Genomic DNA, 72,089 nt, shown 5'->3' with positions numbered 1-72,089 from the left:
AACCATTCCTTGTGTCTCTGTTCGTGAAAATAGCGTGCATACATCCTGGGTATGTGTACGATCTTCCTAATAAAGTCCTTTTGGGATATCCAAAATTCTGTTAAGGTTTTGGTCAAAGGTCTTATTAGGAATTTACTCCATATTTTCTTCCTTTTATGTTGGAAGATTTCACTCCCTGAAGCAAGCATTTCATTTACCTTTTTATCATGTCCTCATCAAGTCTTTCTAGTAAGGAAGATGATGTCTGGACTGTTCTCTTTACCTCTAAGAAAGTTAGTTTTGATTCTTCTGATAAGGAGATGTGTTAAGACAAACGTGATTCCTCCTCTGATGTGAATCCCTCTGTCTCTCATTTTGATAAGCTATCACTAACCATGAATATCGCTTGGAACAAGTACGTGCCTTGAAGAGTGAACTTGAATCTTCAACCAAAATAATTGAGGACAAGATGGATAATCTCGAATCCAGGATTGATCTAGTTGAATATGAGCTTGATGAATATAGGGAATATGAGAAGAGTCTTCAAAGTAAGTGAATTGTCATTTGTTTCTTGCTAAAATAATGTTTAGGAAACTTCTTATGAGAATTTATTCTTGTATTTTAATAGGGATAACTACGGTTTGGAATAGCAAACATTGTGATTACACATAGCAATTGCCAACGATTTTCATCTTGCAATGTTTTTATATTTATTTATTTAAATTCTAAGTTATTTGGAAGATGATTTTGCAGTATTAATCTTTATTGGTTTTATATATCACAAAAATATGTTATGGGATATGTGTGTTTACGTCCGTGAACTATGATTATCTCATATATGCTCAAAAGTTAAGTATATTAAGTCTTTATGAAAATATTGATAAAAGATATAATGAACTTTTGAATATTCCGCAGTATTGATCTTTCCCTGATCCACTTTTATGTGAAAGTACTGGATGGCTCCGTAAGTTTTCTTATGTTGAGCATTACCGACTAAATTAATCTATAAGGTCGTCTTGTGATTAAATTTTCGAGTTTACTGGATACAAGTTCATGTTTCATGTAATTTGTTAATGTCCAAAGAAATCCTTTTTTTCTTGTAAAAGTAAGGTCGCTCTTGTTGTTCTTTCGGGAATGACATTTTATGGTGGATAGTTCTTAATTGAATTTGTGCTTAATTGACAAATCTTTGTGGGGAGTGCGGCTGTGGAATATTGTAGGAGTTATCTTGTATATTTATAAACTCCTTGATGAATACACTAAGTTTCGACTATGTGAAATCATCGAAACAAAGTTGATATGTTCTCTTTTAGTCATGAATTATCTCTTTGAGAATTTCATTATAATCCTGTAGTTTTCGTACCTTTACCAATTTATATTGACAGAAAGGGGGAGAATTATTGAGTAGTTCACACTATATACATATGGTTTACAGATCATTATGTAAGGGGGAGTGGTTTTCATTGTGAGATGGAAGTATTGACTAAGGGGGAGTAATACATATCACCGTAGTATTATTGTCAAAGTTGTGATACAATTGGACTTTCATGGTGTGTAATAATACTCTGACATTGTATAATAACGATGAAGAACAAATGTTTTTCATATATTTTCTTGTTGTTATAGCTATGGATCTTCAACAACAATGATGCTGAGTTGAAAACGTTCAGAATCGCTAAAGTACTTGAAGTGGCGAAGAATTCAAGGAATGTTGAAGATCCAAGGAAATCAAGCATGATGGATGATAAGATGCAAAGTTTATTTATTTTGTAATCCATATATATTGATAGTTTTGTTACTAAAATTGAAAAGGGGGGGGGGGGATTGTTAGAGCATTCTTGGTCGAACTCGCAAGCGTTGCTATCTCAAGCTTATTTGCCAAGTTTAGTTGATCAAAACTATAAGTCTTGATTTCTGGTCCACTTATAGCTATTTCTCGGATTAGTATAGAATGTGTAGTTGAGCTTTAGACTTCACGACGTTCATTGATTTATGACGAAGATCTACAAAGGAGAGCTTGGAGGAACTTCATCAACAAAAGGTATATGGAGACTAAAACTTATCTATCACTCATAAGTCTATTTTATTCTATTCTATCTCATAGTGAGACTAAGTTGTATAGCTATATAGACTTTTATATTTTACACATTTGATATTTCGATCTGAGTTTACCTCGCTTATCTATTTCTCGAAATATGTGTTGGAAGCTTTTTTCTTTAGCTACGTTTATCATATTCTTGACGAATTTAGTTGGAAACAATTTATTTGTTGGAAACCAAATAATAAGTCAAAAGATGATCATGTGAAAATTGCCTTGAAACATCTTACATGATTTGTGTGAGACAATCATTTGATGTCGCCTCAGAAAGTTTCGTATTGATCATTCGATCACTTGAAAATTACTTATAAGCTAATAGTTTGTGTGAGACAGCTATTGTACTCTTCTAAGGATGTTTCAATGATTAAAATGGGAGTTTAGAACAAAAACCTTTGTCTGGATACAATACAGTATGCGTACCTAGTATGCAAACTGTTTTGGTATGATTCAGGTACGTGAACCTTGTTTGCGTACCTAGTATGCGAACGATTTGAACTGTAAATTCCGGGAACCTTGTTTGCATACCAGTATGCGAACGGTTCTACCAGAGTTAACTCCGAGACTGCTGTTTGCATAACCGTTTGCAAACGGATGGACAAGACCAGAGTCTGAAAGCTATAGTTTGCGTACCTGTTTGTGAAAATGCGGGGGTCTAACAACCACACCCAACATTTCGTTTGGAAATCTGAGAGGACTTACTCCAATATACTTTCTAGAGAATCAACTACACAGTCAGACTCAATCTAGAGTAAAGTATATCAAAGAGTTTAATATCTCTTACTCTTAATTCAATCCGCAATCAGCAAATAGAAACCTGCGAGCCCGATTGAATCTAACAGGAGTAACTTGAATGGTACCAAAGACCAATGTTCAAGTGTCAATCAATTTAAATCAAGAACCCAAGGTTGGATATTCTAATTGATTGAACTTAACGCACAACCTTTGATATTTCAATTATATAACAAAATATAACACGGAAAAGAAATAACACAAACACCAGAAGTTTTGTTAACGAGGAAACCACAAATGAAAAAAAAACCCGGGACCTAGTCCAGATTGAACACCACACTGTATTAAGCCGCTACATACTCTATCCTACTACCAATTAACTTCGGACTGGACTGTAGTTGAACCCTAATCAATCTCACACTGATTCAAGGTATAGTTGCGTTCCTTACGTCTCTGATCCCAGCAGGATACTACGTACTTGATTCCCTTAGTTGATCTCACCCACAACCAAGAGTTGCTACGACCCAAAGTCGAAGACTTGATAAACAAATCTGTCTCACACAGAAAATTCCATAGGATTGAATAAATATGTCTCCCACAGAAATACCCAAGAGTTTTTGTTCCGTCTTTTGATAAATCAGTGTGAACAGGAACCAATTGATAAACCGGACTCAATACGATAGAATCGGGCAAGATCTAAACACCAAACTACAAATAAAATAGTTGGGTCTGGCTTCACAATCCCAATGAAGTCTTTGAAGTCGTTAACCTACAGGGTCTCGATAGTAACCTAAGGTTAAAGGAGAATTGACTCTAGTTTATGCAACTAGTAACACACAAGAGGTGCGGGGATTAGTTTTCCCAGTTGCTAGAGTTCTCCTTTATATAGTTTTCAAATCAGGGTTTGCAATCCAAGTTACCTTGGTAACAAAGCATTCAATATTCACCATTAGATGAAAAACCTGATTCAACCAAGCTAATATCTTTCATCCGTTAGATCGAACTTAGCTTGTTACACACAAATGAAATGTACCCTCATTTAGGTTTATGTAACCATACCCAAACGTGTACACCATGTTGGTTCACAAATAGTTAACCGAGGTTAGCCATATGATTACTCTCATATCAACCTTATTCATCTTAACCATAACTAGTTCAAATGAAACTAGTTAAAGAGTTGTTCAATTTCTATATTCTCATAGAATTATACAGAAACACAATTGAAGAAAGATCGGTTTGATTCTCTCGAATCAATCATGAACATTATAGCCACGGTTTGCAAAGATTGCATTCCTTATTATATAAATGTTTATGTTCATGTTCATAACCGATTTTAGAACTTTAAACTTCAAGTATGCAAACGGGTACGCATACTTGAAATACCCGGACTAAGATTGGGTTTCGTCGGTACGCGAACTTTCAATCCCAGCAGAAATTGTCGGACATGAACCTGTACGCCACTACGCATACTTAGGTTCCCAGATTTCCCAAACCAACCGGTACGCAAACGGGTGCGCATACTATGGTTCTCGTACATGGATTACATATGTGCAAGAGTGCACAACATGACATATCCAATAATGGTTAAGTGTTCTAAACTCTTATTTCAATCATTGAAACTTTCTTAGAGGTTGAAAATATCTGTTTTCACACACTATTAGCATCAAAGCAATTTTCAAGTTATTGAAATAATCATAACGAAACATTCCAAGAAAACACCAAATGATTATATCACACAAACCATGTTAGATGTTACTCGGTAATTTTCACATGATATAAGATGAACTTGGTCGAAGCGAAAGCTTGCCAACACAAATTTCGATAAATATGTAAGCGAGATAAACTCAGATCGAAATATCAAATGTGTATATAGAAAAACTATATCGTAATATGACTTATGTCTCAATATAGGAGATAGAGTAGAAATAGACCTTCCAAGTGATAGATAAGTTTAAGTCTCCACATACCTTTTTTCGATGAAGTTCCACAATCTCCCCTTAGTAGTTCTTCACCTTCAAATTATGAATGCCGTGAAGTCTAAGCTCAACTACACAATCTATGTCCTAGTCCGAGACATCTATAAATAGGCTAGAGATTAAGACTTATAGTTTTGATCACTAACATTGAAAAGCATGCTTGAGATAGCAACGGATGCGAGTTCGACAGAGCAGTGCTCTAACAATCTCCCCCTTTGTCAAGTTTAGTGACAAAACTATCAATACATATGGATTACAAAATAAATAAAAATTTGTAGCTTCTCATCCAAATGCTTGATCTCCTTGGCATCTTCAACACGACTCGAAATATTCGTCGCTTCAAAGTACTCCATGAATCTAAACGTTTTCAACTCAGCATCATAGTTGTTGAAGATCCGTAACGATAACAATGAGAAAACAAATGCTCTCAATCATTGTTATACAGTGTCATAGTATTTATTACACATCATCAAAGTTCAATTGTATCACAATTTTGACAACTCCCCCTTAGTCAATATTTAATTTCAACATGAAAACCATTCTCCCTTACATAATGATCCGTAAACTATATGTATTTTTAGTATGAAACTACACATTAATTCTCTCCCCTTTTGTCAATATAAATCGGCAAAGGTACGAAAACTAGTGGGATCCTCATGAAATTTTCATAGAGATACTTCATGACCAAAAGAGAATAACATACCAACTTATTTAGATGCAATCATAAAGCCAAAGCTAAATGCATTCATCAAGGAGTTTATAAAGATACAAGATAACCCCTATAATATTCCACAACCGCACTCCCCACAAAGTTTTGGCAATTAAGCACAGGTTAAAAAAGAACTCTCCCTCATAATATGTCATTCTCTAAAGAACAACAAAGGCGACCTTGCTTTTACAAGAAAGGAAGGATTTCTTTGGATATAACCACATCACATGAAAACATGAATTTGAATCCAAAACTCTCAATTGAATTAACCACAAAAAAGATCAATTCAATTGGCCATGCTCAACATAAGAGAACTTACGGAGACACACAGTATATGCACAAGAATGTGGATCGAAGAATACCAATACTGCAGAATAAATAAGGATTCATTCTATTTTTCATCACTACTTGCACAATGACATATAATAGACTTAATCCTTGTAAATAAAAGTTCATCCTTTCTTCCATCAAAAATTGCATAATGACATAAAAGGCTTTAACTTTTGTATTGTCAAAGATTCATTTTATATTTTATCAATACTTTCATACCGACATAACAGATATAACTTTTGAACAATTATGGGACAGTCACAGGTTCACGGACGTAAACAACATATGCCATAACAATTTGCAATATACAAAATCATAAAGATTAAAATTGCAAAAATCATCTTCCAAATAACTTAGAATTTAAATAAATAAATCTAAAAACATTGAAGATGAAAACGTTGAAAATATCTATGTATACTCACAATAATGGCTATTCCAAACCCTAGTAATCCTTCTAAAAAACACAAGAATAAAATTCTCATAAGAAGTTTCCTAGACATCAAGATAAACTCGTAATGCACATATAAGATGATCTGTCCTTGGAGGGTAGAATCAATCTTTTTCGCATGGATTTACACCAAATATATCTACGAAAGGCGTATAAAAAGATTTTCTAACAAAGAAGAACACATAAAGTCATTAATGACCATGCACCATAGTTCACATAAGATGATTGTGAACATTTAAGAATCCCATAACAATGCATACTACTGTCCATTCTTGAACTTCCTTCTTTGTGATTCACCAACAACATTCTTGTAAAATCTACAAATGAGCTTAGAAGAGTATTACTCCAAGAATCCAGGTGCCCAAGTCCAAGAGAAGTGGAACAAGTGCGACGAAACAGTGCAAAAATTTCACAAACAAGAGAAAGGACAAATACTAATCTTAACTGATCCAAATACAAGAATTCTCATCTCTATTTCTAATATAATTCAAAGAGGAAGATAATGCAAAAAGAGTTAGGTCATTCCGAGTTCGAACGAAGAAGATACGGCCAAAACAAGTATATCGAATATCGACGTCTACAGGCCAGTATGCATACAGGTATGCAAACGGATTTTCAGTATGCAAACTGGTATGCAAACGAATTTCCCTAGATTTTATTACAAAAACTCATTTGTAAACTGGTACACAAATGGGTATGCATACCTGAAGTGTACCATGAAGGCCAAAAAATCCCGAACAACTATTTTCAAACCGGAACATTTAAGAACCTTAAACACCAATCAAGTTAGGTAGACATGAATGATACACAAGGTACATAGATCATCATAAAACTTGATCAAGTTTAGAGACATACCTTTTTAGAAGAATCCGATCGAATTCTACAACGTTACCAAACATTCAAAATCATACCCAACATAATATGTGAGCCCCAATTCTTGTGCTTCCCTCACCGTACACATAACATGGCATTTATTAGTGAGGATGCACTTTTAACACAATCAAGTTGTATTGAGGTGATGAATGTCTTTCTCACCATGGCACCAAGTTGAGAAATATCCAAGAATCTGTTTTTACAAGTTTGCATTCAACAAAGTTGAGAAATATCCAAGAATCTGTTTTTACAAGTTTTGCAAAAGACTTTAGAGAGATACACAAAAATTTGAGTCCCTGATGTCTCATTTTAAAACTTAATAAAAACAGTGTCTGTAGATAATGTTTAGTACTGCGCAAGGAAACTTTTTTGGTGTAAGAAGACATCCTGAAATGTTTACAACAGTAAATAAAACAATTATCATGACACAGTGTATCAGGAATTGACCAATGAACTGATTCATGCTCTGAGATGATACCGTCAGATGACTGAGATTTAAACTCCTCTTGTAATACGTTTAGTTTACTACAACCAAGTGGATTACACAGAGGAGGAGCATTGCTCTCACTAATCAGTAAATCAATATCAACCTCGACATGAGTATTATTCACCATAACTTGATTTAGATTTTCAAGAGATTCTTATTCTTTCTGGAGGTATAACTCAACATCAAGAGATAAGCTTTCAAGTTTCTTTTCAAGCCCTGAAAACACTTCAAGAGATTTTAAACCTGGAGGAAGTTTAGATAGAATTTCTTCTATAGATTTTATTAAATCAGTCATGGAAGAGAATTCTAAAATCCCTGGATCTGGTGGTGCATTTAATGATATAACACTTCTGTCCATATCAGATCGCTACAAACACAGCCTTATAAGGTCTTTAATGTGTTTGCCTGCTCTGATACTAATTGAAAATGCGTGGGTCTAATAACCACACCTAACAATTCGTTTGGAAATCTGAGAGGACTTACTCCAATATACTTTCTAGAGAATAAACTAGACAGTCAGACTCAATCTAGAGTAAAGTATATCAAAGAGTTTAATATCTCTAAATCTTAATTCAATCCGTAATTAGCAAATAGAAATCTGCGAGACCGATTGAATCTAAGAGGAGTAACTTGAACGGTTCCAAAGACCAATGTTGAAGTGTCAATCAATTTAAATCAACAACCCAATGTCAGATATTCTAATTGATTGAACTTCACGCACAACCTGTGATATTTCAATTATACAAAAAAATATAATGCGGAAAAGAAATAACACAGATACCATAAGTTTTGTTAAAGAGGAAACCACAAATGCAGAAAAACCCCGGGACCTAGTCCAGATTCAACACCACATTGTATTAGGCCGCTACAGAGATCTAGCCTACTACCAATTAACTTCGGACTGGACTGTAGTTGAACCCTAATCAATCTCACACTGATTCAAGGTACAGTCGTGTTCCTTACGTCTCTGATCCCAGCAGGATACTACGCACTTTATTCCCTTAGTTGATCTCACCCACAACCAAGAGTTGCTACGACCCACAGTCGAAGACTTGATAAAAAAATCTGTCTCACATAGAAAAGTCTATGGGATTGAATAAATCTGCCTCCCACAGAATTACCCAAATTTTTTTGTTACGTCCTTTGATAAATCAAGGTGAACAAGAGCCAATTGATAAGCCGGACTTATATTACCGAAGAACAACCTGCTAGTATTATCAATCACCTCGCAATAATCTTAATCGACTAGCGAAACAAGATATTGTGGAATCACAAACGATGAGACGAAGATGTTTGTGATTTCTTTTATCTTGCATATCGGAGAAATTAATTTCGAGTCAATTATTTCAATTGAACTCAATACAATAGAATTGAGAAAGATCAGAACACCCAACTATAAAGGAAATAGTTGGGTTTGGCTTCACAATCCCAATGAAGTCTTTGAAGTCGTTAACCTACAGGGTCTCGATAGAAACCTAAGGTTAAAGGAGAATTGACTCTAGTTTATGCAACTAGTAACACACATGAGGTGTGGGGATTAGTTTTCCCAGTTGCTAGAGTTCTCCTTTATATAGTTTTCAAATCAGGGTTTGCAATCCAAGTTACCTTGGTAACAAAGCATTCAGTATTCACCGTTAGATGAAAAACCTGATTCAACCAAGATAATATATTTCAACTGTTAGATCGAACTTATCTTGTCACACACAAATGAAATGTACCCTCATTTAGGTTTATGTAACCGTACCCAAACGTGTACACCATGTTGGTTTACAAATAGTTAACCGGGGTTAGCCATATGATTACTCTCATATCAACCTTATTCATCTTAACCATAACTAGTTCAAATGACTCAAATGAAACTAGTTAAAGAGTTGTTCAATTTCTATATTCTCATAGAATTATACAAAAACACAATTGAAGCAAAATCGGTTTGATTCTCTCGAATCAATCATGAACATTATAGCCACGGTTTGCAAAGATTGCATTCCTTATTATATAAATGTTTATGTTCATGTTCATAACCGATTTTAGAACTTTAAACTTCAAGTATGCAAACGGGTACTCATACTTGAAATACCCGGACTAAGATTTGGTTTCGTTGGTACGCAAACGGGTACGCGAACTTTCAATCCCACCAGAAATTTTCGGACATGAACCTGTACGCCAGTACGCAAACGGGTACGCATACTTAGGTTCCCGTATTTCTCAAACCAACCGGTACGCAAACGGGTGCGCATACTATGGTTCCCGGACATGGATTACATATGTGCAAGAGTGCACAACATGACATATCCAATAATGTTTAAGTGTTCTAAACTCTTATTTCAATCATTGAAACTTTCTTAGAGGTTGACAATAGCCACTTTCACACACTATTAGCATCAAAGCAATTTTCAAGTTATTGAAATAATCATAACGAAACATTCCAAGAAAACACTAAATGATTATATCACACAAACCATGTAAGATGTTACTCGGTAATTTTCACATGATATAAGATGAACTTGTCGAAGCGAAAGCTTGCCAACATAAATTTCGAGAAATATGTAAGCGAGATAAACTCAGCTCGAAATATCAACTGTGTATGTCGAAAAACTATATTGTAATACGAGTTATGTCTCAATATAGGAGATATAGTAGAAATAGACCTTCCAAGTGATAGATGAGTTTAAGACTCCACATACCTTTTGTCGATGAAGTTCCACAAGATCCCCTTAGTAGTTCTTCGCCTTCAAGTGATGAACACCGTGAAGTCTAAGCTCAACTACACAATCTATGTCCTAGTCCGAGACATCTATAAATAGGCTATAAATTAAGACTTATAGTTTTGATCACTAACATTGACAAACATGCTTGAGATAGCAACGCATGTGAGTTCGACCGAGCAGTGCTCTAACAATTTTCAAACTTAGTGGTTAAAGTTCTAAAATCGGTTTGGTATGTCTTTCATACTCATGAATAAATACATTTATAAATTAAGGAATGCAATCTTTGCAAACTGTGCCTTAATGTTCATGAATTGATTCTTATATAAGTACTTTGTACAATTGCGAATCAATCCGATTCTGTTTCGATTGGCTCATATATATTTCTATGAGATAGTGAACAATTAAACAAATCTATGTGAAACACAATTAGATTCATTTGATTATCTTTCATGATTGAGTGATCATCATAGTTGATCTAGATGTGTTAGATGAATGTGGTTAAGACAAAAGTGTTCGTATGGCTAACTTTGGTTAACCATTATTGAGACAACTCAATATGCACATTTAGGTACGGTTACCCATATCTAAATGAAGGTATATTTCATGTGTGTGCAACAGGCTAAGACTATCCAATGGTGGAGTGATATTTGTTAGAGCATTGCTCGGTCGAACTCGCATGCGTTGCTATCTCAAGCATGTTTGTCAATGTTAGTGATCAAAACTATAATTCTTGATTTCTAGTCTATTATAGCTAAGTCCCGGACTAGGATAGAAAGTGTAGTTGAGCTCAAGGACTTCATGGCGATTCATCATACAAGTATAAGAATTACTCAAGGAACCGGTGGAACTTGTCGACAAAAAGGTATGTGAAGACTTAAACTTATCTATCACTCAAAAGTCTATCTACTCTATCTCCTAATCTTTGAGACAAGAAGTAGTATGCTATATATATAGACTTGGATTATACACATATGGTATTTCGAGCCGAGTATACCTCGCCTATCTATATCTCGAAATATGTGTTGGTAATCTTTTCGCTTCAATCAAGTTTATCTTTACCATGTGACGAAAGTCATGATATCTTTCAATCATATTGAATATTGCTTTGACGAGAAATGGTGTAACAACTATATAGCGTCCTCTAAGAATATTTCAATGATTGAAATGAGAGTTTAGATTACATAACCAATGGTGGATATAAGCATTGTTGTGGAAACACATTTATGTATAAGTCCTATTCCTTGAACCAAAGTTTGCGAACTTTGTTGATCAAGAGAACCGGAAGAATGGCATGATCCAAGTCCGCGAACTGCCAAAGTTCTAAAACCCGAGAATTTCAGCTGGAGTTGATAAACTACTTGCGTGAAGCTAAGTCTGCGAACTCAGTCCGCGAACCGGCGAAGTTCTCATACCCGAGAATTTCTGCTAAAGTTTGTAAACTCTGCCCGGTAACTTAAGTCCGCGAACCTAGTCCGCGAACTTGATAAGGTTGTATATCTGAAGATGATTTCTGAACTTAAACTTAAAAAGACTAAGGAATGCAGTTTACAAACCGTGGCTATAAAAGTTCATGAACCGATTCAAGTGAATCAAATCATCTTCGCTTCAATTGTGTCTTGTGTAATACATAAGATTTCCTTTCAATGGAACAACTCTATAACTAGTTTATTTGAAGTCATTTGAACTAGTTATGGTGAAGAAGAACATGGTTGATATGAAATACTCATATGGATAACCATTTGGTTAACTATTGTTGAACCAACAAGTACATATGTTTGGGTACGGTTAACAAACCTAGAAGAGTGCATTGTCAAGTGTGTGTAACAAGCTAAGTTTTCGATCTAACGGTTAATAAATATTAGCTTGAATCTAAATCAGGTTTTCATCTAACGGTGAATATTGAATGCTTTGTTACTAAGCTAGCATTGATTGCAAACCCTGATTTGAAAGACTATATAAAGAAGACATCTAGTATTGTGCAAAACTAATCCCCAAACCTTACGTGTGATACTAGTTGCGTGCTAGAATCGATTCTCCTTTAACATTTGGTTTTCTTCTTCTAAAACTAGGTTAACGACTTAAATATTTCATTGGGATTGTGAAGCCAGACCGATAATACTTTTATCGTAGTTGTGTGATCTGATCTTGCATCTTCTATCGTACGAGTACAATCAAATTTGATTGGCTTGAGATTGATATCTCCGATAGGCAAGATATAAAAAGTAATCACAAACATCTTCGTCTCATTGTTTGTGATTCCGAAACATCTTGTTTCGCTACCATACGATTAAGATTGTTGTGAGGTGATTGATAACTCTAGGCTGTTCTTCGGGAATATAAGACCGGATTATCAATTGGTTCGTGTTCACCTTGATTATTATCAAAAGACGGAACAAAACCTTTAGGGTTTATCTGTGGGAGACAAATTTATCCTTTGATAGACTTGTCTATGTGAGACAGATTTGTTCAAAGCCTGCAATTTTGGGTCGTACCAACTCTTAGTTGTGGGTAAGATCAGCTAAGGGAATCAAGTGCGCAGTATCCTGTTGGGATCAGAGGCGTAGAGAGTACAACCGTACCTTGGATCAGTGGGAGACTAACTGGGGTTCAACTACACTCCAGTCCGAAGTTAGATTGGAGTAGGCTAGTGTCCATAGCGGCTTAATATAGTGTGTGTTTAATCTAGACTAGGTCCCGGGGTTTTTCTGCATTTGCGGTTTCCTCGTTAACAAAATTTCTGGTATCTGTGTTATTTTATTTCCGCATTATATTCTTTTATCTTTATAATTGAAATAATACAGGTTGTGCGTTGTAGATCATCAATTTGAATATCCAACCTTTGGTTGTTGATTTTCATTGATTGATCCTTGGATATTGGTCTTTGGTACCATCCAAGTTATTCCTTGTGTTTGATTAAAGACTCGCTGATTTCTATTAGCTCGAGTAAATCAAAACAAGAGAGAGATATTAACTCCTTGAGATACTTTTACCTAGATTGAGTCTGATTGTCTAGTTGATTCTCTAGAAAGTATTTCGGGGTTAGTCCATATATATTGCTAAGCGAAATATTGGGTGGTGTTGTTAGACCCCCGCTTTTTCAATTGGTATCGGAGCAGGCAAACACATTCAAGACCTTACAAGTCTGTGTTTGTAGCAATCTGAGTCTGAGGACAGAATCTCTTACGCATACCAAGATGCCTCCTAAAGCTTTCAACTATGTCAGCTGTCTCGGGAATACCTCAAAAGATTGCTCCTTAGTTGATTCTTCCGAATCCCGAGGTAGGAATATTGTCTCATCTTGTGTTGATCACTCTTCCTCCAATGAGACATTGGACACAATGGCAAAAGCTGAAACGGAGCTCACCAGAATCGCAAAAAAATCTACTGAGTTTGTTGATATTCATACTCATGATCAACTCATCGATGAATTTGAAAAGTCTATTGATCGAGAACGTGTACTCTATAAAATTATTAAGTCCTTCTCTAGGGATATTGAGAAACTTCTTCAAGAAAATAATCTACAGCGTGAAAAGATTTGTGATCTTGAAAAGATTGTTAAAGAAGGGTCAATTAGAGAAATTTTTTTGATCAAGATGCATTCATCTGATCTTGACAGACTTCGTGTTGAAAAAAAGAAACTAGAAGCATCCCTTTCACTAGCCCATAGACAGTGCAAGTCCTTGGAAAAGGATAACTCTGTCTTAAGTTCTTATGCTCCAACTGTTCCTGATGTACAGTACATGAAGAAATATCCTCCAAGAGAAGATTGTGTCAAGAAAAGTTTACATAACTTACCATCTTCTCACAGGGCTGTGAAGTTAAAACATATGCCGTTTTTTGCTTCTCCTCCACGAACCTGTACTTTATGTGGAAAAGGGAACCACTATGCTATCCATTGTTTTTCCATAAGGAAACAAATTGCTAAACTTCACAATTTGCTTCGCTTCGCTTTCAATGGAACAAATAGTCATTCGACTACAGCAGTGAACCTTATGTCCACAGGAAACCAGGAAACTTATAAGAATGATCTCTTCCACAGAAATCATTACAAGACCTTTGTGCATTCTAGTGGTACAAATTCTTGTGCTGCTAAAGAAAGCATGTCCTGTGCTTATAAGAACAACTCTGGTAAATCTAAGTCTAGAGTATGGAGACCCATTTCGGAAAATCCTCTAGAACCGATCTCTAGAGGTCCTAGACTCAGTAATCAGAAATCTTCTTTTCTTGAGCTTTCAGGAAGGGCTGTGAGAAATTTCTCTAAATTTGAAAACAGCCAAGGGAAGACAAGAAATACTGAGGTCAGACATCCAGGTGAAAATCACAACTATTCTCTCAATACCTATGGTGAGACTATGTCTCCCTCTTCTACCTAATAGTAGAAAGTTCCATTCTCGTATCTAACTTAAGAGATACAAGGATGATGTTTGAGAGATGCTCAAGTATTTAGTGGATTTTCATCTGTCTTTATGATTGATAGTGTTAGAGCATTGCTCGGTCGAACTCGCATGCGTTGCTATCTCAAGCATGTTTTTCAATGTTAGTGATCAAAACTATAAGTCTTGATTTCTAGTCTATTATAGCTAAGTCTCGTACTAGGATAGAAAGTGTTGTTGAGCTCAAGGACTTCATGGCGATTCATCATACAAGTAGAAGAACTACTCAAGGAACCGGTGGAACTTCTCGAAAAAAAGGTATGTGAATACTTGAACTTATCTGTCACTCAAAAGTCTATCTACTCTATCTTCTACTCTTTGAGACAAGAAGTTGTATGCTATATATATGTATATAGACTTGGATTATACACATTTGGTATTTCCATCCGAGTATACCTCGCCTATCTATATCTCGAAATATATGTTGGTAAGCTTTTCACTTTAACAGAATTTATCTTTACCATGGGACGAAAGTCATAATATGTTTCAATCATCTTGAGAATTGCTTTGACGAGAAATGGTGTAGCAACTGTATAACGTCCTCTAAGAATGTTTCAATGATTGAAATCAGAGTTGAGATTACATAACCAATGGTGAACATAAGCGTTGTTGTGGAAACACATTTATGTATAAGTCCTATTCCTTGAACCAAATTTTGCAAACTTTGTTGATCAAGAGAACCGAAAGAATGGCATGAACCAAGTCCGCGAACTGCCAAAGTTCTCATACCCGAGAATTTGAGCTGGAGTTGACAAACTACTTGCGTGAAGCTAAGTCCACGAACTCATTCCGCGAACCGGCGAAGTTCTCAAACCCGAAAATTTCTGCTGGAGTTTGTGAACTCTGCCCGGTAACTTAAGTCCGCGAACCTAGTCTACGAACTTTAGAAGGTTATATATCTGAAGATTATTTCTGAACTTAAACTTAAAAATACTAAGGAATGCAGTTTGCAAATCGTGGATATAAAAGTTCATGAACCGATTCAAGTGAATCAAATCATCTTTGCTTCAATTGTGTCTTGTGTAGTACATGAGATTTCCTTGCAATTGAACAACTCTCTAACTAGTTCATTTGAAGTCATTTGAACTAGTAATGGTGAAGAAGAACATGGTTGATATGAAATGCTAATATGGATAACCATTTGGTTAACTGTTGTTGAACCAACAAGTACATACGTTTGGGTACGGTTAACAAACCTAGAAGCGTGCATTGTCAAGTGTGTGTAACAAGCTAAGTTTTCGATCTAACGGTTGAGAAATATTAGCTTGAATATAAATCAGGTTTTCATCTAACGGTGAATATTTAATGCTTTGTTACAAAGCTAACATTGATTGCAAACCATGATTTGAAAGACTATATAAAGGAGACATCTAGTATTGTGCAAAACTAATCCCCGCACCTTATGTGTGATATTAGTTTGCGCGCTAGAGTCGATTCTCCTTTAACCTTTGATTTTCTTCTTCTAAAACCAGGTTAACGACTTAAAGACTTCATTGGGATTGTGAATCCAGACCGATACTACTTTTATCGTAGTTGTGTGATCTGATCTGGCATCTTCTATCGTACGAGTACAATCAGATTGATTGGCTTGAGATTGATATCTCCGATAGGCAAGATATAAAAAGTAATCACAAACATCTTCGTCTCATTGTTTGTGATTCCGCAACATCTTGTTTCGCTACCATATGATTAAGATTGTTGTGAGGTGATTGATAGCTCTAGGCTGTTCTTCAGGAATATAAGACCGGATTATCAATTGGTTCCTGTTCACCTTGATTATTATCAAAAGACGGAACAAAACCTTTAGGGTTTATCTGTGGGAGATAGATTGATCCTTTGATAGACTTGTCTGTGGATGACAGATTGATCCTTTGATAGACTTGTCAGTGGGAGACAAATTTGTTTATTGTCAAAGCCTGTGATTTTGGGTCGTAGGAACTCTTAGTTGTGGGTGAGATCAACTAAGGGAATCAAGTGCGCAGTATCCTGCTGGGATCAGAGGCGTAGGGAGTACAACTGTACCTTGGATCAGTGGGAGACTGATTGGGGTTCAACTACAGTCCAGTTCGAAGTTAGCTTGGAGTAGGCTAGTGTCTGTAGCGGCTTAATACAGTGTATGTTCAATCTGGACTAGGTCTCGGGGTTTTTCTGCATTTGCGATTTCCTCGTTAACAAAATTCTGGTATCTGTGTTATTTCTCTTTCCACATTATATTGTTTTATCTTTATAATTGAAATAATACAGGTTGTGCGTTGTAGATCATCAATTTGAATATCCAACCTTTGGTTGTTGATTTTCATTGATTGATCCTTGGATATTGGTCTTTGGTACCATCCAAGTTATTCCTTGTGTTTGATTAAAGACTCGCTGATTTCTATTAGCTCGAGTAAATCAAAACAAGAGAGAGATATTAACTCATTGATACACTTTAATCTAGATTGAGTCTGACTGTCTAGTTGATTCTCTAGCAAAGTATATTGGAGTTAGTCCATACCGATTTCTAAGCGAAATATTGGGTGGTATTGTTAGACCCCCGCTTTTTCAATTGGCATCAGAGCAGGCAAACACGTTTAAGACCTTACAAGTCTGTGTTTGTAGCGATCTGACTCTATGGACAGTAGTGCTATCTCAATAAATGCACCACCAGATCCAGGGATTTCAGAATTCTCTTCCATGGCTGATTTAATAAAATCTGTAGAAGAAATTCTATCTAAACCTCCACCAGGTTTAAAATCTCTTGAAGTGTTTTCAGGGCTTGAAAAGAAGCTTGAGAGTTTATCTCTTGATGTTGAGTTATACCTTCAGAAATAGCAAGAATCTCTTGACAGGCTAAATCAAGTTATGATGAATAATATTCATGTTCAGGTTGATATTGATTTAATAATCAGTGAGAGAAATGCTCCTCCTCTGCGTATTCCAATTAGTTGTGATAAACTAAACGAATTACAAGAGGAGTTTAAATCTCAGTCATCTGAGTGTATCACCTCAAAGCATGAATTGATTCGCTGCTCAATTCCTGATACTTCCTATCAAGATAGTAGTATTGTCTTCTTTTATGAAGAATCTAGGACGTCTCTTTTTATCAAAAGAGTTTCCATTCGCAGTACTAAAAACTATCTGCAGAAACTGTTTTCTATAAGTTGGAAAACAATAAATCAGAAACACAAATCTTTTTGAGTTCTCTTGAAGTTCTTTGATAGACTTATAAAAACAGTTCCTTGGGTGTTTCTCAACACTACAAGATTTAAGAGTTGTTGGAAAGAAACTCTTTCTTGGTGCCATGGTGAGCAATATATTGTTCACCTCAACACAACTTATTTGTGTTGAAAGTGCATCCTCACCAAGAAAGGCCCTGCTATGTATACGGTGAGGGAAGCACAACAACTGGGGCGCACATATTATATTCGGTAAGGCTGTAGAATTCAATTGGACTTTTCTAAAAAGGTATGTCTATAAACTTGAGAAAGTTTTATGTTTTTTACTTGTTTGAGTATTTATAATGATCCATGTACCCTGATTATCGTTCATTTCTACCTAACTTGATCTGTGTTTAAGGTTCTTAAATGTTTAGGTTTGAAAACATTAGTTCGGGATGTTTGGACTTCATGGTACACATACCAAGTATGCATAACATCATTTAAAACCAAAATCCAGGGGTTTAAGTTCGCAAACCCCGTCTGCATACTGCTCCAGGATACGAAAATTCGTTTGCAAACCCGTATGCATACTTGACGTCGATATTCAGTAAACTTGTTTTGGCCGTAACTTCTTCTTACGAACTAGGATTCACCTCATTCTTTTTGCATTCTCTTACTCTTTGAATTCTCTTCAAAATGGAGATGAGAAACCTTGAATTTGGAGGAGTTAAGATTAGTATTTGTCCTGCCTCTTGTTTTTGAGTGTTTTGCTCTGTCTCATCGCACTTGTTCCACTTCTCTTGGACTTGGACACTTGGATTCTTGGAGTACTAATATTCTAAGCTCATTTGTAGATTTTAAAAGAACGTTGTTGGTGAATCACAAAGAAGGAAGTTCAAGAATGGGCAGTAACACGCATTACTATGGGATTCTTGAATTTTCACAATCATTTTATGTGAACTATGGTGCATGGTCGTTAATGACTTTGTATGATCTTCTTTGTTAAGAAAATCTTTTTATACGCCTTTGTTAGTTATTCTTGGTGTAAATTCGGGCGAAAAAGATTGATTCTACCCTCTAAGGACAAATCATCTTATATGTGCATTACGAGTTTTTCTTGGTCCCTAGGAAACTTCTTATGAGAATTTATTCTTGTTTTTGAGAAGGATTACTAGAGTTTGGAATAGACATTATTGTGATTACACATAGCTATATCCAATGTTTTCATCTTCAATGTTTTAGATTTATTTACTTAAATTCTAAAATTGTTTGGAAGATGATTTTTGCAGTATTAATTGTGTTTACGTCCGTGAACTTGATTGTCCCATACTTTGTCAAAAGTAAAGTCGTTCATGAGTTGATATGTATGTATTGATGAAAGAATGAATTGAATTTTTACAAATACAAAAATTAAGCCTATTTTGTCAAATATTTGATGGAAGATAGGTTAAAATCTTTTGTTTTCAAGGATTATGTATATTAAATATCGTTATGCAAATAGTGATGGAAAATAGAATGAATCCTTGTGTATTACGCAGTATTGATCATCCCTGATCCATATTTTATGTATTATTGTGAGGCTCCGTAATGTATCTTATGTTGAGCACTATACAACCATGTTAATTTTTTAGCTTAGTTGGTGTTCCGTGAGATATGTTATGTCGAGCATATTGAACTAAATTAATCATCTTATTTGGTTATTTAGTTATTGCTCCGTAAGTTCTCTTATGTCGAGCAAAACAAATGACAATTAAATTGATCACTTTTATGATTAGTTTGGTTGTGTATTCCAATTAGATTAATTATGGGTTCTCTTGTAATTAATCTAGTTGAGTATTTTCGTGTCTCCATAAGTTCTCTTATGTTGAGCATAATCAATTGAATTGATCACTTTTTGTGTTTAATTTGATTGCGTATTCCGATTAAATTAATCATGGGTTTACTTGTGATTAATTTGATTGAGTTTTTGGATATAGGAAATCATTCTCATGGTTTTTTTGTGTCTGATAAAAAAACCCTTCTTTTCTTTCGAAATTAAAGTCGCTCTTGTTGTTCCTTCGGGAATGACATCAAATGGGGGAGAGTTCTTTTGAACTTGTGTCTAATGGTCATATCTTGAGGGGTGTGCGGCTGTGGAATTTTAGAGGGGTTATCTCTTATCTTTAAACTCCTTGATGAATGCATTTATCCTCGGCTTTATGATTGCATCTAAATTAGTTGGTATGTATTTTTTCCTTCTGTCATGAAATGTCTCTCTCGGAAATTTCATTATGATCCCGTTCTTGTACCTTTGTCAATTTTATTGACAAAAAGGAGGAGAATTAATATGTAGTTCACACTAAAAATACATATGGTTTTCGGATCATTGTGTAAAGGGGAGTGGTTTCCATGTGAGATGGAGTATTGACTAAGGGGGAGTGATACATATCACCATAGTATTATTGTTGAAGTTGTGATATAGTTTGTACTTTGACACTGTGCAATAATACTATGACACTGTATAACAATGATCGAGACTGATGCTTTCTCATTGTTATAGCTATGGATCTTCAACAACGGTGATGCTAAACTTATAACCTTTGGGATCAATGGAGTACTTAGAAGTGACGAAGATTTCGAGGATTGTTGAAGATAAGACATGTGGAATAGGAGCCACTAAAGTTTCTTTATATTTTTTGTATTCCATATGTATTGATAGTTTTGTCACTAAAATTGCTTGGTCGAACTCGCATGCGTTGCTATCTCAAGCATGTTTGTCAATGTTAGTGATCAAAACTATAAGTATTGATTTCTAATCTATTATAGCTAAGTCTAGGACTAGGATAGAAAGTGTAGTTGAGCTCAAGGACTCTATGGTGATTCATCATACAAGTAGAAGAAATACTCAAGGAACCGGTGGAACTTCTCGACAAAAAGGTATGTGAAGACTTGAACTTATCTGTCACTCAAAAGTCTATCTACTATATCTCCTACTCTTTGAGACAAAAAGTCGTATGCTATATATATAGATTTGGATTACACACATTTGGTATTTCAATCCGAGTATACCTTGCCTATCTATATATCGAAATATGTGTTGGTAATCTTTTCGCTTTAACCGAGTTTATCTTTACTATGTGACGAAAGTCATAATATGTTTCAATCATCTTGAAAATTGCTTTGACGATAAATGGTGTAACAACTATATAACGTCCTTTAAGAATGTTTAAATGATTGAAATGAGAGTTTAGATTACATAACCAATGGTGGACATAAGCATTGTTGTGGAAACACATATATGTATAAGTCCTATTCCTTGAACCAAAGTTTGCGAACTTTGTTGATCAAGAGAACCGGAAGAATGGCATGAGCCAAGTCCACAAACTCAGTCTGCGAACTGCCGAAGTTCTCAAACCCGAGAATTTCTGTGGGAGTTGACAAACTACTTGCGTGAAGCTAAGTCCGCGAACTCAGTCCGCGTACCCAGTCCGCGAACCTGCGAAGTTCTCAAACCCGAGAATTTCTGCTTGAGTTTGTAAACTCTGCACGGTAACTTAAGTCCGCGAACCTAGTCTGCGAACTTGAGAAGGTTATATATCTGAAGATGATTTCTGACTTAAACTTAAAAAGACTAAGGAATGCAGTTTGCAAACCGTGGCTATAAAATTTCATGAACCGATTCAAGTGAATCAAATCATCTTTGCTTCAATTGTGTCTTGTGTAATACATGAGATTTCCTTGCAATTGAATAACTATCTAACTAGGTCAATTGAAGTCATTTGAACTAGTTATGGTGAAGAAGAACATGGTTGATATGAAATGCTCATATGGCTAACCATTTGGTTAACTGTTGTTGAACCAACAAGTGCATACTTTTGGGTATGGTTAACAAACCTAGAAGCGTGCACTGTCAAGTGTGTGTAATAAGCTAAGTTTTCGATCTAACGGTTGAGAAATACTAGCTTGAATCTAAATCAGGTTTTCATCTAACGGTGAATATTGAATGCTTTGTTACTAAGCTAACATTGATTGCAAACCCTGATTTGAAAGACTATATAAAGGAGACATCCAGTATTGTGCAAAACTAATCCCACACCTTACGTGTGATACTGGTTTGCGTGCTAGAGTCGATTCTCCTTTAACCTTTGATTTTCTTCTTCTAAAACCAGGTTAACAACTTAAATACTTCATTGGGATTGTGAATCCATACCGATACTACTTTTATCGTAGTTGTGTGATCTGATCTTGCATCTTCTATCGTACGAGTACAAACAGATTGATTGGCTTGAGATTGATATCTTCGATAGGAAAGATATAAAAAGTAATCACAAACATATTCGTCTCATTTTTGTGATTCCGTAACATCTTGTTTCGCTACCATACGATTAAGATTGTTGTGAGGTGATTGATAACTCTAGGATGTTCTTCGGGAATATAAGACCGGATTATCAATTGGTACCTGTTCACCTTGATTATTATCAAAAGACGGAACACAACCTTTAGGGTTTATCTGTGGGAGACAGATTGATCCTTTGATAGACTTGTCTGTGGGAGACAGATATGTTTATTGTCAAAGCCTGCGATTTCTTTATAGCATACTATTCTTAAGTTAAAATACTTTCTGAATGGTAACATTTGAATCAACAATTTTGAGTCGAAACTTACTGACTCTTGGCTTTGGAAAGGCATTTCCAAAACTTTTCAGAACCTCAGGGAAGGTAGTTATTGAGAAGTTAATAATGGAGAAGATATCAACATCTGGAAAACACAAGTGGACTCCAGGTGAAGATAATCTTGTTGCTCCTTTGGATGGTGTTGTGACCTTGAACTTTTACAAGGTTAAAGACTTATTCAATGTCCAAAATGCTAACTGAGACTTAAACAAGCTTAAGTTGTGTTTCAATAATGAAATAATCTTAAAAATTCTTAACATCAAGATCAATATTGCTTTTAAGGACAATTGAGAAGAAACTAACTCGAACTTTTCTATTAAGTCCATGTATAAATTTCTTGTTGATGTTAGTCCCCATAGACCTAATATCACTGTCGCTAATTCTCTGCCTTGGAAAAATTTGTGGAAAATGAAAGTTTCGCCTAGAATCAAAGTATTTGTTTGGAAATGTCTTCACGACATCCCCCTTGTGGGAGACATAATTTGCAATCTTACCTAACATAAATAACATCTGTCATTTATGTAAGTCTGAGATTGAGAGTTTAAATCATCTTTCCATGAATTGTGAATTTGTTAAAAAGGTTTGGAATTGTCTGCCTTACAAAACTGATAATGTTAAAACTAGATATAACAACTTACCAAATTGGATAAAAAATTGGTTTCAAAACAAAAACAAGTTACACCATGACAATGTTAACTGGGACAACATTTGTGCTATTACTATGTGGTTTGTATGGAAAGCTAGGTGCCAGAAAGTTTTCAAGAATAAGAAACCGTGTTACAAGTCTACTGCAAATCAGATTATTAGTCATGTTATGGCTGAAACCAAAACAACTGATCAGTGGAAAGCAAGAATTGATGTGAATGAAGAAATGAGGGATAGTAAGGCTTATCTCGCAGTTTTTGACAACAAAGAGAGTTCTGAATCTTATATCATTATGTATGTTCATGACTTGACAGGGAATTTCAGCGGTTCAAGGTGCTTCTGTGCACCCCAAGAAGTAGATAAAGATGATCATAAGAAGACCATTTTAACCGTGATGGAGTGGTTGACAAGTTGCCTGCCGTAGTGCGGGTTGTGTGAGACTTGACAAGCCGGCGTAAAAACTATGTTATACATTTTATGAGATAATCTCTCGCCTACCCGTTACTTGATACTGGAAAAAGGCATTGGTTTTGGTTTTGGAGTGATTGACAAGCTTAAGTTGCAAGAATGTCATAGTTATTTGGCAGAAGTTGGAGTCCTCTGGAGACTCTACCACACGAGAATAAGATATGAACCTGGAGAACCTTTTGTTAGACTATGAATTCCATAAGCACTACAATTACTTTATGTCTTTTAAAATTAAAGTCTGTAATACTAAGACTGTCAACTATATGCTATCTAATATGTATAGATTAAGAGTTATTTTTGAGAGAGATTGGTCCTAGTCGGACAAGGATGTTAGAGAATGAAAAACTAGTTTGAAGTCTTAGATAGGTTAAATCAGAGATCGAAGACAACTACAAGTTCTACATATTGTTTCTTACGGCAAGAAGAAGACCATCCTGAAATCAGAAGCAAGGCAGATGATAGTGGGGATAATGGCAGAAATGTGGACAGTTTTGGAGACTTAAATAAGGTTCATTTCGATAATGTCAACATAAGCAATGGAGATGGAAAAAACAACCATGATTTGATGGGGTTGGAAGGCCAAGGAAGAAAAGCCAGAAATGTTTCATAGGATGGCGCAAAGAGGACATTTTTCAGAAACTCAAATTACGAAGAAGGAAGTACGAGTCTAGTTCCAAGAGATTTGAGTTGTATGAATACCACCAATGTTACAGTTAAGTATGATCCTCAAGATAATATCCAATCTGGACATGTAACTTCTATCACAATAATAAAAATTAGTTCTCTCTTTTGCCAAAAACAAGAGAAACAAAATCCGCTATAATGTAGAAGAAAACTTTTTCGAAAGAGAAGGTTATATTAAAAAAAAAAAAGAGAACCAAGGAGTAATCCAAGGTCAATTACATACATATTAGAGTATCCCAATTACTCCAAATGAGATTTGGATCGACATATTTTTGTCATTATCACAAGACCATCAAACTACCAATTGCTTAACCATCAATATAGAAGAGAGTTATTTTGCATTTGGGTCGTGAATTTTGGTACGCCTTTGCGTCTGGGTCGTAAGTTTGTCCAATTTTGTATTTGGGTCGTTGATCCGTTAGTCAACCTAAGTCAACTAGCGGTATTGGTCCAACTGTTACTTACAGTTAACTTCAGTTAGTTAAAGTTTGCCACTCAGTTAAATCTAGACCACACGTGCACACATTAAGATGCAGGTGCTAGCACGTGCCAAATATTAGGGAAAAAATCAAAAAATACAGAAGCTACAATGGAGATGCACTGAGATGCACGGCCGACAACCGTCACAATCTGACCATCACAACCAGTTATATGGTATAAAAACAGGTACAAAATACGTTTCAGTTAACACTACCACAAACCACACAACATTGAGATAATCAAAGCATTCAGTAACTAAAAAAATTAGGATGTAAATTCAACAGAACTTTAACTTAGTTAACTTGTGCTGAGTAAGTGATGTAGTCACAGTACTTTAGTTTGTCATTGCAACGTGATAAATACAAAAGCTGATGTTCAGTTGTGCTTAGTTAACTTGTTTTTTTACCAAAATAAGCAAGTTAGATATCATTAACTTGTATTCTACCAAAAAGGAAACACTTACTTAGTACCAGTGAACCGCTGCGCCTTTCTTAGCTTGTTTTTCTCTCTTTGCAGGTGGTTGGTCTTCAATCAATCCCATAAGAGAAGCAGACCTCCTAGTCATGTTCTCCACTGGATAACTAGGCAATCTAGTCCCTCCACCCCTCATTCTGGCATAGCTTTCTACAGACTCAGTTCCCCTTCCTCTTGTAGATTGCACTGTGATTGTGGAAGTTTGAGAGGACCGAGTCCCAGCAGCTGCAGTTGAACCAATTCCTCTGCCTCCAACAACTCCAGCCCTACCTCCTCTTCCTCTAACAACTCCAGCAACATTTCCTCTGCCCCTAACAGCTCCACCCGAACCACTGACTCTGCCCCTACCAGCTCCTCTTGCACCAACCCTGCCTCCCCTGCCTCTAACAGCTACCATAGGTGGAATCCCACCTCTAAGAACTCCTCCATTAGTAGGTCTACTACTATTTGTTGTAATACCAAAGCCCGTGATTCTCATTCCTGCATTAGTCCTCTGTGGTCTAGAAGAAGAACCAGTTTCTGCTGATGTAGTAATTCCATCTCCATCTTCATTATGAGGCCTCCTAACATGAGGACCATATATTATATTCACACCTGCGCAACAAGAATATCATCACACCACAGATAACAATAACATCACTAAAGAATAAAACTAACGAAATTCACAAAACAATGATCAATACCTATAGTGGATGGATCACCATCCTTGGCTCCTTTGCAACCAGCCCTATTGTGCCCATAGATCTTACAGATTCCACATCTCTTCTGGTTCCTTGTATTTCCATCAGCTTCATCTCCATCTCTTCTTCTTAGATTTCTCGGCCTACCAGCTGGCCTTACTACCCTAGGAGGATTCACCTTAAAAACATCCTATCAAAAATTCAAAAAATAACAGTTAGAAGATGCTAATTTACCTCAACCTCAAGCCATGTCAGTGGATTTGCTGTAGGCTCCACATGTCCAGCGTAAGTCATCATGTATTTGCTAATCAAATGGCACGGATCCGCATAGCTATATGCATTCTCATCCTTTTCCACAATGACAGCCATGGCATGAATACATGGCATACCACCAACTTGCCATGCCCCACAGTTACATTCTTTCCTAGTCAAATTGACTTTCCAAGTCATTTCTATGTCATTTTCCACTAACACATTTTCTGTTGATGGATAGCAATTAAGAAAATGCACATATCCTCTAAGCCCTTTAAGTATTTCTTCTGCCCTGTTAATCAAACCTGTTTGACACCAACCTTGTCCCTTTTTCTCCCTACTATACAATGTCTCCATCACTAATTTCTCATACTCCATTACAAACTTACAAATAGGCAAGTGTCTAACCTCTAAAATCCAAGTATTAAACGACTCGCTAAAATTATTGCTTATATGCTTACATCGAGAAGTGTGATCAAACTTCCACCTATTCCATTCTTCAAGAGGATGTTTTTCTAACCAGGTCACATCCGCTGGGTCGTACTCTGCCACCTCCTTCATCCAATGCTTGTAGTCAATTTCATTGTAGCTCTTTGAAGCCCTCCACACCAATGTCTCTAAGTGTGACCCAGGTAACTCTTCTTAAAGTTCTTGTACAAATGCCTGAAGCAAAACCTGTGGTAATGATTGAACTGTGCAAATTGTCCACCATCAATTAAACCTTTTTGCTGGTCAGATATGAATGTAAGGGGTTGCTCATGCCTAGTCACGTACGGTGCAAGGATTGATAAAAACTTGTTCCACGTTTCCTTGCATTCATTTCTGCATATATTGATGGTAATAGGGAAAATTCCATTGTTGTTGTCTAAACTCATAGCTGCTAAAACCATTCCACCATATTTTCCTTTCAAGAAAGTACCATCTAAGCCAGTAATAGACCTGCAACCATTTAGGAAACCATCTAGACTAGCCTTGTACATCACAAATAACCCTTCAAACTGGTGATGGACTGTGTCTTTACTCCATGTAGCAATACTCCCTGGATTTGCCTCCATGATCTGCCTGCAAAGTTCAGGTACTTGCCTGCAACATGCAACAAAAACATAAAAAAATAATTTAAGGAGTTTCAACACATAACAAGTATATCATTTTAAAGGCAAAATAAGTCAAGTTAGAATAGCATACCCATAGCTCTTTTCATAGGACCCAAATATCCTCTCCAAGCATATGTGCCTAGCATGCCAAGCAGTCCAATAAGATATTTTAACTTTATACTTCCTCTTCACTCTTCTCTTAATAGTAGAAGGTTTGCATTGAACGTGGTCCTTCACGTACCTCATTATTCTTAAGGCAACCCATCTTGCATTAGCCATGGGATTTTTCAAGCCTACAAACACATTAATATAAAGTCAGCAACTTTAATATAGATTCAACTAATAAAAAAGAAAACTGAAAAGGAAATGAAAGAAAAATCTTACCTAAACGCTTGCAAGAGTGCTCCAAGTGTCCAGATTTGACACTGAATGAGGCCTTCTTATTAGTGTAACTGCAATTAACTCTCCAACTACAACCTGGAGATTTACACTTCCATTCTTGCCTCCCCGCATTGCTCATGATCTTTTGCATTGAGAAATGTTTTTGTATTGCTAAATCTCTCAAATACTCCCTGCACTCACCGCTGTTTTTCCAACTCATACCCACATATAACAAACCAGGCGGAACTTTTATAGCATATAAGTCATCATCAACATCCTCCTCCTGATAAATATTTTCAGTACTTAGCACAAACTCAGCATGGTCATAACCTTCAGCTTTACATAATTCCTCATCCTCGTCACTGTTTGAATTATCTCATCACCATCATCAGGATCACTTGGCACATCATCTGCTTCATCATTGTCAGTTCCTGTATGATAACATTGTTCTTCATTACATTGACCCAAGTCATACTTCCTCTAGGAACGACATAGTCTTCATCATCAGAGCTGACATAATCTTCGTAGTATAGTGCTGCATCATCGTCAATTGAATTAGTGTGTTCTTGCACACCCAAAGCTTCATACTCTTGTTGTTCTTCATCAAGAGCTTCAAACTCATCCAACTCAATGCTTCTATCATCTTCCCCTGAACTCTCAACTGAAACATCATCTTCCCCCGAACTCTCAACTAAAATAACTTTTCCTTTATGTATAACTAGCTCATCAACCTCCTCATCTTCGGAAGATATCTCTGCCAAAAGACTTTTATTTACCTTTATACCATTGTCCTGCACCAACCTGTGTACATACAATTTATCACATCAACCACAATCTCAACCACAATCTCAACAATAGTTTAATAACGAATTGGTCCAATAATACATACAACACAAGCAACATTTCAGACAAAAATGGTCATATCACACTGTTCAACAAATAAAAAAAGAATCATCAATTTGTTTTGAAGAATCTTCAATTTTTTATATAGCAGACAAAGTAAAAGCGTATAAAGTTAAAGAAAAAAAACAGAAACCTTCAAATCCCAGATCTATTTCTTCACACAACCACATAAACCTTAGAAATATAAATAGCAAGTGCTCTTGCAAAATCTACTAACAATATCACTTTAAATTCACAAAATAACAACAACCCTACCATTTCCTTTCAATCGTGAGTTCACATCATCACAAAATCTTAAAGAAATTGACAGCCCTAATTTTTCCCAAAACGATGAGTTTAAATCACTTACTTGGTTGAGTTTTTCTTTGCCATACTAATAATCGTTGTACCAAATACAACCAACAGTATCAAAATCCTTCAAATCCAACAATAATAACCCTAATCTCTATATTCTCGCCGCTGCATCTCCCCTAAATATGCCCTAATACCTCGACCAGTTTTTCCCACTAGAAAAGAGAGGAGTGATTTACTGATTTATCAGTATCTGACCACCGATTCATATTTTATTAATTTAACTTGACACGTTTCGACTTTCTAAACAACAAACGTGGATCAACACCAGCCATGAATTAAAATTACTTAACGCTTCTAACGGATGGCAAACGTGTAAATATCGTAACTGACTGTCGTTAACTTGCTTAACGGTTTGACTAGAAATTATAGTTGACTAACGGGTCAACGACCCAAACGTAAAATTGGACAAACTCACGACCCAAACGCAAAAACGTACCAAAATTCACGACCCAAATGCAAAAAAAACTCTATAGAAGAAAACTTACCAACTAAAAAAGCATTATGCTTCATAAAGAAAAAGAAAACTGAAAAAGCATCGAGCAGAGTTCATTACTGCAACAACAAATAAACGATGGTAGCTGAATATACTTATTATCGAGTCTATGCCGTTATGAGTGCACAATTGGTAGTTTTATGGTCTTGTGATAATGACACTTTAAAGTATGTCGATCCAAATCTCACTTGGAGTAATTGGGATACTATAGAAGAAAACTTTTTCGAAAGAGAAGGTTATATTAAAAGGAAAAAAGAGAACCAAGGAGTAATCCAAGGTCAATTACATACACATTAGAGTATCCAATTACTCCAAATGAGATTTGGATCGACATACTTTAAAGTGTTATTATCACAAGACCATAAAACTACCAATTACTTGACCAAATTAATATAGAAGAATACTTACCAACTAAAAAAACATTATGCTTCAAAAAGAAAAAGAAAACTGAAAAAGCATCAAGCAGAGTTCACTACTTATTTTCGAGTCTATGCCGTTACGAGTACTCTGTGGTATATATGAATACAAAAAGAATATAAAATCCCCAAAAGGGAAACGGAAAAGTAAAGAAGATTAAAGAACGCAAAGAAGCTGTGTAATCAAATAATAGTTTTACATGATTCCTTCGTATTATATATGAAATGCTGAGCATCAGACGATGTTAATCTAGTCAGTAGTGGAATGCAGGATCAATTCCCCATACAAAATAACAGACACAAAAAGTGGAGAATCTTACACTACTCTTAACTTCTTCCTCACACTTGGTTCACTTGGTATGGCTCTCTTTTATCACCATTTTTATTAGTTTTAGTTTCACTAATCACTGTTAAACCTTTCTACTTACAACTTTCTTTTCAGAGACCAAAAAAAGGAAAAAGAAGCGCGCACACAGACTTTTTCTTACATTTCTGTTAGACTATACTATTCGACATGCATTCGGATTTTCATCGCTAAATATTGATGTAATGTTGTTCCCATTCCTGTTGTCGCTGTTTTGATATCCGTAATCCCGATTGTAATATCCGTTATCCCGATTGTAATAATCCTCGTTGTAGTAGTGTTCCATCCTATTAGAACGGGGCTGTCGAAGAGGTGCATATTCATATTCAGAAACAGAAGGTGTTGGTGTATAGTTGTTATAACTATGAGTTACGTAAACCGGAGCCAGAGGTTCAGGTCTGGAGCCATGAACATAAACTGGGGGCTCAGGCCTCGACCCATGAACGTAAATTGGTGGTTCAGGTCTGGAGCCATGACTATAGATGGGAGGTTCAGGTCTCGGTCCATGAACGTAATTTGGGGGTTCAGGTCTGGACCCATGACTGTAGATGGGAGGTTCAGGTCTGGATCGATGATTGTAAAAAGGAGGATTAGGTATTGGCCCATGGCTGTAAATGGGAGGTTCAGGTCTTGACGCATGAAGATAAACTGGGGGATCATTTCTAGACCCGTGGCTGTAAACAGGTGGTTGCGGTCTGAACCCATGACCTTTAGGATAATTGCTCCAGTACCCGGGATGATTTTCAGGTGGATAGTTGCTAGATTGACCATTGTAATCACGTTGGCGGTGGTGAATTACGTGAATCTCTCCGACACCCCTTGGCATTGAATGGTACAAGGGCAAGTCTTCATTTGCTTCGGCAGCTATTGGTGATGGGTGTATTTCTAGAGCTGGATTTTCAGGTGGTGGCGGGTCATTTGGTGGTTCTGGTTGTGGGTTGTTTTCAGCATTAGGAGGAGATTCTGTGTTAGGTGGTGGTGGTTGTTCACCTTCTGGTACTGGTGGTGGTGGTTCTGATCCCTCTGGAGGAGCTTCTGATGCTTCATCTGTGTGCACACAAACACTACCTATAATTTTCCTCGTCTTCCTGATAGCTTTAACGATCTTTTCCGTGTCGGCCCATCCGATGATAATCAACTTTTGTTGAGGAAAATCAATATGGATATCATATATACCTGCACACCCAAAAAATTCACACAACTTTTAAAATTTATTTCACCAAGAACGCATTTCTACTATTGAATGGCAAATTAAGATATACTATTACCGTTGATGCCGTGTAAAGCTTTCTTGAGCTTATGAACACAACCGTTACAGTCCATTCTGACTTGTATTTCTGTAACTCGCGGTTTCTGTAGAATTTGCGAACATGTATTAGTACTGCGTAACAGGAATATGAAACTAAGACCATCATTTGGTTTAGGAATTGCACACACAATGTTGTAAGTCCTAGTTTTGAATCAAATTTAAAGCTGTTCATGAAACACCCAAAGAACACTACTACTTTTTCAAATATTTGTGATTATTAGAGGAATTTGGGTTGAGAGGTGTACCTCTAATTCAGGAACCATGACTGAGCTACAAGAGAGCTAGAGCAAGCAAAAGAAAGAAGAGCTTCTGGTTTTTGTATGAGAATTAAGTTGTGAAGTATGCAATTAATGAATGAAGAATCAAGTCAAGTTGTATATAAAATTCACGAGAAAGGAATATATGGAAGGTTAATGGTGTGGGTCATGAAAGAATCCTGAGAGTGAGAATATTTTTGTTATCATGCATTTAAGCTTTCCAGGCGTCATTGTCATAATGGCTGAAAGAGAGGCAAGGAATCATTGTCTAAGCCAAACAGCATTTTCTTTCTTTACTTTTCTATGGACGGCCAATGATATCCAGAGATTAAAAAACAAAAGAAAAAAAAAACTTTAGAAATATCTAGAAGAGCTAGGGGGGAGGAGATATCCAGAGGTTTGAGTCTTAAATTAGAATCTACCTAAACAGAATACGGTATGCTTATCGTTCCTTAGTCGACACCATCGACTAATACTCATGGTTCACACGTAAAGCAGAAGATCCAATGGTGTAGAGCAAGAGATGACTAGGCGATGGAATTAATAGTACTCTTCAAACTGGAAAAGTAAAGTGAACACAGTGCTGAAGTCAGAAAAACAAAGTTTCTTTTGATGAAAGGATATGCAAGCATTTTTCTAGGCCTTTATTCGTTTTGTATAGAGGTGAGAAAAAAATTTAAGAAAACAAGTCTAGTTAGCGTTCTTTGTAGTGATCATATCTTGTAAAGGTCTGAATTAGCAAACTTCATAGCAAGATTGATAATAACCTGGGCACCAATGAAACTGAGAAAAATGTCAAAAATATAGTATACGTGTAACCGATGGATCGGTCCGTAATCAGATTTGATTCCACTTTTATTTTAGACCCATATATGAAATGTGTGCCTTTGTAGTTATGGCAAGTCTTTTTAACTACACGTTTATGGAATTATGTAACACGCTAAAATTTTAAGCACAACATAGAACGACGTTCAACACAGCACAACATGATGGCTTTGTGTTGTGTTCTGACATGATAATCTGCACATTGACACGATCCAACACGCGATACGGATAACAATACGGTACATCAGACATATTTCGGAGCATATATTTTCACAAAAATATTATGGCAATACACTTAATTCTTTGGCACAACATGGCACACGATGTGTGTCACAGCCATAAAAGTAATGGAGACTAAGCGGAGACTAAGGAAAATCTTAGTCACATCTTAGTCCCACATTGCTTACTACTTCCTTATGATCTTAATATATAAGGTATGGAGCCACTCCACTCATTGCCAATTTATTTTGATTTGGAAGCCCACACACTTCTATCATGGTATCAGAGCTAGGCCCTGTATGCGACATAAGACCCGGAAGACCTACAAGGCAGGGCAGCCAAACGGGAAACCATGCAGGGATCCACGTTGTAGAGGCTTCAAGAGCACTACACGTGGAAGGGGCAGAATAGAGACTAAGTCGAGTGCTCTTGAGGCCTCTACAACGTGGATCCCTGCATGGTTGCCCGTTTGGTTGCCCTTCCTTGTAGGTCTTCCGGGTCTTACACGAGTCTTATGTCTCTTACATGGCCTAGCTCTGATACCATAATAGAAAACCTAATATAAGGCCTGTTACAGAGTTCTTATGGGTGCAGTTAGTGAGTATTTCTCATTTGTCAAACTTTGTTTCCTATATCTAGTTACCAAGGATATTACTGCAGCTTGTTATGTTGTATACTACGGCACGGGCCATGATGTTGGTTCATTTTTAATATATCGTATAATTGGTGTCCCGAATATTTATCAACTCCTTATAATTTAATATGGATTTGTCATAAAAATAGATTTTCCTATTTTTTTCTTATTTTTTTCCTTTAATATTTTACCGTGAGAGATTTGCTCAAACGAAAGAAATATAATCTTAACTTCCAGACACTTTTTCATTTAGGTCATTGCTTATAATGAGATAATGCTCTACATGAACATGGAAGTTTAAATATTTTTTGGAAATACGTCGTCAACAACGCTCATCTCAATGAAATCAATATTGTCCATAAAAGTCTCCCCATGCTCCTATTTCGCTCCACCTGACTCATCTATCATGGTCATGTTGTCGATCCTCCAAAGGCATAGAATAGTATTTTTTTGCATTGAGTGGATGATACAAACTCTCAAATGTGACATGACAATGTTTAAAATGTGTACCCATTACCTTTTCGAAGGGATTGTATATATGCGAACCTCTGCCATTAAATCTTCAACAAAGTATTGTGCTCAGAAGTTCGTCTTAACAAAGGCTTTGGTAACTTCAAAAGTCTTGGACATTTTGTCATTTCCATTTGTTCCTACCTTCACTTGGAATACAATGTGGCGACACATTACCTCATAAAGAACCTTGAACACATATTGTACTCCCTGATCCTATTTCAAATTAATAGGTTGTCAATAGATCCTTTACCAAAAGTTGACATCTTCTACGTTGAATATTTATCAAAAAAAATTATGGTATTGTGGATCTTTGCTTTCTAAGATTGTAGTTTTCAAATTGGCCTCTTCAAGTCCCACGGTTTTCTAAGTTTATATATCCTGTTTGTTTTTAACATTTTAGTTAGCCATATTATGTTTGTTACTAACTTTGAACTTGATGTCATCTTCTACTGTGAACTTTATGTTATTCAGAATCGAAATAATTATACCTCTTTCATTCGTATCAAGTAATCCGTTGTATATCCCAACAATTATTTTACAAAAATTCCTTTCTTTTGCTGTTTCCGGACCATCAGTAGCCATTATTGTCAAACACAATCTGTCTAATTTTTGTTGATGTTATGTATTTGCAATGTTCATTTTTCTTAAATAAATACATTGTAGAAAAACTAAAAAAAAAAAAGAACATAAGTATTACATCGGGTCTAAGTTACTATATCCAAAATACTCCGGACACTGCTTCTGGTGCCTTGTTTCCTCAAATTCCTCGTTGCATTCTAGACAGTACATGCAACACCAATCATTTGCGAAGTGAGATATTTGCGCAAGTGTGGTCAATGTATCCCTTACCTGTAATAATAATAACGACACGTCAATTTTTTTCAAGGCGTCCAGTTGTAAATGGTATGAATCTAATAGATTTGAATTGTACCTCAATCTTAGATATCACCTTCTTCTCACATAACATAGCAATTGAGGAAGGACAAATCTTGACCACTCTTTACATAGGCAGAGTTGGCCAAACTATGTTTTGCAATTGTCTTACGTGGAAGTTATTATTAATCCATATTTTAGTCGGCTCCTATCGAAGCCGATCTAATTATTCCTACAGAAAGTTAATCTTAAATTTTTGACCTTATTTCTTGACCAAATTATTGAAGTATTCTCAGTCATGTTCTGCTTTGTGTGATCTACCCATCTGTATCTACTATACCTTCCAACCCAGTGAATGAAACCTATACATATTGATCCGTAATTTGATATTGTTGATTTGTAATCAAGTGTTCGCATGATTTGAGAATGTAAAATATAAAAAATATTCTATAAACATCGGAGGAAAAATTTAGATTTATGATTTAGATTTTTTTATGATGATTTTGATGAACAAACATAATTTTCAAACAAATATTTTAGAATAAAAATACATTTTCCCGGTCAATAAGGTTTTATATCGGGAATTGAGTGAAAGTTGTTGTCTTTGTAGGTAGTTATCGCGAAACAACTCGACATTGATGGTCTTTCAGGAAAAAGAATATAATAGTACTTGAGAGAGCGATAATGTTCTCTTACGCTGGTACACCAATTGCCTTTATATAATAAAGATATTGTTTCGGTGATCCAACAGTCATGATCTTATTGTCTTATACGTTCCGGTATCATCCTCGAAATATTTGGTTTTTGTCCTTATCAATCGTGCTAAAAACAACCAATTACATCTTTCACAATACAATGTTGCATGTTTTGTGAAGATCTTTTTTTTACTCGGTCAATAAAACTCACCAAAAAGCAAAAACTATTATTATCCACTACTATTACCAACACTCACCACCATAAAAACCATCCACCGCCACTATTTCTTCCACCAATAGTAATGTTATCGCCTCCACCATTCACAAACACCCGCCATTGTTTATACTAAACCCTACTTCCATTACCACCATTAGAATTAATATAGTTTTTAGTAAAGTTATTTATTAATAAAATTATGTATTTATGTTAGATTATTAAAGGGACATTTATAATAGAAAATTAATTAATAATTATGAACAATGAATGAGACACCAATTAATAAAACATTTAAAAATGGTTAAGTTGAACAAACCCCAGCGGTAAATTTATCTTTGCCAAGGACAAATCCTGAATACTCTTTACATAGACAAATCGATAATAAATAATTTCATATGTTTAGATCTTGATTCGTGTCGTTCGTTTAGTTATTACATAAAATGACAATTGATTGCACCAATTTTTTAAAATAGACATGTGTTTTATCGAGTTTATTTTAACATTAGAATGATCAACCACGTTTTATACTTTATAATATAACGTTACATATTTTGTGGCGTTACAAAATTAGCATAATATGTTTTTGTTCACCAGTACCCGCCACCACCATAAAACCATATGAATCCATTTTTTTTATCCACCACCACCTAGTGGCAGAGCCAAGGGTTGACTAACCTGGCTCTAACCCCTTAAAATTTTAATAACTACATAAACTTTTTAGTTTATTTTATAAATAATACTTTGTCCATATATATTTATGGTTTAGTCCAGCAAAGTTTACATGTTTCTTTTTTTTTTTTTTTAAAAGTAGGCCTCCTCAATGTCAATTTTTGACTTCACCACTGCCACCATCACTGCTGCCCACCCCATGTAGGTTGTTGGACGCAATTTTAATTCTCAACCACAAATGTCATGTATGAGGTTTAGATTGAACAAAATGTCGTCAATTGATTAGTTTCATTGTTTTTTTTCCGTGTATATATTATTTTTTGTATTGCAATCAATTTTATTTTAACATTAAAAAATCTTGATTTATACGATATAGTACCAAAGATAACAGGGTACCATTTGAGTGATCCAACTACGATCATGAAAATATTATCTTGCATGATATTATCCCTAAAATATATTGGTACCTTCATTTATCAAAAGTGTTAAAAACGACCAACCACATCTTCCACACTACGATGTTATCGATGTTGTAACGACAACATAAAATTAATATTGTCCATCACTACTCACCGTCACTACGTCTTCCACCACAAACCAGGGGCGGAGCCAGGATTTTGAGGAAAGAGGGAGAAAAAATTCTTGGCAAGTTGGATACATGTGAAAAATGGACTTTGTATCCCATTTTACGATAAAAGAACAAAAATAAATATAATTATGCTTGGCTCCGCCCTTAACCACCACTAATATTTCGGCTTCCACCTCTTCTACTGCTCATTGTCGCCAAAAATGTCTATTGATATATTTTATCAAAATTACTTATTAATAGAAATAAATATTATAATTAATTAAGAAAATATTTATAATTAAAAATGATTAATCATTTATTATGAGCAATTAGTGAAACACTAATTAATAAAACACTTTATAATGAATAGATTATTTATTATGTGCAATTAGTGAAACACTAATTAATAAAGAAATTATGATATTTAAGTTGAACAAACCACCGTCGTTGAATTATCTTTGCTATTAATTCCAACCAAGGTGGAACACTAGTTAGAGGCCACTCTTATGACACAATAGGTCATGAGTTCGAACCTCCCCTATAATTTTTGAAAATCCAAATCTTGACTTGAGTTTTCATTTTTCATTCATAATATTGGAATTAACGCCACACGTGTGAGATGCAAAGGGTGGTCTGAGAAACCACGGTCCTTGGTTTATCTTTGTCTGGACAAATCCTGACCACCACTAACAAAGGAAAACTTAGCCTAGCTTTGTTTTGTACTAATGATAAAAAATAATAGCGCAGTGGATGTTGCTGCTTACTTTCCCTTTGTTAATAGTGTGAGGTGTTGAGCATCACCTGTATGTTTTCTCATGAATAAAGGCAGAGACAATTTTTTTTTGCCCAGTTATATCTTTGTTTAGAGTTCTAATAAAGTTGTGGAAAAGCAATCTCTTAGATCCTTATTGACAGTTTTATCTGTGGTACTTCAAAGCTACATTCATCATCCACATATAAGGTCTGCAGATTTACCCACTTTAGTTGCTTTTTCTAGTCAGCATCCATGTTAATATGCTTCAACTGTTGCTCTCCAGTGTCTTACCTACTACTGGTAGTAGAGTATGTTTAGTATGGATCTACAGTTGTTTTGTTTTCTTAATCGAGGAGTGAACTAGTTTGAGATATTTCATCTATTGAAACTTCAAGATGATACTGGTACTTGTCTTCCAAGATGATAATGAGGTGCACAGATCCAAGTATTTTAGGATGGATATGATTCTGATTCTAATTGAGACTCAGCAGCAGAGCATCACACGTATTGCCAGAGTTATGATTCTTCTTGTTTCACAGTCAAATTCATTATTATCAAAGTGACAGAGAGCTTTCTTCATCAACAACAGTTTCTGTGCATTTATTGCTTGTCTACAGAGAGCTCAGTGCAGAAGAAGACTCAGTTTAAAATCACTTTGAGATCAACTGTTGTAGTTGGTACTACTTCAGAGAGTTATGCAGTTCATTGCAAATTGTTAGTGTTTCTCAAGCTTCTACAGTAGCATGGTTCTCCAGAATTGGTTTGCATTAGGCTCTTCATCAGCTTATACTTCAGCCTCAGCATGGTTTGTTCACGACAACCTTCATTTACATAATCTGCTTTATTCCTGCTCTAGCTTCATCACTATGTGTCAGTAGTTTTCATACTCAGAGGACTGCTAGAGTAAAATCTGTATGGTCTATAATGTGTATCAACTGTCATAGTTGAGAGCAAGTTCAATGTATCTTTTCAAGCCACCTTGAACTTGAGGGGGATAATAGAGTAAGGTCTGTATGGTCTGTAATGTGTATCAACTGTCATAGTTGATCCAAGGTCTAAGGTCTGTAATATGTATAAACTATTATGATATTCATTTGAGTGAACTTACGTAATCGTGTGAGTCAATAGATTAAGGTCTGTATGGTCTGTAATGTGTATCAACTTTCATAGTTGACCCAAGGTCTAAGGTCTGTAATATGTATCAACTATTATGTTATTCATTTGAGTGAACGTATGTAATCGTGTGAGTCACATGAGAGTGAAAGTGAGGCATGAGTTGTGTGCCCGTACAGGTCTGAGAGTAAGTCTATATAAACTCTTTAAGAAGTCAGTTGTGGTTGTTATTTGAATTCAGTCCATAAACGAGAGCTTTACCTAATTCTTCACAATGTAGATATTAGGTTTTCTACTATGGTATCAGAGCTAGGCCCTGTATGCGACATAAAACCCGTGTAATACCTGGAAGACCTACAAGGCAGGGCAACCAAACGGGCAACCATGCATGGATCCACGTTATAGAGGCCTCAAGAGCCCTACACGTGGAGGGGGCATAACGGAGACTAAGTGGAGACTAAGGAAAGTCTTAGTCACATCTTAGTCTCATATTGCTTACTACCTCCTTATGATCCTAATATATAAGGTGTGGAGCCACTCCACTCATTGCCAATTGGTTTTGAGTTGGAAGCCCACACACTGCTATCAAAAAGCGGTCACTTGTTTGAAAACAATGGGTATTTGACTATGTTCAAGTATGAATACAGTTTACACTCAAAATAATAATTGTAAAAACAACTGTATTGTAAAAGAAGCTGATTATTGGGTCGTCACATTCCAATAGAGGGGCGTCACCTAATAGGACAAAAACGGGTCACCCATAAGTAATTTCAAAAATCCCCTATCTAAAATAATTTTATAATGACTAAACAACCCTTAAGTGGTTAGTGCTAATAATCTAATTAACTAATGATTAGATCAATGAATTTCCTTTATAATGAAGAAACTAAATCGGATCAAGTGTTTGTCCTTGTGGGAAGAAAAAGTAGAAAGATAGAAAGGAAATTTTGTAGATTTTTTTTAAAAATCTAGATTTTGGTTCACTCAATCAAAGTGAGTGATTTCGGTGAGAAATTTGATGTGGGTGAACCCTTATACAATCGAGAAACCAAATTTTACTAACCAAATTTGATGTGGGTGAACCCTAGATTTACCCAACCAAACATCATTTTTTTTTAATTTTAAGACCGATTTACGGTTAGATTTTTCCTTTGTAGCCAACCGTAATGCTAATTTACGGTTAGGTGGCGATGAACTCTTAACCGTAACTGGATTTGGGTAAGACCTAATCATAAATCAGTTACAGTAGGGTTTTAATTTTTCGCATCCAACCGTAATTCATCATGCATGTAAACTCGAGTAGTTTTGGAAGATTTATGGTTGGGTTATATCAAGACCCAACCTAACCGTAACCCTCTATTTTGATTGAAGAAAGTGAAGGTCTTCCTTGACCTTTACTGAGGTGATCAAGTCCCAATATTGAGTATATATGAGTGCGCAGTAGTTAGACTCTTTGCCATACTTGTTGTTCGAAAATTTACACTTGATTTTCCCATGTGATTGCTTTCTTTGATTTGCTCATGTTGCTTGAAACAGGTGCCCCTGTTGTTAATTGAAATTGAAACTCAATCTTTTTTGCGGGTAAAGCTGGTAAGTTTAGTTAATACAACATGATGACACATGTTCTGTTATTTGTGGCAAGATATGGATGCATAGAATGCTTATTCACGAGCAGTAGATTTATCTCTCGAGTGTATGTAGGTATTGTATATAATTAGTAACAAAACATGAAAGACAAAATGGGACGGATGAGAGAAACGAGACTACAGAAGGGTATATAGAGGCTACACAGTAAGACATATGGCTTAGCTATATGCTGCCACTTCATGCCACATGTGTCATTATAACATGCACACCAGCAAATTAGATAACATATTTGTCCTTTTAATAGATGATCTTCGTCCCATTTTTTCTGAGTCTTACACTTAGATAATTATCTAGACTTCACATGCTTTTTTGGCCGGTGGTCAGCCACCAAACTATACATAACAACAGATACGTTTTAAGATGGAGAATCCAAACATTTTAAGATTGATTAGCTAGTGTCTGTATATTGATTATTAATCATACTAGATTTCTAAACTTTTTTACTTTCCTGAATATTTTGATTCTAGAGTTACAGGAATAACATTTAATCATACTAGATTTCTTTATCATCATCTTCAGGAATAGCATTTAATAAACAAGTCTTGATTTTCTTGCCTTTAAGATGATCTCTATGTGCATGTGGTACGTTAACCAGCTTGCATATTCACTTGATTTGGAACCAGCCTTGTCGTCATCATTGATATAGATATTGAATTTTACAGAAGCACCAGCAACTACAATGGTATGTGTATATTTATTTGTGCAAAAATGTAGTTACGGAATCCTTTTTTAGATGTACAAACTTCCATGGTCATTGATTATTTATTTCAAACCTATGAGTTGTGCAATGGACTTTCTTTTTTCACTATAAGTTTTTTTTGACTGAAATGGGTATAGTTTATGCAATTGGTTGATAACATTAAAATTATCCCACTGTTTCTTTCAGCTACTTAAGGAAGTCCTTGATTTCACCTTGTTGTATTGGATCATATAAAGGTGGCTAAACAACTATAAGTTCGGTTTTTATTACTAAAGTTTGAAATCCCAATACCATGGCTCCGTAAATCGAGCGGAGTCCAGACACCTCAATGCAACATTTCGAACTTCAGGATTATTCACGTTTGGGTTATACGGCTCCAAAACCCAACCGTAAGAGCATCACGGTTGGTTTCCTAAATATTAAGCCCAAGTGTAAAGCAATTTTCTTTTTCCGGAGTCCAAGAGTATTTACGGCTAGGTCTTGGCTTAGTCGAAGATGACCGTTGAACAATTACGGTTGGTTACCAACCGTAAAAAGATCTTTTAAAATTTGATGACAAATTACCGTTAGGTTTGAACTTAGTCTTAACTAACCTTAAAATACTTACGGTTAAAAATCTCATCAAATCTGATCCCAGAATGTATATATAAATTTGGATTTACGGAAGTTTTTTAAACCCAGGTTAAAAATCTCATCAGATCCCAGAATGTATATATAAATTTGGATTTACGGAAGTTCTTTAAACCCAACCGTAACACATTCAGAATGTGAGGTCGCTAATCGATTGGGATGTGATGTCGTTGGTTGGTGTCACGGGGTTTTTACTAACCTTCTTCTTCTTCCCCTTTTTTAACATAAATTTTAATGGAAAGTTATAAGTTAATCCAAGACGATGAAAACAGTCTACATTTGAGAAAAGGAGAAAAAGTTGATTTGATACTAAAATATACTCCTTTCGTTTCTAAAAGATATGCCGGTTTTTTTCTTGGGTATGTCAAAAAAATAGGTTTGTTTCTATATATGAAAAGTCAAATGTTATGATTTTACTACTATACTCATTGAGGGACCACTTCTCTCTCCTCCTTCTCTAATAACAAATTAGTGGGATCAAAGGATAAATTAAGAAAAAACATGAAAAAGTGACTCCAATGATTAGTTTTCTTAATTTTTGTGAAAACCAAACAAACCTATTTTTAGAAACGGACGAAGTAATTAGATTAGGTTTTTTTGTGGAGGGTAACTTAGGCATTCCCAATTTTCTTAGGATACCCCTAATTAGCTTTTTGATTATTAAAAATCCATGTGAAACTCCTCAATTGGAATGTGAAGCCCCAATAATAGCTATCTTGTAAAAACAACTCGAACTTAAAACCTGTAAGCAACTCAGCCAACTTGAGCTCTGTATCATGTTGAAGCCAAATTGCGGTTGCATAAGAAAAAAGATGTACATGCACAATTACAAAAAGACAACAACATCACAGACAGGTAGACAGACATACAATAGAGCCGCAGAATCTTTCTTTTTATGCTCCTCCTCCTTTCAACTGTTTTAGTGTTTCTTTTTCTTCTTCTCCTCTTCTCTGTATATGCAACAAGTTCGAATTGACAAAATAAACAACAAAAAGAAAATTCGAGCTCCTCTAATCATATGCACAAATCAAATCATAAAGAGTGGCTAGCTTATCTCTTCCGGAGATACCGTACCACCACACTAGTACAAGCAACTGGAGTATTGCCGTTAATCGTTTAGAAGACAAAAAAACCTCCTCTCCTATCTCTACGAAATCCACAATGAAACAACTTATTATTTTATCATCTTTAAACCAATATGTATTTACTTGCCATACCCACTACTTTTCTTCTTCCCTGCCGTAGAGACTGGCTGTCGCCCGTTCTTGTGAAGAGGTGGGCCGACTCCATTTGACATCTTACGAGACGGTGATGCGGTGGCAAGTGATGGAATCGAAGAACTCTTATTTACAGGACTATGATCTGGGATCCTTCCAGGAATTTGGCTAGGTTTCCTCAACTTGGAACCAAGGCTAGTAGGTACACTGGAAACTCTAGGAATATGTTGTTGATATAGCAAATCTGGTTCTGAGGTAGAGTCACTAGTTAAGGCGTCTATGTCTGAATCATCAGGTGTACCCATCTCAGACCGTGTTCCTGTAACTCCATTACATTTTTGTTCTGGATGGTTTTTCGTATTAGATTTTTGGTAGAAGAGTTCGGGCAACTTACTGTTGACAGCGTCCCAATGTCCTTGAGCTGGGGATTCTTTTCCATTGGCCATTTCTAGTTTGTTCACCATCACTTTATCAACCCAATCTTTAGATGCTAATTCTTTCTCGTCTGCAGCTTGCTTACGGGCAGCAGCAGCGCCTTTGACAATTTCAGAATATAAAGGTAATGACCCGTTAGTAGGTGATCGGACGTATTCAAATTCAGAGACAGATAGTTCAGGTCTGGAGCCATGAATATAAAGAGGAATTTCAGGTTTGGATCCATGAGTGTAGACAGGAGTTTCAGGCTTAGATCCATGTAAAGATAATGACCCGCCGATATTCTTTGTTGTGAGTGGTATTTCAGGGGTGGAGGATATTGAACTCGAGGATACTGAGCGTGTCAAGTTCCCTCCTGATTCTCCCCCATCTTTTCTTGCCAAGGCAGCCTTGAGCCTAGAAATCTTCAAAATGAGAACAGAAATTAACTTTTGCCAGTATAAGATAAAATTGAGGCATTCCCTCCAAATAACGAAAGAAGAAAGGAGAGTGTGAAAACCTGTTCTTTGAGCTCTTTGACGTCTCCACTTTCTGTGTTAGATTTGGCCGCACCAAGCTCGACGGTAGCAACCCGCTCAGCAAACTTGAGTGTGCTTAGTGTTTCTAGAACAGCATCAGGATCAGGGGTTATGTGCACGAACATGAGTGTCTTGGCTTGTCCACCTTAATTTACATGTTAAGGAAAAAGATGATAAGTCCGAGAGACTTGTTACGGCTAGCGGTTGTTGAAATTATATAACTCTTACCAAGAGAATCTTGAAGGAGCTGTGTAAGTTTGCTATTCCTATAAGGAACATGAGCATTCTTTTGGGCAAGAGAAGCGATAACATCTCCTAGAGCAGAAAGAGATTTGTTGATATGAAGTGCTTCCTTGAGTCTATCTCCTGTTACTTCTGATTTGTTGACTCTCTCACTTCCTGCTAGGTCTACCAAATGCATACACCCGCGGAGAGTGTTTCCAGATGTCAAGTCTTTTCCTTGAACATGAACGGTTAGACAGCTGCACAGGGATTTTGGATTAAACATAGACACTAGTCTCCAGAGTGAGCAGAATGGCTTATGTGTTGTGTAAAAATAAAAACAAAATAATGCATATATATATACCTGTGAGAGCGACTACTTCGGTCATTGAGGGCCGTCGAGCTAACGGCACGGTTCCTTTGCCCAGCATTCATCAGCTCAATAACATCGGATGTTGATGTAACTGGTACGAGGTTTGCATCCGGCACGTTAAGCCCCTGAGAACTGTTTCGAATTTCCAATGTGTTTATAGGTTAAAGAATTCCAGTTCCATGATGAAAAATGTAAAAGAAAACTCAAAACTCCATGAAGAAAAAGTGGGAAAATACTGAATTAAGACGATAAAATGTGCCAAGGATATTTTTTGTTAAGTCCATCGGAGACTAGAAGATCTCTAACTTGCTCATTATATATCTCCATCATCTGTACAGAAACTTCGTAACGGAATGTCTCCTTCCTTTCCTCTGACAGATAAAATAAGTCATTCAACGCCCTGAAATTCACACCTTGGGTCTCCTCTGTAAGTTCATTAGGTCCTGTCTGAATATGTTAACCACATGGATCAACAAACAGTTATTCTCTATCAAACATCCTATACCTGACTGTCTGAATTTTTATCAACACATTGGACTATTCAAGCACAACTACTACTTTAAACAGGAGAACATGCATTAGCATTATGTTATCTTTTGATTTCGTAACTGTTAGAATAATGACTCACCATAGTGTGAGTTTTCCCTGATCCTGTTTGGCCATAAGCAAATATGCAAACGTTAAACCCATCTAGAACGGATCGGATCAGTGGCTGGGTATCCAAAAAGACCTCCTCTGCAATTAATAAAAACAACAATTAGTCTTTGCAAAAGCATACATTATGCTAGTGGGAAACATGATGTGGTTAAAAGCAACCTTGAGTTGCGGATGGACCAAAAACTTTGTTGAATGTGAACGATTTGCGTGCTTCTTTGCCATTCTTAGAAAGGGTGATAATTTCAATGCTCCCCTCATCTATGTGATCGACAATACTTGATCGGCCTGCTTGTCCAGGTAAAAAGGGTCTCACTCGGCAGTAAACCCTTATGCTTCCTAATAGACAGATAAAACGACACTCATAACTTCTTGTGCATAACTTCTCTTAGATCACAAGTAAAAGCATATTATGGTAATGCAACTGGTAAATTTACCTTTAAGATCTTGTACTTGGTTGTATAACTTACGGTTCTCCTCCAAAACTCTATGGTATCTGGAAGCAGCATGCGTTAAAACATTCAAGTGCTTACCTGTTGAGAAGTGAACTCAATGTTAAGAGAAAAATTATGCATGTCAAGAAACTAATGTAAGAAGAAGGCAAAAGTGTCATACCGAGATCATTGAACTCTTCACGGAATTTTATTTGAATGTGCTGCATACCCTCCTTTGTATTATGAAGTGCATGTTTTAGTTCCTTAACATTTCGCTTTTGTTGATCGAGGAGTTGTTGCTTTAAAAGTTGGCTGTTTTTATTATTAAGCCTCAGCTCCTCCTCTTTCCTAATCTTTTCCCTCTCTTCAGCGATAACCTTTTCCTTGAGTTCTTCGTACACCCTACGCCTTACTTCTTCTTCATCAATAAGCTTTTGCTTCATATGTTCATCTTTCCTTATCTCCTCTAAGGTACATACTTCTTCGCTTTGTGTTATCTCACTGGCACTTTCTTTGTTGCCTTCTTCTGCCTCTGTAGCAATTTTTTGATCGACTATCTCAGGACTATTTTCTTCAGCATCTTTCTCTATGTCCATGTTTTCAACATGAGAGGTCCCAACAGCTGACTTGTCGTCATCGACTGCTGCTGCATCCTCTGGAGGTGTTTTCATCTGTTTAATCGTGTTTTAGTTGGTTAGCATAGAGTTTTGATTGCTACTTTACAACTGTCAGACACTTTCTACATTATCTAACTAAAAGGTTTTGATGTAAGAATATACCTTCATTTCACCAGAAGTTGTTTCAGGGAGCGATTTGTCACCGTCAGGTACAACTAAACCATCTAGAGTTGTTTCCATCTGCACAAATGTAAATGTGAGCAAACATAAGATAAACATCAATAGTACAAAGAATCCTAAACTTATTAGACAATCATAGAATTTCAGAACAGATAAAGCCTTACCACTGCATTGTGGCTTTTAAGGCGACGCTCAAACTCCTCCATAACCTTACTTATCATGGATTCTACAAGCTTCAATTAACAAAACACATAAAATATTTGTTTAGACTTGTCTTGGTTGATATTAGAATTGTTAACAGAATCATGGAGAGGAACATTCTTTCCTACCATTGGAACTTCTTCAGGCTTCTTATCGCACAAAGCGGCACGAACAAGGGCATTCAAAGAATTACTAGTGACCTGCAAATAAAGTTGACAGCCATTTCGCTTAAAAAAATTACATATTATTGACTCTGGCAAGGGACTGCTTGGCACCAAAATAGTAAAGCTTACCTACCATTTCAGTTACAGGTTCATCCGCCAGATCATCATTTGAGTTCTCAGCATCTTCCAATAACTTTTCATCCGTCGACTGAGTCCTCGACAATGAAGTCATGAAAAGATCTGAATTTCTCCGGACTATTTTCCCCGACGTATTAGATTTCGAAGTCCCAGCAAATTTCCACAAACTATTCCCACCATTTTGTTTCCAGTCACTATATGATTTCAGTGCTAAAACACAATTCACTATCCTTCCAGATTTTCCTCCCTACAAGAAGTTGAACCGAAAAAAATCCGAAACTCAACATGTTAACAACCATAAGCTGAATACAAACAAATACCAACACCAAAAAAGAAACAGCTCGACTGCCTAGATATTGACCCATATTCCCCCACCACACTAACATATCTCACCTGTTCAAAATCAGATGGTTCGAACACTGGAATACCAATCTCTTGCACGGTATCAAGGAAATTTCGCACATTCTCAAAGTACTGATACGCTGATAAAGCAGATCCTCCATCAGGTACTGGAATGGCTGGTTTCTCGACCACCTAAAAACATCATATTTAACAGTGACTTAAAACATAGTTATCACAAAATGCAAATGTGTTGCAGGTGTAATCTATCAAATTATCGTTATTTACCCTTGGAACGGATCCAGGATCAACTTTGTTAAGTGCACTACAAAGAATGATACCACTTCTTAATCCAAGTCTAAATTCTTCTTCTGATGGTTCTTCCGGTAAATCTTTCGATAATACGAATCCGACCGTCTTTCTTAGCCATGCTGCTGCTTCATATCTCCTCAATGCTGCAATAATCCCATTATCGAATTTCATTAAAAAAGAAAACCAAAAACGCTATTCAAATTCCCTCAGTTTTTCATAGGAATCTCCACTGAAATCAAGAAAAAGAAAAGGGTACCTGATTCTTCTGCTTTTCTCGAAACCATATCGATGTTTCTAACACGACTTCCATTTTGCTTAAGTACATCTTCAACGACAGAAGCTACAGAGAATGGTATAGTAACTGCTTTTGCCATTAAATCCAAGAATTGAAAACAGAATTTTTACCACCAAAGTTTCATGAAAAATGTCAAACTTTTTCACAAGAATCAAACCCAAAATAGAAAATTTGAGTGACCCATTAAAGATTTTCAACAATGTAACCTAATGTATGAATAATTCTATCAATTAGACAAAGAAAATTGAAAGAATTAGAAATCCCCTGTGTTTTTACCCTATTTTCCCAAGTTACTGAACCTTGTTCTTTTTATGACAATCATCAGAGTTTGTTGTAATGAGATGGGTTTACAAATGAATTTAGAAAAGAGAAACAGAGATTTTAAAATAGAAAAGTTGTAATTATGAAAGCTCTGTTTCTCTTCTGTCTTTTTTTTCCCTTTTTCTTGTTTTCTCGTTTTCTTTTGTTTTTCTAAAACGTGAAGAAAACAGTAGTACCGAACCTTACTCCGAATCTATTGATGAAAATAACGGTTTTTCTAAGTTTAGGAAAATGTATTTAAAACACTAGTTTTCCTCTTTTTTGCCTCCATGAGATTTCGGCTTTGCCTAAAATTTGTGTGATATTTTGGGATTACTATGCCAGAATAGATGTCATAGCCTCATACGAAAACTCCCCCACCCCAACCCCATTTACCACCGGTGATGTGATTCACTTGATACTATCCCATTGCAAGACCACATTCTGATTTTTTTTCTTCTTCTTTAGTGTTGGAATGGTTTCTAGTATCTTGGAAATCAATGTTTTCTTTCTTGCCATACAAAACTAAGGGAGGGTTGATTGACATGTGGAGGATCGTCGTGCGACCGTCTCTTTTACATTTTTATTCTCTGATGCAAAATTTCAATGGAATAGTTCTCTTCTTTTAGTTTTAATCGTAATAACTTAGAAGAGAAAAATCCTAATAATTTATGAATGCATACGTGACAATACTTTACAATTCAAAAAAGGTACATTGTATGGCCGATCATTTTGTTGCCGTGTTTGGAACTTTGATTATTAAGTTTGATTAGTTGGTTAATTAATAGGGGGAAAGCTATTTTTACTAGGAGGAAAGCTGAATTTTTGGGGTGGAATTAAAAAAAAATTTTCACCCATCAATGAACTCTTTTACTTCGCTTTTTAATTTTAACTTTTGATATGATTTTGATCAATTATATCCAAATTCGTGCAACCCAAAAATTAAAGTGCGTGATTACCCCTTTTCTATTGGGCACGTTTGCATCCCAACTTATAGAATGTACCTATTGTTCTTTGTAAAATCAATTATTTCCGGTGGAAGTGAACCGTGGAAATGAAATGTATATAGATGAAACATGATTTGTGTTGGCTAAATAAGCTCCCGAATTTAGTATTGTACGTCTTGTCCTCTGTTGTTCAGAATACATGTTCTTGCCATTGGTACTTGCAATAGATTTCAATGTACGACCCTCGGAAATGGTATATCTCCAAAATAGGTCATTCTAGATAAATGCCGATCGATGTTATGATAGAAACACAAAGCACAATTGTATTGGATCAGTTATTTGTTAACTAAATTCTAGTGATTCTCATAAAGTCTTGCCGACATATGTTGGATTTCCAATCCATCTCTTATTAAATAGAGATACTAAAGGAGAGAAAATTTTTAAATTTTTAACCCAAATTTAGCTTTCCTCCCAGTAAAGTGACTTTCCCCCTATTAATTATCTTATTTTATTGATTTGGCATCCTAACACCTGAATTATAACCCGTGTATGTTTCCACCCCAACATTTTCTTACCATACAAAATTTTTAAGGGGAAATTAGGGGAGACCCAAAAAAAAAATATTCTCAGGTCCACAATTAATTTTAGGTACCGTGACACCCATAATTATATGAAATTATTAAAAATGTATGCATGACGGATTATGCATCCGCATGACGGATTATGCATCAGGGGTATAATTGGCAACGCAACTTGGATATAACATATTTAAAAATCCGCGCTTTGGAATTTTACAAATTTTATATCGTTGGAAATCTTTTTAAGAGAGCTACGCAACGAGTACAAACAACAATATTAAATTTTTGTTTTTCACGAAAAAATCGGAGGTGATCATCATCTTAGGCAAAATTTCGAAAACTGACTACATAACCATTATGCAGCCACCAAAAAAGATGCATAACACATTCTGCAGACGCATAACTAATTATGCAACCATTTTCTCGACTGCATAACAAATTATGCATCTGCATAACAAAGTTATGCATCTATAACAGTTATGTAGCCATTGTTTTGGTTGATTTTAGTGCGTACATAAAAAATTGATGCATAATGCATTATGCAAACATATTTTCGGATGCATAACAGGTTATGCATCTATTTTCTCGATGCATAAAAGATTGTGCAACAAATTTCTCGATGCATAATGCATTATGCAACAATATTTTCGGATGCATAACAGGTTATGCATCAATTTTCACGACTGCATAACATGTTATGCAGATATTATTGTAGGTGCATGACAAGTTGTGCAGTCTTTGTTTTTGTTGGTTTCAATAGTGACGAAAAAGTTGATGCATAACGTGCTATGCAACCGTTTCTGGACTGCATAACAAGTTATGCGAAAAATTTTGTAGATGCATAATAGGTTATGCATCAATTTTCATAGCTGCATAACAACTTAAAACAACACCCAACAGACTAAAAACCAAATCTGATCTTGACATGTTATGCAGTCATAACAACGTGTCATGCATAACTAGCCACCAACTTCACAGTTCCCCATATATATCTCGACAAAAATCAGACTCTTCAATCTCGGACAACAAGCACACCCTCATATCCATTGTTGCAGACGTAGAATAAAACATCATAGATTCAAGTCAAATCCTGGCAGCAAACCAAGCTGCCGTTGATAATGCTTCTTCTGTCAAAACCTGATGTGCTAAATCCTGTAATGTCGCACCATAAACCGCCTCCAACAATCCTTGTTCGATACAAACACTAAACACCACCAATCTGCAGCCATTCATCTCATAAAACTGACGGCAGCTACACTCTTTCTTAGCTATTTTCAAGGACCCAAACTCTATCTGATGCTGAAACAAATTGGTACCCAAGTTAGATCACCCTAATGGCTTCTAATTAACGCCACATCCGCTGCAAACAACCCTTGTACTCATCCCACAAACGCACAACAAACTAGCAAGGAAACGGTGCGGTCAAGCAGCTGCAGCTGGTTATGTTCTTGTTGTTTAGCCTTGACCAAATCTTCCACATCACTAACCAAATTTTCGAATCACTCTGCACCCTTTTCTTCCTTCTTTTCTCACTGCCAGATTTGTACCAAACCCTCACCATAGACAACATGTATCCTTCGATATCTTGCTGGTTTCAAACCCACGGCAACAGCACACATCACCCACACAAACATCTGCAGCAACATCTGTTTCTTCTCATCTTCTTACACGACCCAGATAATCAACAATGCCCATAGCATCAACCATTGTAACAGCTGCGAACTAGGTGGTAATAAGATGGTGGTTCAACTTTTCTGTCGAACAGTTGATATACGCTACCTGATGGTGTTGTTGTATGTTGAGAAACCATCTCCTTCAGCTCTCCAATTCCTGCAATTTCACATTCAACATAGCCCAATAACTCCACTTCTTTCAGGAATTATAAACCAGACTCATTCATCATCATTTACTGTCACAATCAACCACAGCAACAACATCTCCTGGACAGAGAAAAGAGGGGATGTAAGAAATTCTTCTTTCCTGGCTCTCTTGAGTTAAAATACAACTCAAACTTCTACATCATCTCGAGCTCCCGATTCTTCGAACACAACCACCAAAACCCATTTAATCAATCAGTCCCAGATCCCCTTTTCTTTGTTGATTTCAGTTTTGCAACTTCACCAAATTCCTTATCTGATCTTCTAAAACTTCATTCATAATCAATTACATCAACAGATCAGACCCTAACTTCTTCCTCTCAAACATTACCTCAACCGTAGATGATTCGAAACACAAACGAACCCTTGAATACACCCAATCCAGTTGACAAACGGACCCAACTTGGTTGCTGCAATTTCTAATCTCAATCGAGATTTTGGACTCCGTCGATAGATAGGAAAGAAAGTTGTAGGGAGATACGAATCTGAGAAGAAGAAGAAGAAAAAAAAAAAAGACCGAAACATAATTTCAGAAATTATGGGTTTGAGAATAATTTTCTTCCAGAAAATGGGTGCGCGCCTGTGTTTTTATGAGCGTGGGTTTCATAGTAGAAAAGTCTGGGAGAATGGGTCTCCCTGTAGTTTTCACAATTTTTAAAGATTTTTTTAGCCCACTTATATGAATCAGTCCAATCCAATTAAAATATTCTTAAGGCACTGATATCCTCCGATTTTAATCATAACTAGTATAACCGTGGCCACGGTGGGTGGGTCGACCGAAGAAGAATCTGAAGATAGGGACTATCTGCGACTACTTTCGCTCTATTTACGGAAAAGTGATATTTTCGCTCTGTTTAGGAAAAAGTAATACTTTCGCCCCATCTCAGAAAAGTGATACTTTCGTCCCATTTCAGAAAAAATGATACTTTCGCTCTGTTCCAGTATCACTTTTTCCTAAACAGCGCGAAAGTATCACTTTTCCTGAAACGGAATGTGAAACTATCACTTTTTCTGAAACGAAAAATTAGTAATCCATAAACCAAATATGGTTGCATGATGTGTAATGCATCTTTTGTGGTGGTTTGCATGATGGCTATGCATTCAATTTTCGAGACTTGTGCCTAAAATGAAAGTATCACTTTTCTTGAAACGGAGGGAGTACATCGTTTTATTAGTTGAAACGGAAAATTAGTTGATGCATAAACCAAAATATGACTACATAAAGTATTATGGATCCTTTCCGGCGGTTCGCATAATTAAATATACATTTAATTTTCTAAAATTATGTCTAAAATGAAAACATACCTCCGAATTTTTCATAAAAAATCTAGATTTGATATTGTTGTTTGTACTCATTGCGTAGCTTTTTTTATTAGCTTTTCGACGAGATAAAATTTGTAAAATTCCAAGGTACGAATTTTTAGATATGTTATATTAAAGTTTGCTTTCCGATTATACCCCTAAAAAAGATACATAAGGAGTTATAGTAATTGAACTAAAGGGGAAGAATAATAGTGTCAAGTGAGAAAGACCAATCATGGACACCAAATCCAATTTTTTTGTGTCAATTGATGACTTACAATTTACAAAATAGTGGTTATATAAAGTGAAAACTACAGGGAGACCCATTTTTCAGTTTTTCTCCACTGTGAAACCCACGTCCAAAAAAACTCAGGCGCGCACCCATTTTCTGGGAGAAAATTTCTCACAAACCCAGAATTTATAAAATTATGTTCCCATATTTTTCTTCTTCTACTACTCCCGACGAACTATCTTTCTTCTTCTTCGATTCCTTTTCTTAACTCTTCTCTTTACTTTGAGTTTCAGATCTGGTGGTTTTTAAACGAAAATTTTGGAAAATTATTCATAAAAAATTTGATTGTTCTTCGATAAGAGTCATGGACCTCATTCCTTAGAGCATTCATGGACCTTCTGGTTCGACAATACTTAGTTTAAATCCAAACAAGCCACTTGGGGAAGCTCCATTCTCCCCATCCATACCTTCTCCATAGTCGAAGATTTCCGGGGTTTGTTTCTTTTACATCTCAATTGATTAGAAAATTTTGTTGTAGCTAGGTTAAAATTGACTTGCGATTCTTAATTTTCTTTTGTTTGCAAATTCTTCTTAGCCTTTACAACAACATACATCATCCGTGTAAGTTGGGCATTGGAGTAGATTTCCACTGTTCCAAGTTCAAAATTGAGCCAAAATGGGAGGACCCTGTTTGTGCAAATGGGGGAAAGTGGACCATAAGAGCAACTGCAGTGGATGACTAAACTCAAATTTGGTGTCGAGTGGGCTGGCGTAGTGGGACGGACCATCGATCAAAATTTGATCAAAGAGTAAAACTCGGACCAAATTTGGTCGGCGATTAAGACCAAATCCAAATATAGTCGGGCGTTTATATAATGTCCGCCTACCCGACGGGCGTTGGTATAATGTCCGCTTGTAGCCGCGCGTTCGTAAAGTTAACGCCTGATGCAGGGCGTTGGTATAATGTCCGTCTGGATGGGGTGTTGGTATAATGTCCGCCTGGATGGGGCGTACGTAAAGTTAACGCCGGACACCCAGGCGTTGATATAGTCATGATCCCACCTTCACGAAGTTTTGAAAACTTTGCTTGGGGCGTTGTCTTTATCAACGCCCCATTTTTTTTTTTTTTGAACCCGGGCGAACGTATAATCTCCGTCCCACACACAGGCGTTGCTATAGTTCACGCCCCATACAGGCGTTATCTTTATCAACGTCCCATACCAGGCGTTATCTTTATCAATGCCCCATGCCAGGCGTAATCTTTATCTACGCTGGACGATGAAGCGGACTTTATATCAACGCGCGACCAAATTTACTCGTCACCCGCTACGCCACATGACGGACTAAACCCAAATTTGATCTTTTTTTTTAGTCTTTGGTCTTTAGTTATGCTCGCACCACTGTGGACGCTCTAAGTTCACCTAAAGAGAAGGCTGGTACAATGTGGTTGTATACGATATGATTCATGTATACTTTTAGGGTTTCTTTAACAAAGCAATGTCCAGACTGTTTAAGCTATTTTTACTAATTAATGATATAAGAGCGTCCATTTTTATTAGCTGTTGGCGATGATTGGAGAGCAATTCAACCATGGCGACGATATATGTGGAGATGTTGTTAATGTTCGGGGTAAGCAGGAAAAAATAGCACTATGGACCAAGAATGCTTCAAATGAAGCCACTCAGGTGCGTATGTCATTGATGTTTCAAATGATTACCCCAAATTCGACTACAAGCCGCTGTCGTTCATATTTCTTTAGGCTGTGAACTAAGCAGCAACATCAGCTGTCGTTCACATTTCTTCAAATCCTAGTACAAGCAGTTGTCGTTCACATTTCTTTAGGCTGTGAACTAAGAAGCAACATCAGCAACGACCATGGATCTGTGGGGTTTTGAGGCATGCAGATTGATGGCTTGTGGCAGTAGAGATACGGATGATAAGGAAATCAAATAGATGGCTGGAAATCGATTTGTTCTTAAGTGGGATTCATTGGCGGCAGCAAGGCTAGCTATTCGGATAAACTCAGTCGTGAATGGAGTTGGGGTAAGCAATACTGGATGAGTCAGGAAGAAGATTTAATTGCGAGAGGTGGTGATTCTCAAATACAGGGAGGAGATTGAGTTAGTGCTAGTAAAGCTGCAACATAAGAATACAGGGAGATGCAACTGCAGGGATTGAGCTGAGCTACTATAAATGGATGCAGCTACAGGTGGAAGTGCTTTACAACAACTGATTAGATCTAAAAGGATGCTGCAGTGGCAAGGCAAAGGAGATGGAAGTGCAAATGGGTTTGGTGTGCGTGTGACGTGCATTTAAAAGAAAATGGAGGTGTGACTAGTGATGCATAACAGGTTATGCATCTACAAAATTTGTTGCATAACTTGTTATGCATCTACAAAATTGGTTACATAACACGTTCTGCAACTTTTTTTTTCATAACTTGCAGTCCAGAAAATGGTCGCATAACACGTTATGCAGCTACTTTTTTCTTAGTATTGAAACCAACAAAAATTAAGGTTGCGTAACTTGTCATGCACCTACAATAATATCTACATAACATGTTATGCAGTTGCGAAAATATGACTGAATAATGCATTATGCATCGAGAAAATTGTTGCACAATCTTTTATGCATCGAGAAAATAGATGCATAACCTGATATGCATCCGTAAATATGGATGCATACTGCATTATGCATCAATTTTTTTTATGTACGGACTAAAATCAACCAAAATAATGGTTACATAACTTGTTATAGATGCATAACTTTGTTATCCAAATGCATAATTTGTTATGCAGTGGAGAAAATGGTTGCATAATTTGTTATGCGTCTGCATAATGTGTTACGCATCTTTTTTGGTGGCTGCATAATGATTATGTATCAAGTTTTCGAAAATTTTGCTTAAAATGATGATCACCTCCGATTTTTTCGTGATTTTTTTTTTGATATTCTTGTTTGTACTCGTTGCGTAGCTCTCTTAAAAATATTTCCAACGATATAAAATTTATAAAATTCCAAGGTACGGATTTTTAGATATGTTATATCCAAGTTGCGTTGCCAATTATACCCCTGATGCATAACTCGTCATGCTGATGCATAATCCGTCATGCAGACATTTTTAATAATTTCATATAATTATGGGTGTCACGGAACTAAAAATTAATTTTGGGCCTGACAATGAGAATATTTTTTTTTGGGCATGCGCCTAATTTTCCCAAGTGAAAACTACACACAAACCCATTTTTCAGTTTTGTTCCGCTATGAAACCCATGCCCAGAAAAACTCAGCCGCGCATCCATATTCTGTGAGAAAATTTCTCACAAACCCAAAATTTATAAAATTATGTTTCGTCTTCTTCTACTCCCGACAAACTATCTTTCTTCTTTCGGAATTCTTTTTTCTTTTCCGTACGAACTCTGAAGTAATCCCGATAATTTGTCGTTGATGTTTACAAGGGTTAGAAGATGATTTGAAGTTTGAGAATTGTTTCCTTTGAACTTAGTTGTGGATGTTGTTACGAAGAGAAAGTTAGGTCTGGAATTTTGAGTTGGATTTACGCTGATGAGATTCAACAGGAGAAGGAATAATCTATTTGAGTTGAAGCTACAGAGATAATAGAAGTTAGAGCTGCGAGAAGATGTTGTAGCAATGGCAGAAGCAAGAGTTGTTGCTTATGATTCTGGAAAGAGTCAGTTGCTGCTGACGTCTTCCGGTGAGTTTTAGTTTTTTCTTTCATTTTGGTTTATGTGATTTGATTTGGCTTTTTCCATTTGCCTTTTGATATAATCTCAATTATCTAAAGTCTAAACTGTTACACGTCCATGCATAAGATTGAACCAAAAAAATTTGAGAGGAGAAGAAGGATTAGAAATAAAATCCTTGGTTATCTCCTGGAGATGAGTGATTTTCATTGACCCAGCGAACTCCACTAGGATTTTGATTAGTACAAGGAGGTAAAGCTGTAACGTGGAGACACATTTCGTAGGACAACTCAGATATATGTATAAGTAGGTAGGTACGTACATACATACGGTCCCATCGTAACACGCGACTTGGTGCCGCATCATGTACATCATTCATACTGTAGTTTAAACTTCTCACTGGAAAATCTGCAATCCATTCAATCAGTGGTGGTGACGAGGTCATTCACTTAGTTCGATGGGTTCACTCCGTGGTTAGAGAAGAATGGACAGCAGAAGTATTTGACATGGAACTAATGAGGTATCCAAACATAGAAGAAGAGATGGTAGAAATGTTACAGGCAGCAATGACTTGTGTTTCCAGAGTGCCTGATCAAAGACCAAAAATAACAGATGTAGTAAAAATGGTAGAAGATATCCGCCGCATCGATACAGGAAACAGACCTTCCACTGAAGGTGGATCAGGGGTCTCAACACCTTATGCTTCCACTTCCGCTCCCATGCCTCAGTTGTTTTCATTGAATTTCAGCTGAGTTGAAGTTAGGTAACAAATGCATAATGGTTTTCACTGAATTGCAGCTGTTTTGACTGCATAACCTGTCAAGCAGTCGAGAAAATATCTGCGTAATATGTTATGCAGCCGTGAAATTGGATGCACAACCTATTATGCATCTACAAAATTTGTTGTATAACTTGGTATGCAGTCCAGAAAACGGTTACAAAACACGTTATGCAACAACTTTTTCGTCACTATTAAAACTAACAAAAACAAAGAGTGCATAACTTGTCATGCACCTACAATAATATCTGCATAACATATTATGCAGTCGCGAAAATGGATGCATAACCTATTATGCATCCGAAAATATAGTTGCATATGCATTATGCACCGAGAAATTTGTCGCACAATCTTTTATGCATCGAGAAAATAGATGCATTATGCATCAATTTTTTATGTACGCACTAACACAATGACTACATAACTTGTTATAGATGCATAACAAAGTTATGCAGTGGAGAAAATGGTTGCATAATTCGTTATGCGTCTGCAGAATGTGTTATGCATCTTTTTTGGTGGCTCCATAATGGTTATGTATCAAGTTTCCAAAAATTTTGTCTAAAATGATGATCATCTCCGATTTTTTCGTGAAAAACAAAAATTTGATATTCTTGTTTGTACTCGTTGCGTAGCTCTCTTAAAAATATTTCCAACGATATAAAATTTGTAAAATTCCAAGGCGCGAATTTTTAGATATGTTATATCCAAGTTGCGTTGCCAAGTATACCCCTGATGCATAACCCGTCATGCGGATGCATAATCCGTCATGCAGACAATTTTAATATTTTCATATAATTATGGGTGTCACAGAACTAAAAATTAATTGTGAGCCTGACAATGAAAATATTATTTTTTTTGGGTCTGCGCCTTATTTTCCCTTTTACCAAGATTTTTCATCGCTTCATTCGGTCGGCCCAATTAGCCCACTCATGAGACAATTTTCAGGCTACTTGATTATATACTTGTTTAAAAGCGAAAGAATTTCTTCTTCCCAACACAATTATTTTTCATTTTTCCTTTGTAAACTATAAAAAAAAATTAGTCATCCTCTTGTTAATGATTTTGTTCGTTTTAACTTTTAGTATCTATTTATCTAGTGAATCATAATTGTTTACAAAAATTAACGGCCTTTGGCCGCTTTGTAATCTAATGACATTCCATCTTTACCCAACGCAAAATTCTAGGTCCGTCCCTGATCTTCCTCCTCCTCTGGGGTAGATATCTATTATTGTTATTGGATTTCTGGATCCACTTCTTGTTTAGTTGGCATTTTCATGCTAGATTACTCTTGTAAGCTTACTTATGTTGCAACACTCATCATAATGTTTGTTTTGCAGAAGTAGGAAAACTGCACGGAATAAGGATTGCCCTTACAAAGACAGCAGATTTAAAGTTTAGTCATATGTTGTCAGAGAGTGATGCTCGTGTCTTAACAGAAAAGATCAACTTAAAGGACTTTGATGGTTCTTCCACTACTAATGCTCAGTGGAAAGCTACACAATTTCCGCACTAGCTATTTGAAGTATAAGTTTTTCCCTAAGGACTACAATTTGGGAGCTCATACTATGCCATGTCTGACCAAGGAAAGGAAAGGAAAGAAAAGAAAAAGTTCATTCTGCTAATATGGGTTACCAATTTGTTTAGGGTGTAGCATATCAAAAATAAATGGTTCGTGTCTCATATTTAATTTGGTACACCGCCAGGTCAATTAATCCCCTATTAGCAATCTTGTATTATGTCAATGTTTTTTTTTGAGTAAAAATTTATTTAAGTAGATCCTTCCATGTATTTTAGGAGTTGATGTCTAGTGGAATCATGTCAGACCATTCTCTTGTTAGCTTTTCGGTTCGAGCCATTTTGGGAATGTCCGTCACTTTATTTTATTTTTTTGGGATATAATAATATCACCAATTTTTACAAAGCTGGAAAATAACAACAATATCCTAGGAGCTTATGTATCTGCCGGTTAATATTGAATTAGCCTTAATTGATTGCTTCCACAATGAGATTTGAATCCATTTCAAAGTCGACTGCTATCAGCTGCAACTGCTGCGCCCGCTTCAAGCTTCCCAAAGCGCAAATCCTTTTGTTTGTTTTATACTTATTGAATCAGCAACAAAGGCGCACTTTGCTCATCTTGATTCACCTGCATGATTACGAAAAGTTAGTCCAATGCCTCTTCATCAAAAGAGCCATCACAATTAAAAGGTAAGACCCACATGGCAGAAGGAATTCAGTTAACGTTGTTCTTTCCTGACTAGTAGGGAGGGACATGAAAGGAAATAGAGTCTCTGCTCCTTAGTTGTGACGTAATCCTGTTTTTTCAACTCCTTGATTCAGTATCTAGTTAACCAAACCTATAATCGAAATCTCAATAATTTAAAGAATCTCATCGTTTTGATCATCTGTTTATGTTCTACAATTCATAATCTCTATCTAAATTTCCTCACAATCATTACAGAACTTACTTCATTAAACATTAAAAGTAGCAGTAAACATCAAAGGCATCTAAATATTCAACAAGATCAGTTAAGCATGACCTGATCTTTTTTTTACACAGTTCATCAAACCTACCAAAAAAGGTCTTTCTTACATCTTAGAGATCTTCATTCTAGCACAGTCACAAAAATCAATTACTTCCAACACCCGCACCATCACACAGAAATTCAACAAAACTATTCACAAACTACAATAACCATTCAATATCAATAGGAAAAACTGGCACTGAAAACCCAAGCACCGTCCGACTAAATCTTTAAAGTAAGAAAATTATCAACCACCACAACATTTTGAAGAAGAATAAAAGCAAGCACCAGAAAAACTTGTTTAAAAGAAATTTGTTATTCATTATTAAACTTTTTTCAAATCCTAATACCTTGGTATTGTCTGCTGCTCCAGAGGAGATTATTAATAATCATCCTCGTCGTAGCTTTCCCAGTTTTGCTCTCCATATTGAGCACTGTAATCACTCCCAAAAGATGCAGGCGATCCATAATTGTCATCAAAATCATCAATACCTTCATCCCCTTCATCAGTCTCATCCTCCATAAGTTTTTCTTCACCATCTTCAGTTTCTTCACCTTCATGCATGGTCTTGGAAAAAATTGAAGGATTTGCTTTCTCATCCTGATATCTTTCATACATATTTATATCCAATCTTCTCGCTTCCTTATTTTTCTCATCCTCTTCTTCTGAATCCTTCTCATCTGAACTTATCTCTTCAACATGATAGTCATAAACCCATTATGACTCCTCTGAATCACTCTCAGTGTCACTGCGTCTCTTTATCCAGGACCTTCGTCGTTCAACCCTCTCCTCTTGCTTTCTCTTTATTCTGGAAAGTATCTTTTCTTTCCATGCAACAAACTCATCTGCGTATCTTTCTCGAACTCTCTCATTCTCAGCTTGTCGATGTCACATTTCCAACTCAATTTGAAATTGATTCTTCAACCTTTCCAATTCTTGAATCTACACACTTAAAGCAATGTTTTTTGTAAGATAAAAAAAAAACTGAATGAGGAGCTTGATCTGGACCATTTGCACTATGCTTGCCATTTTCTAATCAACTTTATCTGATAATTTTTCCCTATCTTTTAGCATAAAAATTTACTTTGTTGTGAATCTCTCTTTAATCCCATTTTATAGAGGCCTAATAGATACCATTACTAGTCTTTTATGGGATTTGGTTAAATGTCATGTCTCTAGACATTTCACGCCTATTCATCACTATATTCACGATACCCAGAATCATCATGACGCTTTGAGCATTACTATCCTTAATCAAAACCAACTACTTTTCTTCCACAATATTTATGGATCATTGAACCTATCGATTCACACTCTTTCTCTAAATGTTTTAGTTTTTCTAATCACTTATAGAGTCACCATTATGAGATGGAGTGACATATCTCCTGACCACTATGAATTTATTAGTGCACTAATAAAAATCTTTGATTTTTTTCCAGATTTGGGTATTGCAACACCTGTTTAGAGGTATCATTGGTAACAGAAGTATGCCAGAAAGGTCACATATACTACATCTACGACGCCATATTCCCCAAATTATAACTTTATGATATACCAGAAAATCCTTTGATCCAATACAACTGTTACTACCAACCCGGCTTCTCATCCCATTTCAACAACCATCAACTATTTTTTCTCACCCAAGAATATTTACCCATATCAGAACTTTTACCACCCTTTTCAGATTATCTTAATGGCATTTGGAGGCTTCCCTTATCCTCCTAACAAGCAAGCCAATAAAGGTCATTATTACTCAACAACTTTTGTAATTCAGATAAAGTTGTACTTTGAGTACGTCAGATGGAAAACATACAAAGATATCGTCGTCATATGCTGGTGGTCTTATTTTCTTGCTAAGTCTTACATGTATTGTCTGAAGTATCTGAGTTAACGTATGATTATGATTCTTTACCAATTTAGCTCTAAAAAAATAAAATAAATCTTGGACCACCACTCCTGGCAAGGCAAAGGGAATATTTTACCAAATTACTCATTTAACAGTACTAAAAAAAGTATTCAACCTGTAAGCATATCCTAGTTTAAGTTTGACACTCCAAAGCTATCTGTTTTCTATCTCTTTGTCAGCATTAAGGTGAAAGGTCATTTTCATAGCACATGCTTCACTGTGAACTGGTGTTTTCTAACTCGGATTAATGTGCACCACCATATATTATCCACACATTTTAAAAATACTTCTCCATCCCCAAACATTTTACTCGATATATTTATCTCCATCACCTTGCATATGGATCATCACAAAAACCAAGAAACCAGTTTTTCTTTTGAGAAAGATATCCAACATCTCTCATCCCATATGGCAGATAAACTCATCATTCCAAGAAATTTACCTTCAACCCTTGCTGAACCAGTCTTCATTGATAAAATTGTTGTTCTATCAGAGAATGTCACTAACTGGAAATGGTGTATGATTGGTGATGTTTGTAGTGAAACACTTGTGCCAAATGCCTCAATCATAAGTCACATATGTTCCCAATGGCCATTTTTCCAAAAACCAATTGTTACTAACTTCAGTGGTTTAAAGAACAAAGTTTTAATGTGCTTTCTTGATAAGACAGATTTCAATAGGGTTGATTCTCAACGTCCCTGGTTTTCTTATGGTTTACTTATTGTTTTTACAGTAGTTCCTCCGACAGGATGGTCGGTAAACTGTCAAACCTCTTTCTTTGAGGAGTTAATGTGTCTCATCCTCTGCAACGTCCCGAATGAGTGCATTGAATTTCAAGATCTTAAAAATTTGACTTTTGGGATGGGGGAATTAGTGGATGCAAAAGATCCTTATGGTAACTATCTTTTGAAGAAAAATATTAAGATTTGTGTGCACATTCCTCTTCATGAACCACTTCCTACTGGTATCCCACTGGTAAGAAGAGGAAGAATTGATCATTTTCTGCTTCAATGCCGTTACTTCATGGTACCACAACCTTAGGTTATTTCTGCTAAATCTGCTTCGGATCTTTCCGTTTTTAATCCTTCAATTCCTCAAGCTGATATAGTTATGGATACCCAAGATGAAAAAGTAAATGCAACCATTAATGGCAAAATAAAAGAAGCTATTGTTGAAAAATTGATGAGATTTGTAGATAGTGGTAAAAGTGGTTCGATTCCCAGACTTGTGAAGGATATTAATTAGACTTAAATTCTAATATTAAAATAGAAAACTCACTAAAAATTATAGCAAACTCAATCAAAGATGATATCAATACTAAAAGAAACACTGAGGCTAAGATTCCACTATTTTCCAAGTTCAAAGTGATTAAACCAATACTTATATTTATGCAATTTTCTTGTTTAATTTGATTCTAAAATATTTCAACAAGTAGATTTTCAAAAGTAATAATTGTAAATACCAAGTATGAAGCATAAAAAGTCTTAAAAATAAGCATACTCCATCAAAATAGATCACAATCACTCAAATAAAAATCATATTCAATAATAGTTCAAGGCAAATAATCATATAATTATTGCAAATAAAAAGATAAAATAGAATATACCACTTTTTGTTGGAAAAATAGCTTCCTCTATCGCCTCAGCAATGGGGTTTAGCTCCTCATATTAATCATGATCTCAAAATATGTGTTGTTGCTCAAAAGATGATTAAAAGAGTGAAAAGTAATAACACAGACTGTTTGCAACAGTGTATTGGTGTTGCAAAACAGCTGTTACAATGGAACTGTTACAGAAAAACTGTTGCTTTGTCGCTGATTTTAAGACCCTAGAATACGACTGCCCTGACAGCTTAATGTTCTTCAGCTGTTAAACAACGACACTGTTCTGCGACTGTTTCCGTGCATGTTCTTCGCGTTCTTCTTCTTCAGCAGCACAGCAGCAGAAACAGAGTTTGGTAAAGCTCTGATTTCTTCTTCTCTGGCTCTCCTTAGGTTCCCAAACTCTCGACACCTCTTCTATATGACCCAAGACATCTATTTATATCAAAAATACCGATTAAATCTCTCCCAAATCTTCCAAAATCTCTTTCCTTCTCTTCACGGCCAAGTTGCGGCAATTTCTTTTTTAGATTTCTACGCGTTTCTGAGCTTTCCTTTTTATTCTAAACTCTTCCTTAGATAGATACAAATCTTTGGGAAGGTTTACACGTTTAATCTCTCTAAAATTCCCTAAAACAGGTCACACACGTGACTTTCCATATTTTTGTTGTGAGAAAAATCCGTCGATTGAGCCCAGTCTAATCGATTTAAACACCCATATCAGATTCCTAGACCCATAAGGAGTCTATCCTATGAAAATCAGAGGTTTAATCGACCTCAAACTCCTCCAAATCACGATTGCCAAAACTGTTCTTTACTGCACTATTTTCCCGCCAAAACCTGGTTTTTGAATGTTGAAGATGGTTGCCCCTTATCCAGAGTAGGGGTGCGATTAGCAACTGCCTGGAAATGGGATGCCCCTTAGTAATTAGGTTACCCCTTATCCAAAGTGAGAGTCCGAATAGCAAATGTCCTCCGGGTGCTTTCCGACAACTTTTCGAGCCAATTTTTTCCAAAAATGTTTATTGCCAAAAATACCTACAAATAAATAAAACACCATAATAAGTACAAAAATGAGCCCTAACAATATATAGAATCGAGACAAATCGGACACAAAAATGTGTCTATCAAATACCCCCAAACCTATTATTTGCTAGTCCTCGAGCAAAAATAAAATAGAAATAAAATCCTAACTCACTGTCGCAGGCATCGTCGATTGCATTTAGCGTATGCAATAAGCCTTTAAACCCCTAGGTGTCCCTAGTGGCGGAGTGTTGTCTCCGGAGGGCTTACCAGAGGTATACCCACAAAACCTTTACTCCAGACCCTAGCTATCTACACAGAACCTTGGAAGGCACTAAAGAATCTCCTTGGTTGGCATACTTATTGACTACAGGAGGAAGTACCCTGATGCGAAATTCCAATTGTTGTACACGAGTTTGCACTCAAGCATACTAAAATTCATATGAAGTGACAGAGCTCTACTCAGATAGTCGCACTATGGACATCAATATCCGGAGTCAAAACTAATCACATGGATAGATCAAGAAGATGGATATAGAAAAACATAGATGGTTTTGATGTTTACTAGGTGAACGGTGTTTCTCATATCTGTCTGAAGGCCTCCGCCAAAATGAACCTATCCTAATGGACTGAGATACTAGTCTGACTAATATCAACACACTGGCATATACAAGGGAACCAGTGATTGATAATCCTAACTCTAGGTCAACACAACTGGCATATACAAGGGTTCCAGTGGTCGACTTTATTGAATTTATTCCAGTTGGTCTGATGGTCTGGTCTTTTTTTTTTTTTTTTTTTGTATCTCAATCACTCTAATTCACCCTAGCATTGGTAACAACTTGAATCGTGAGCCCCACCTAATCACTTAGAGAAACATAGTTTAAAAACAAAACAAAATAAAAACAGAAGTGAAAAGGACTCAACGAGATATGGTGAAACTATCATGTTATTTCTAACACCTGAGCTCTGTGCTTTTATGAATAGACTCTTTAGATGTTGCCATCTAGTCAGATTGGTTCCTCAACTCCTACAACCAAAATGCTTCCATCCACTTAGATTGGTTAGTGCCATCCTTAATAGGGATAAATTTCTAGGCTCTGGAGTTTATTTATTGCAACGAAAAGGTAACAAAAAGTTCTACCCCACCCCCAAACTTAAATCTAACATTGTCCTCAATGTTTCTAATCAAAGAACAGTACCAAAAATATAAGTAACATGAGGAAATAGTAAAGAGAGAAGTCGGAAAGATAGTACCTGGGTGAAGTGTAACCAAAAACCTACAAAAATATTATACAACATACAAAATCGCCTCGATGGTCAATCAAGGTAAACAGGGTCCTCCAGAGGGACCTCCTCAACATCACCTGTAGGAAAAGGCTCTAAAAAGGGCTTCAATCGCTGACCGTTAACCTTCGAAGAACTACTACCATCTGGTGTCTCAATCTCAACAGCGCCATGAGGAAAAACAGTACGGACCACAAAAGGACCGGTCCACCGAGAGCGCAACTTCCCGGGGAATAGATGCAAACGAGTGTCATACAGAAGAACTTTTTGACCTGGAGAAAATGACTTTCGTAAAATATTCCTATCATGCACAAGTTTCATTTTGTTCTTATACTCCTTAGCACTATCGTATGCATCTCTACGAATCTCGTCCAACTCATTGAGAGCTTTCTTTGAGCTCCTGCCTTGTCAAGTGAAAAGTTTAAGTTCTTAATAGCCCAATAGGCTCGATGCTCTAACTCAACCAGGTGACATGCCTTGCCAAACACTAAACGATAAGGTGACATTCCAATGGGTGTCTTAAACGCAGTACGGTAAGCCCATAAGGCATCAGTAAGCCTCGACGACCAGTCTTTCCTATTTGGATTAACTGTTTTCTCTAGAATACGTTTAATTTCCCTATTGGAAACCTCTACCTGACCACTAGTCTGAGGGTGATATGGGGTTGCTACTTTATGGGTAATACCGTATTGTTTCATTAAAAGAAAACGGTCTATTACAAAAGTGTGAACCTCCATCACTAATTATAGCTCGCGGCGTACCAAAACGTGTAAGTATATTCTCTTTCAAAAACTGGACTACGACCCTGTGGTCATTCGTTTACACGGAACCGCCTCAACCCACTTAGACACATAGTCTACAGCGACAAGTATGTAAAGATAACCAAACGAAATAGGAAATGGACCCATAAAATCAATGCCCCACACATCAAAGACCTCAATCACTAAAATAGGGTTCAAAGGCATCATATTTCTACGGGAAATGGTTCCTAACTTCTGGCAACGCTCACAAGAAACACAATGACTATGGGAATCTTTAAACAACGAAGGCCAGTAAAATCCACACTGCAAAATCTTAGCAGCAGTCTTCTTAGCACTAAAATGACCCCCACATGCATGTTCATGACAAAAGGAGATAATACTAGACTGGTCACTCTCAGATACACATCTCCTAATAATCTGGTCCGGACAATACTTAAACAGATAAGGATCGTCCCAAAAGAAATGCTTAACCTCGGCTAAAAACCTAGAACGATCTTGCTTACCCCAATGTTGAGGGGTTCGACCAGTAACAAGATAATTCACTATATTTGCATACCAAGGTGATTGGGAAACAGAGAACAATTGTTCATCAGGAAAGCTATCCCTTATAGGAAGGGAATCACTAGGGGAACTAACAACTAGCCTAGACAAGTGATCTGCTACTACATTTTCTGCACCCTTTTTGTCTCTAATGTCTGGGGAAAATTCCTGTAACAATAGGATCCATCTAATCAATCTAGGTTTGGTATCCTTCTTAGATAAAAGGTATTTCAAAGCAGCATGATCTGTATAGATTATGATCTTAGAACCTAATAGGTAGGACCTAAACTTATCCAAGGCAAACACGATGGCTAAAAGTTCCTTCTCGGTAGTTGTGTAGTTCATTTGGGCATCATTCAGAGTTTTGCTAGCATAATAAATCACATGAAGTAATTTGTTTTCTCGTTGTCCTAAAACGACGCCTATAGCATAATCTGAAGAATCACACATAATCTCAAAGGGTAGGTTCCAGTTAGGTGCCTGGACTATCGGGGCAGTAGTGAGTAAAGTTTTAAGCTTCTCAAAAGCCTCTAAACAAGCATCATCAAAGACAAACTTAATCTTTTGCAAGCAAATTGCAAAGAGGTCTAGAAATCAAGCTAAAATCCTTAATGAATCGACGGTAAAAACCTGCATGCCCTAGGAATGACCTAATATCTTTTACGGTTTTTGGGACCTGTAAAGTCTTAATAAGGTCAACTTTGGCTTTGTCTACCTCTATACCCTTTGAAGAGACGATGTGCCCTAATACAATTCCTGATTTAACCATGAAATGGCATTTTTCCCAATTAAGCACTAAATTTTTTTCCTTACACCTAGTCAACACTAATGTCAAATGATGCAAGCACTCATCGAAAGATGAACCAAACACTGAAAAATCATCCATAAAGACCTCTAAGAACCGTTCTACCATATCAGAAAATATGCTCATCATACAACGCTGAAAAGTTGCAGGGGCATTACATAGCCCGAAAGGCATGCGTCTATACGCAAAGGTACCAAAGGGACAGGTAAAAGTGGTTTTCTCTTGGTCTTCTGGGGCAATAACGATCTGATTATAACCGGAGTAGCCATCTAAGAAGCAATAGTGACTATGTCCAGCTAATCGCTCTAGCATTTGGTCGATAAAAGGAAGGGGAAAGTGATCCTTCCTTGTGACCTTGTTCAATTTCCTATAGTCAATACACACACGCCATCCCGTGGTCACTCGGGTTGGGATTAATTCATTATTATCATTCTGGACTACAGTGATACCTGATTTCTTGGGGACAACCTGAACAGGGCTGACCCACTTACTGTCTGAAATTGGGTAAATAATACCCGCATCTAACAACTTAAGCACCTCTTTTCGAACTACCTCTTTCATGTTAGGGTTCAGTCGACGTTGCATCTCCCTAGAAGGTTTGGAGTCTTCCTCTAAATGAATCTGATGCATACACACAGTAGGACTTATACCCTTAATGTCTGCTATAGTCCACCCTAAAGCTTCCTTATTGTCTTGAAGTACATTTACTAGCCTACTTTCCTGATCACTATCCAAATTGGAAGCTACAATCACAGGTAAAGTCTCAGATGGGCCTAAAAACACATACTTTAGAGTATCGGGTAGTGGTTTAAGGTCCAACTTTGGGGGCTCTTCTAAAGAAGGAATTAGGGTAGTCTCAGAAACTGGTAACGGTTCGAACCTAGCTTTCCATCTATCAGTGTCTAACACAGGGGTAGAATCTAATAGAGCATTCACCTGTTCAATAGTGCTATCGTCGTCAAAATCTAAACCAAAATGGGATAGACAACTTTCTAATGGGTCTTCAGACAAGATGTTTGGTAATGACTCCTGAACTAAGGCTTCTATCATGTTCACCTCCTCAACACATGTGTCATCTAGCTCATGAGGTTGCTTACTGACATTAAAAATGTTCATCTCCATAGTCATATTACCAAAAGATAAACTCATCACACCATTTCGACGTTAATGATCGCATTAGACGTAGCTAAAAATGGGCGACCTAAAATCACAGGTATCTGGTTCTCTGGGTCAGGGACAGGTTGGGTATCTAGGACCACGAAATCCACTGGATAAATAAACTTGTCGACCTCAATAAGAACATCCTCGATAACACCTCGAGGGATTTTAACAGACCTATCAGCTAACTGCAGTGTCATCTGAGTAGGTTTCATTTCACCAAGTCCTAGCTGTAAGTATACATGGAATGGCAGTAAGTTCACACTGGCTCCTAAGTCAAGTAAAGCTTTTTCTACCCGGAAGTTACCTATTGTGCAAGCAATGGTAGGAGAACCTGGGTCTTTGTACTTTGGAGTTGTGGTGTTCTGAATGATTGAACTTACGTGACTAGATAAAAAGGATTTCTTATGGACGCTAAGTTTTCTCTTTCGCGTACACATATCCTTAAGGAACTTGGCATAAGCAGGAATTTGCCTAATTGCATCTAATAAGGGAAGGTTTATGGTAACTTCCTTAAAAACCTCCACTATGTCATTAAAGTTCGATTCCTTCTTTGTTGGTACTAATAGCTGAGGAAATGAGGCTCTAGGCCAAAAATCAGACCTTTCAGGAACCGAATTCACATCATCAGAAACTTTATCAGTCTCTTCAGCTACTGGTTCTGAGAGGTGAGATCATGAGGGGTGAACTAAAGTATGTTCACTATCGGGCATGGTTACCTTATTGTCTACCACTTCTAAGGGTTCTAACAACATCCAATTGATTCGATGGTTTTGCATCTAATTCATGAACTCCTCTAGGGTTGGGTTGTGTTTGACTAGGAAACTTACCTTTTTCTCTCAAAGAATCACTTATCAGACCAACCTGGGTTTTTAACTCGGAAATAACCTGACTATTTTCTTGTCCTATCCTGTTACTAGCTTGTAGACTTTGTTCTACGGATAACTGGAATTTTGCAGTTTGCTGAGTTAACAAGGCGAGATTCCTCTAAACTTAGGATTTTCTATCTGACTGATTCCTGAAACTGAGCTAGTCCCTGAAGGATTCGTAGTATAGCCAAAACCCTGGGGGAGCATTAAATGTAAACTGACCTTGACTTTGGCCGTAGACCAAGAAAGGTTCGGATGGTTTCTCAACCAGGATTATAGGTTTTTCTGAATATGGGTCAATCTTTTGACGGTTATCAAATCTAGTGTTATTATAAAGAGCAATTGGCCTGCTCTTCAATATTCTGGCCTTCCCAAAAAGGCTCCACTCTACCACTAGTATGGCCCACTCTAAGGCTTCTAACCTTTTTGCTATAGCAGCAATTTTGGCATCTGATTCATAGCCTCCTTCTACCCTATTAACGTTTCCTCTACTTAAAAGAATGTTTTCTGGGGGCCCTACTATTTTCCCATTGCTGGGTTTTTTTTCGGCGATTTCATTAAAAAATCCATCGCCGCATCAACAGTTTGGTTTTCAATCCACCAGTGCATAGAGACTCAACCATGGTCGTTGTGGAATAATCTAAACCCTCATAAAGGATCTGAACTAGCCTAACCTTTTCTAAACCATGATGAGGACACTGGGATAATAAATCATTGAACCTTTCCAAATACCTATATAAAGATTCTCCTCTTGTTGTGAAAATGTGCATATTTGCGTCCTAATAGACGATGTTTTGTGCCTAGGGAAAAACTTATTGAAAAAGGCAGATGTAAGTTGTTCATATGTCTCAATTGACTCGGAGTCCAAACTATACAGCCACGACTTGGCCTTATCTTTCAGGGAAAATGGGAATAACCTAAGTTTCAAAGCATCATCATCTAAGCCTCTAATTCTTAGAGTACTATAAATTTCCTCAAAATCCCTAACATGGTAATAAGGGTTTTCATTTTCTTTCTCTAAAAAGATTGGGAGCATCTGTAAGGTCCCAGGTTTCAGTTCATAGGGTGCCTCCGTTTCAGCTAACTTAATACACGAAGGACGGGTAGTCCTAGTTGGATTCAACAAAGCTTTCAAAGTTGCCATTTCTGGCGCTATCGGAGCAACAGAGATTCTCTCCTCAGTCAAAGAACGTTCAAAAACAGACTCTTCAAAAGCCGGACTTTCTAGATTAAGGTAATCGAGATGCTTCGAACTACTAGGTTTCTCTTTAACAAATCTACCCAGTGCGTCTCTTTTACGTTCAGGCATACAATAGAATTTTCTAAATTGGAAGGGTAAGCAAACACAGATCAAGGCCGACTCAACCAAATCAAACTTATTGATTTCTAGCAAACAAAAAGCATGATGGCTCCACTTAGATTGTTTCTAGACCAGCTTTTAATCCTTCGAACGGGAATTCGTTACAATATAAGAAAATCCCTCTAGAATCAATCCGAGTTAACGTAAGTTGAATAGAGGCGAGGGAAGCTCGGTGGAGCTTTGATACCCAAGGCCTCACCGGTATTACAAGGCGGCGCAGTCACGCATTCAACTTACAGAAACCGTCAAGAACTTCGAAGTATGCTTAAAAGAGTAACCAATATTTTTCGAATGACTTTCCTGTTAAGCTCGTTACCCTATCAGTCTCGTTCTAGTCAAAATTTTAGGCTTAGGTTCGCGTAGGTTACGTGTTCCTAAAGCGGGCAAGAAGAGAACGGTGATGAAATCCGAATCCTTATCTTGTATGGCCAGGCCTTGCCCTTTACTAGAAAAATAAATGTCTGTATTCAGTCCTCGACATATTTGCATACGAAGGAGTCCAGTAACTCGCTGACAGGGGATTTGCGAGTGTTGAGAATCTTACCTCCCGTTCCAGACGGGGGATGAATC

General features: G+C 36.5%; 3 protein-coding genes across 3 annotated transcripts; all 3 read right to left on the bottom strand.

Moving 5' to 3' along the window:
* Positions 1-25,037: 25,037 nt before the first annotated feature.
* LOC113334717 lies at positions 25,038-29,139 on the bottom strand. Its single transcript, XM_026580904.1, has 6 exons — positions 28,970-29,139; positions 27,721-28,518; positions 27,428-27,629; positions 26,225-27,325; positions 25,994-26,180; positions 25,038-25,904 (listed from the first exon to the last, which is right to left on the bottom strand). The coding sequence occupies exons 4-6, from the start codon at positions 26,801-26,803 to the stop codon at positions 25,300-25,302; spliced, it is 1,371 nt and encodes a 456-aa protein (XP_026436689.1). The 5' UTR covers positions 26,804-27,325; positions 27,428-27,629; positions 27,721-28,518; positions 28,970-29,139; the 3' UTR covers positions 25,038-25,299.
* A 924-nt stretch (positions 29,140-30,063) lies between these two features.
* On the bottom strand, positions 30,064-31,935 carry LOC113335018 (leucine-rich repeat extensin-like protein 5). The gene is made up of 3 exons (XM_026581238.1): positions 31,802-31,935; positions 31,516-31,600; positions 30,064-31,423 (listed from the first exon to the last, which is right to left on the bottom strand). Exons 1-3 carry the CDS (start codon positions 31,817-31,819, stop codon positions 30,384-30,386), a joined length of 1,143 nt encoding a protein of 380 aa, XP_026437023.1. The 5' UTR covers positions 31,820-31,935; the 3' UTR covers positions 30,064-30,383.
* Positions 31,936-42,527: 10,592 nt separating this feature from the next.
* On the bottom strand, positions 42,528-48,433 carry LOC113334854 (kinesin-like protein KIN-14I). The gene is made up of 16 exons (XM_026581078.1): positions 47,931-48,433; positions 47,651-47,817; positions 47,417-47,557; positions 47,019-47,270; positions 46,850-46,921; positions 46,685-46,753; positions 46,503-46,580; positions 45,905-46,394; positions 45,727-45,822; positions 45,452-45,628; positions 45,264-45,370; positions 44,904-45,082; positions 44,627-44,785; positions 44,269-44,522; positions 44,022-44,185; positions 42,528-43,926 (listed from the first exon to the last, which is right to left on the bottom strand). Exons 1-16 carry the CDS (start codon positions 48,046-48,048, stop codon positions 43,075-43,077), a joined length of 3,375 nt encoding a protein of 1,124 aa, XP_026436863.1. The 5' UTR covers positions 48,049-48,433; the 3' UTR covers positions 42,528-43,074.
* Between the last annotated feature and the right edge of the window lie 23,656 nt (positions 48,434-72,089).

Source organism: Papaver somniferum, unplaced genomic scaffold, assembly GCF_003573695.1.
Source record: "Papaver somniferum cultivar HN1 unplaced genomic scaffold, ASM357369v1 unplaced-scaffold_137, whole genome shotgun sequence".
Taxonomy (NCBI): domain Eukaryota; kingdom Viridiplantae; phylum Streptophyta; class Magnoliopsida; order Ranunculales; family Papaveraceae; genus Papaver; species Papaver somniferum.
The sequence above is the reverse complement of the archived record's forward strand: the minus strand, read 5'-3'. Positions and strand labels throughout refer to the sequence as shown.

Excerpts from the sequence above, each read along its gene's own strand:
- LOC113335018 (XM_026581238.1), bottom strand. Across the intron at positions 31,424-31,515 it reads AGCTTTACACGGCATCAACG|GTATATATGATATCCATATT; the intron begins GTAATAGTATAT and ends TTGGGTGTGCAG.
- LOC113334717 (XM_026580904.1), bottom strand. The coding sequence starts at position 26,803 with ATGAAGGAGGTGGCAGAGTACGACCCAGCGGATGTGACCTGGTTAGAA. Across the intron at positions 26,181-26,224 it reads TGACATGGCTTGAGGTTGAG|GATGTTTTTAAGGTGAATCC; the intron begins GTAAATTAGCAT and ends AATTTTTGATAG. Across the intron at positions 25,905-25,993 it reads TGGTGATCCATCCACTATAG|GTGTGAATATAATATATGGT; the intron begins GTATTGATCATT and ends CTTGTTGCGCAG.
- LOC113334854 (XM_026581078.1), bottom strand. The coding sequence starts at position 48,048 with ATGGCAAAAGCAGTTACTATACCATTCTCTGTAGCTTCTGTCGTTGAA. Across the intron at positions 47,558-47,650 it reads ATCCTGGATCCGTTCCAAGG|GTGGTCGAGAAACCAGCCAT; the intron begins GTAAATAACGAT and ends TGATGTTTTTAG. Across the intron at positions 44,786-44,903 it reads TCCGATGGACTTAACAAAAA|ATTGGAAATTCGAAACAGTT; the intron begins ATATCCTTGGCA and ends ACCTATAAACAC.